Here is a 72,089-nt window from a genome sequence, read left to right on the forward strand (position 1 = left end):
AAGGTCCTGGGGAAGAATTAGTTTACAGAAGTGCCAACTAAATGTTATTATAAGATACACATTCCCAAGAGCCAGTAACACTAGCAAACAGGCAAGAATAAAGTATTTGCACATTATGTTCTGCCATTAACACTCAGCTGCCAAAGATGATCACATGGGGACAGGTTCCTTTTCAGAAAAATTCTTTGAGGCATAAAGGATTCTTTGAAGAAGAACAGATGCCCAGATGTAGCACCCCATTCATTAACTGTGGCAAAAAAAAAAAGCATAAACCAAGATTTTTACACCAAAGAAACATGGTCATATTTTTAAAAAATATTTTATTATTTATCCATGACACACACACACACACACACACACACACACACAGGCAGAGGCACAGCCAGAGGGAGAAGCAGGCTCCATGCAGGAAGCCCGACGTGACTCGATCCCGGGTCTCCAGGATCAGGTCCTGGGCTGAAGGCAGCGCTAAACTGCTGAGCCACCCGGGCTGCCCTGGTCATATTTTTTTGCTCTTGATAGTCACTATGAAAATAGGTAAATTATTTGGAGATCAAGGGAAATCTGCTAATCTTTCCATATAATGGGTTCTTTTCTGAGTGCTCATTTTGAGTTTCATGCTCCAAGTCAGTGGCACAGATTAAAAGTCTAATGATAATGGCCTCTGGATAACATAATTTCTTGGGTAAGCCTTGCTTTAAATTCCAGGCTGTGAAAGATTATACCCACTGGAATATAAGCTCCATTAGGTCACAGAATTTTTTTAACCATTTTTCTTCACTGATATAACCCCAGTACCTAAGATACTTGGCACTTAGCAGGTATTTACTAAATATTTTTAATGAATTAATAATAGCAATGCCCCAATATGTTTAGGCTCTTGTAACAAAATATATGCAGAACATACTAAAATGAAGGTCTCACCAAGACATCAACTTGGTCTTAAAGCACTGAAAAATGTCCTGGACTTCCTTCACAAAATTTTGCACAAACCAGACCTTTGTCCAAATAGCAAGTTATATGACTCAGAACATTTTACTCCATTGTCTAACTTGCCTACTCTGTAGGCAATGATACGAAATATAAAATGTGAAAGGCCCACATAATCCGCTTTCAGAAGGAAATCAAGAGTTCTTTCTCACTTCACTTAATAATATAATAACATCATTGGAACCAGGAACATCTTACCTGTCTGCTCACATGCCCATATGCTCTATCATATCATGCCCGGGGCATTCTGATCTTGATTTATTCTTTTCTCTTATTCCCTGTTCCTCCACTGCTATGGCTTTCCAAGAAATTCTATAGAATTTGACAAGGACCCAAGAAATACCTGGTCTGGCCCAGAATTTTGGACAGAGTCCTTTATTTCTCAGAGACAGTCAACAGTTCAGAGGTAATATTCTTCAGGAGCCTTCCACAATTCCTTCTAAGCTGGTTTAGTCATCCTCTTCTCAGATCTCATTCAACTTGGACTTCTCCCAGACACCAAATCGTATTGAAATTATCAGTGAGTAGCTGTTCCTATCACTAACCTATAAGCTTCCTAAGGAGGCATGTCTTATTCCTCCCTAGCTTTTTTCATAGTGGGTGGCACAGTGCCTAGAACAGTAGGGGCCCAGTCAATGCTTGCTGAATTCCATGCCGCCTGCAACCATCATTTATAATGGCTGTATGGTGAAGATGGAATACTGTTGTTAGCAATGTTCTTCTCCTACAATCCAAGGCACTCTTTGAACAGCATAACTCGATACTCTGTTTCATGGAGGATGTCATTTCTGTTTTAAGAAACTTGTCCACAATCTCATGATTCACCAGTCTTGGTCAGGACCTTGGCTCCAGGTTCCAGCAACCCAAATAGAACTAGTTTAAGTCAGATGGAGTATCTATTATAATGCTAATATATCTCATAGAGCCCACAGACCAGCTTCTTTTGCTCTTCTGGGCCATGTGGAACAAAAATATGGCCACAATACCTTCAAAATGCACATTTTTATGTCCCAAGAACCCAGAAAGACTAACTTCTGTTCAGGTTCACAGTCCCCATGGGAATGACTCCAATTCCCCCAACTTTATGAAGTGCTCACCTTAGACCAACCAAATGCAGCTATTGGTGGGGTTCAACAGTATGGCCAGACTGTGGGGCAGACAATATCTCATACGTGTCCACCACACTTCCAAATTCATTAGTTTCTAAGAAAAAACTATAATCAAAATGGACTATTTCAAATGTACTAATGGTAGTCTCTATAAAATATAACATTTTTTAAAGCAATAACCTGCAAATTTATTTCTCTTAAGAATTCATGGTACTGGGGGATCCCTGGCTGGCTCAGCGGTTTAGCGCCTGCCTTTGGCCCAGGGCGCGATCCTGGAGTCCCAGGATCAAGTCCCGCATTGGGATCCCGGCATGGAGCCTGCTTCTCCCTCTGCCTGTGTCTCTGCCTCTCTCTCCTCTTTCTATGCCTATCATGAATAAAAAAAAAAAAAAAAAAAGAATTCATGGTACTGATAAAAAATTACCAAATAAATATGCTTGCTTTGTTTTAAAAATAAATTTATTTTATTATATGATAATGTTGACAGTTTACATAAACAACATCATTTAGATCATGCAAGGCAATTATAAAATACATTTTTAAAAGACATGAAAATCTTTGAAGTTCTTTCTTGATATCAGACCCATCAAATTTTAAGAGACATCATTTACATTTTAGGATCAAAACAAAATCCCCAAGCCTGAATTGGCTTGAGAGATTCCATTGGTCAACCAACATCAGTTCAGGGAAGACGAAACACTTACAGCGTTGTGTTTTGTTTTTAAATGCTGTAGCAAGCATTTGTTTCAAGCACTTTGGTATCAAAGGGCACTGAGAAAAAGCAAGGGCATAAATGAGACCAGAAAATAAAGCATATGCAGCATGAATCCACTGGATATAATCCTGTTTCAAGGATGGCTATTAAGTCAGAAGGAAAAATGGGTTTGGGAGATGATTAGTTGTTTGGCTTAGGTCTTAATATATTTGAGCTATTTCTGTGAACACAGCCTCATTCTCACTCAAAACAGGAAGTATGATAGAAGGTGACGTCCAACCTTCCCTTTGGTGTGAATTCTCCCCTTCACTTCATGTGTGAAGTCTACACTGCAAAGTAAAATCTGCTAGGATTCTGGAAAGAAAAGCTGCTTGGCTAACATCACACAACAAAAGTTTAGCAATTTGGGGACATCGCTCATCAGTTTTTGTAAATTAGTCATTGTAGAAAGTTTCATATTCTATGGAATATTGGCTAACTGTAGATTTAGCTCTTTCAGTTTTAAAAGGGTCTTTATTAAATATGTAATGGAGTTGAAGGAACATTTGGCAGGCTGGTCCCAAGTGATAGATGCTTATGGTCATGATTTCCTTGCAACAACATCCAATTCAGAGCAATCACAGGTAATGCTTTGTGGAAGAACAGAAATAAGGATATGGTCACAAACAGTGTGACTGGGCTCTGCTGTCACTGACCATTGCCCTGGAACAAACAACCGGTCCCAGTGGTCTCATTTATCCCTTAGTGAGTACAAACACTTACGTGGACCCTAAAGACTGTCAGGCATGTATCCTATCTTTATTCATTACCCTAGCTAGGGGGCAAATCTGTTTGATTTACTAATGTAGGAATTTATTCATGCCATGGAAACTTTATAAAGGAGCAAAGAAACAATAGAAGTCAATGCTCCAGAAAATGTGATGGTAACAGTAAGGCAGAGTGAGGACTCTCCATTCTAAGTTTCTGCAGGAAAATAGCCCCAGAATCTCAGAGTCATGGCAAAATATAGTTTAGTATAAAGTCTTGGGTTATATTAGTGAGTTAGGTTGCACCCAATCTGATCAACAAAAGTGATAGTTGAGGACACAAACTGAAACTGGGTAGATATTGGTTCCAATCTTGGCCCCACCAATTGATAACTCTGTAAACCTGGGCTATGTTATTTAATTTCTTTGTGTCTGTTCCCATACGGGAAATGAGGATCACAATAGATACCTCATAGGGATCCCTGGGTGGCGCAGCGGTTTGGCGCCTGCCTTTGGCCCAGGGCGCGATCCTGGAGACCCGGGATCGAATCCCACATCAGGCTCCCGGTGCATGGAGCCTGCTTCTCCCTCTGCCTGTGTCTCTGCCTCTCTCTCTTTCTCTCTGTATGACTATCATAAATAAATAAAATTAAAAAAAAAAAAAAACAATAGATACCTCATAGGTTGTGTTTTTTTTTTTTTTGAGATTTTATTTATTTATTTATTCATGAGAGACACAGAGAGTGAGAGAGAGAGAGAGGCAGAGACAGAAGCTGGCTCCATGCAGAGAGCCCGACGTGGGACTCGATCCCGGGGTCTCCAGGATCACGCCCTGGACTGAAGGTGGAGCTAAACCGCTGAGCCACTGGGGCTGCCCACCTCATAGGTTCTTAAAAGAATTAAAGGAAATGATAAACTTTAAACTCTCAGTCCATGGAAAGTGCTGGATAAAAAGTAGCTTTACTAGTAATTCCATTCCTAAAACCTAAACTCCTCATCTTCCTTTTTTGTTTGACTACTAATTCTGGTGACAGAAGTTTTAGTGGAAGTTTATTAAAATTTCTGAACTGAGTGGTTTTTCCCAATTACTAAACAATAATAAAGTTACGTATCATTATAAAAATAGTAAAAAATGCAAACTAACATTACAAACAAAAAGTAAATACATTATTTAAAATTCATTTCTCCTGGCTATTTTCCTGAGACACATTCTGTCCATTTTCAAACAAGCCAGGCATCTTGCAGCTTGACACTAGCCTGGAGGTAACTTCATAGTCTGTAGGAATAAGGAAAGAGACAGCAAACTAGTAAAAAGAAATGTACTATGCAAATTAAAATAATAATAATAATAAAACCTAGAGCCAGCATTTTTGTTTTCAATTCATTCATGATTAGTATCATCCTGTAGTAAGTTAGAAAAATATAATTTCTCGATAAATATGTACGGCACAGCATGCATCCGCTGGATGTTTCTGGGAAAGGAGACCCTTTGTTCTGCTGGCAGAGCTACGGAAAGTCCCTGCTCTCTCTTGCTGGGTGTGAACAGGGAAGCCGGTGGCTGGGGTTGCTACTGCTACGACTAAGAGGAAGTCGCCAAGGACGAAGCCGAGTCCTTGATACCCGAGCAGAAATAGACAACGAATGCTTCCCCGTGTGGGAGTCTGGCTCACCAAGGGTAGCGACCACCTTCCTTCTGGAGGCCAGTTCATGCGCGTCAAAACATTCCCTGCATTTTAAATCGGTCTGATTGGGCCAACTGCGTAGCCAGCTGACCTACTCGCCATGCGCCGTTTGCCCCCTCGGAGCCTTCCTGTGCAGAGTGCCCTGCTCTGCGCTCCAGGTGGCTGATACATCTGAAGGGCTCCCTTGCCTACCCCAGGTTCTGGTTGGGTTTGGCTAACAGGAGGCACCTGCTGAAGATCTGAAGGCAGGAGATGAGCTAGTTTGGGGTACTTTTTCCTGCATTTCCTCCTCCTCGTTTTGTTTCCAGCAGTAGCTACTTCCATCCATCGATACAGCTCCTACGGAGTCTGGGCCCTCTTGGGGCCAGCCTCTCAGTGCCCAGGTAATCTTCTTGGCCCTTTTAGGCATGGAAGGGGAAGAGCCTCTTGCCAGTGTAGGCTCCAGGAGTCTCCAAGTTCCTGTGGGTTCCTCAACTCTGCCCTCCCAGACTCTCGTCAAAATCTCCTTGTTGGATGTTGCTGGGATCCTAACTGATGTGACATTTGAAGAGTTTGGCATAGGGTAAATGCTCAGCAAATGTGGTTATTATTAAAACATGGTTATTGCTATTTTTTTCAATAGCAATGTGAGATGTGGAAACTAAAATACCTCCTCTTTGTATCCAAAAGCAAGGAAGAAAAAGCATAAAAGAATCGCCACAACCATGTAGCATTAGAAAGCAGGTTGACCTCAGCACACTAGAAAAAGTATATAAAAGTCCTCTTTCCACATGCCTCTCAATGGGGCAACACACAAAAGAGAGATATGAGAAAGTCTTTTATTTGGCTTTGGATTGCATGAAAAAAATCGATTTACTTTTAGATGTTTCTAAGCATAATCAAAATCTACTCATTGATTTCCTAGACAAAGTTAAGGCCCATTTCATCAGGTAACTATCACCTGAATAGTATCCCTTCTACCAAATTCATCACACTTACCATTAAGCAATACTAGTCTCTTGAATATCTTCATTTATTGGAGTTATATCTTTACCCAGAGTTTCCATTTCTTCTTCTTTCTTCCTTCTTTTACGACGCCTCCTCAGTGGACTTGGAAAATAAAGTAAGTGTCAGACATTAGTACAGACCTGTAAGCTCATGTGAACACAAAGTCAACCGTCAAGAGGGCCTATGATCTTATTTCTAGATGGCTAAAAATACGTAGGTTCCTTTTTTTCTTAAAATCTTAGGTTCTCTCTTAACTTACCTTTCTCCAGGTTCAAAGGATAGCTACAGTAGGCCAAAGTGTGAATCGAGTAGAGCTACCTAACTAGGAAGACTACGGCACCTAGTTGTTGACGAAGCTTGGTTAGCCCAAGAAGAATTTTCAGGACAAGTTATTTTACAAAACTGACTAATAAGCATTATTTAGTGTGTGAATAAGAAACAGTACAAATTGGAAACAGATGTAAGAAAACCAAGAGAGTGAAGGTAGCCTCTGGATATGTTAAGGTCAGAAAAGTTAAAAAATGTTAGAGACTCTGGACTGCAGTACAGTTTCTTAAAGCGTAATTCAAAGTCGACATAATAAAATAGGCCATTTCTCAGCTCTGCCCCAAAACTCATGTTACAAAAACTCCTTTTGTCATAAGGCAAATAAAAAAAATTAATATCTTTCCCTTTTATAGCTACAAGGAATCTTACAAGATTATCTGATTTAATCATCCTGTTTTACAGAAAATAAAATGCAAGTTTAAAGATGTTGAGAAGTTTGTCCAGGGTCCAGGGTCTCAAAGATATTTAAAGGCAGAGCTGGGGTAAAAAATTAAAGATTCTAGACTCCTGGTAGCTACACTAAAGTTTTTTTTTTTGTTTTTTTGTTTTTTTTTTATGAAGAAAGGGGTCATGAGACATCCTAGTTGGGTGTGTACTGTAGCCCTAAAGTAAATGCAGTGGGTTAGGAGGCTAGACTAGGTTCTCAAGACAAGAACATAGCACTTTAAAAATGTCCTTCTGGGACACCTGGGTGGCTCAGTGGTTGAACATCTGCCTTCCGATCAGGCCTGATCCTGGGATCTGGGATCGAGTCCCGCATCGGCTCCAGTCCTGCATCGGGTTCCCTGCATGGAGCCTGCTTCTCCCTCTGTCTGTGTCTCTGCCTCTCTCTCTGTGTCTTCCATGAATAAATAAATAAATTTAAAAAAATGTCCTTTTACCATATTCTGCTGGAGTCCTGGTCTGATACAAATTTTGTTAGCTTTACAAAAGAAATTAACTTAAGCATTGTACCAAAACACTCTGCTGCAGAGAAAAAAAAATCAAGATGTTTCTTGATTCCCAAAGTTGTGGTACATAGTGAAAAGGAAAAACAATGTAATCATCTTTTGTAAATAAAATCCATTATTTTACTGTGGCCTGGCCGGGGGGGGGGGGGGGGTGCGCGAGGGGGATGTTTTTGGGTGTTTGTGTCTACCTTCCTAAGTTACTATGTCTAGGTAAAATTTAAGATAACAAAGTCTTATTTAGTCCTAACAAACCCACATAAAATATGACTGACTTTAAGACTCCATAATTGGATTTTTTTTATTAAGATAAAATTGACATAGAACATTGTATTAGTTTCAGGCATACAACATAATGATTTGATATATGTATATGCTGCAAAATGATCATCAGGGTAAGTTTAGTTGACACTGGCAGCATACATAGTCACAAAATTGTTCTTTCTTGTGAAGAGGACCTTTCAGATCTTCTCCCTTAGCAACTTTCAAACATACAATACAGTATTGTTGACTACAGTTGCCACGCCGTACATGATTGACTCATTGCTGGGATTTACTTATCTTACAATTGGAAGTCTGTATCTTTGATCGCCTTTGCCTTTTTTGCCCACCATTCTTCTGGGTTTTGTTTTGTTTTTTTTAATCAAGAGATTTATACACATTTTATTTTCAAGTATAATAATTATGCTCAGTAAAATGACAAAAACTATGCATCATGTGTTTTATTATAAGTAGATACTTCCATATAAGTGATGGTAAACCTCAAAAAGTGATGTATTTTAATCATAGCAAAAAGGGAGGAAGGAATAGAGGAAAAAAGAAACAGCAAAATACAATTTCTAAGATTTACTTGAAATTAAATTTAAAAAATACTTACTGACAGCATGTGCAGACACCGACCACCAAAATGATAAAAATGACCATAACTGCTATCAAACAGATCACCAAAATCTGCCCTCTATCTCCTCTGAGGTAAAACAAGTCAACTCTCTCACATCTCGCCCCCGTATAGCCTTCATCACAGCTGGAAAAATAAAACAACAAGGTAAACAATGCAAGACTTTTTTTTAAAGATTTTTTATTTATTTATTCATAGAGACACACAGAACAAGAGAGAGAGAGAAAGAGAGAGAGAGAGGCAGAGACACAGGCAGAGGGAGGATCAGGCTCCATGCAGGGAGCCCGACACCAGACTCGATCCCGGGTCTCCAGGACCAGGCCCCGGGCTGCAGGCGGCGCTAAACCACTGCACCACCCAGGCTGCCCAACAATGCAAGACTTTTAAGAATCTACCATTTCTTGTTTGAAGAAACAAGCACTGTTGTCATTACTGCAATTAATAAAGGATGCAGTTCCTTTAAACACAAAAACAAAACTTTCTCAAATAAAGCCGTACAACACTGTGTTCATGAATAAATTCACTTTCTTTGCTTTGCTGAAAACCTGTCATCACTTGACATTAGCAATATGGCTAATATAAATACACAGCGATGATGGCAATTTATTAAAACTTATTTTAAAATTTTAGATTCTGAGCTTGAAAGAGAGGGGACGGTAAAGATTCCTCTGCAGCATTCCCAAGCACTGAAATATCACCATGACATGGAGTTCAAGATCCCCAGGACTTCCCATTCATTGTAGGGCACTCAACATGCCCAAGTTCTCTGGCTAAAGATTATTTAAAAATTATACTGTTTTATATGATCCAACATGGTGATGTATGTGAAAGTTCGTAGACCAATGCCTAACACCTAGAAAGCTCCATAAATGTGATTCAACAGGATTCCTTTCTCTCTCTTTCTCTTAACTTCCACCCACCAGTTCTACTCTCAGGGGCCCACAGATTAGGTGATACTCTTCTATTTACCACCTCTCCAACCACATCTCCCCAAAACACAATGGGTCTTGTCCTCTCCAGCTCCTTAATCTGATGCTCAGAGGGCCATTTTCAGATGGGTATACCATGCCCTCTACTGCCCTTGTAAAGAGACCCCTTTCTCCGTGGCCCCCATGAAGTGCAGCTCCTGGAAATCAACAAATCTCCAAGAGGGACTTTCACTTTCCTTAATCTCTCACCTCTTTATCAGTATAGCCTTAGGATTTTCCCCATGACAGCAGATTCCCTTTGACCAAGCCAAGTCTTGTCTGAGCAATGTTCAACGAGCTAAAGGCTCAGTGATTTGGGGACTATCCATAGTATTCTCTGAATCATGGTAGATGCTTAAAAGTCACATAAGAAGTTGTCTGAAGACATTTCAAAATTGAAAAAGTATGTTGTAATATCAGTACCTTTGCTTAACAAATATTTGCCCTTTTGACCCCTTAGACTCATTCAGAACAAAATAGTTACTGGTTATATAATTACTTAAATCTCAAAAAGATGAAATTACGCTCCTTAAAAAGATTTCTATGTAACCTTGGTTATTTATTTTTTGTTGTTTTATTTTGTTCTGCTTTTATTTTTTAAAGAAAGGATCTATTGCCAGGCCATTCTATGGGCTATATTTGACAGAAGCAAGGCAGTTACTTCCCACAAAGTCTAGCTTGCACAAGGAAGAAGATCCCTTAAAGCCAACATTATAGCTGATATAAAGCCTGAAACAACAATAACAAAAAACTATCTCAGTCACAATGATCAATTGAAAGGTGATACTCAATGGAAGAAAAAGAGAAAAGATATCTAATGGCATATATTGCAAAAGGACCCTAAGGATATAAATAGGGAAAATTGCTTCCTGGAAGATAGCTAAGCATCTTGGTTGCAAGGTCAAAATGATAGGAAGAGAACTTAGAAATATCTTGAAATATCAAAAGTCTCTTGCACATAGGATGGAACTGGGAGGGGTGGTGGTGCAGAATCACCTTTAATTGCATATGTGGGAGGGAGATTTTTAACGAGTTTTTTTTTCAAGGCCATAATTAAAATCTTACAAATCTAGTCTTTTTCAATTAGCTTGTTTTCCTAACGAATTTACCAAATATGGCATTTTTAAACAATAACGTTGCCCATAAAATACACAGCAATTACTTGTTGCTCTTTTAGAATGTTTTTCTAATTATAGGTTCTGGGTTCTGTGGCTTAAGCATGCTTTAATTGAATTTCTCAGCAAGCAGTATTTCTCGCAAGTTGAAACATAATGGAGCTGTGCTGGAAGGTCGAACCTTTACATAGCCAGTTGTAGTGGCTCTCATGCTATTTCCCTTCTCAGCAAACCAATAATATATCAGCTAATGGTCATTTCCATGAGAGAGGCAGAGGTCAAGAGTGCCAGATCCTAGTAGATGTTTATTAAATGCTGAATAACTGAGTAAATGAGTTTTTATTTAATAAGCATCCTATAAAATATAAAATAATCTTTAAAGATGCCCATGACCCTTGAGGACTGTGATAAATCAAATTTGGGATTACTGTTCTGAAATAATCACCAGACACCATTATAAGAGATTTGTAACTATTAACTCAATTGATCCTCACAACAACCTTTGAGGTAGGTGCCAGTATTAACCCATTCTATGGTTGGAAAAACTGAAGTATAGAGAAATTAAGTGAGTGTGGATGGAATTCAAGCACAGGAAGTTTGGCTCTCAGGGTTATGCCCTAAGCTCATGTAACACTGCTTAAATGAACTGTGTGGCATAAATAATAAAAGGTATGTATCCAGAAACAAATCATCCCCACTCCAAGAAAATACTGAGAAGACCAAGGGGATTTGAGTTATTGGAAACACACTTTTTTTTTTTTCAATTATAAAAACAGACAACTGTTTTTACACAACCACAACTCCTGGTAATTCTAAGCAGAAAGGAGATACTTCTAATTTTCGAAGGTAGCAGAGTCACCAATGGCAAGGCAGTTTTGCCTGAATTTGTGCTATGCCAAGTCACCTAAAACGTCAGGCCCAGGTCAAATATGTCCCACTCATCTCAGCAGTACACTTAATGGAACACCTACTCTGTGCTGGGTACTATAATAGGTATTTTTGCTTAACATATTGCTTTATTTCCAACACTTGAAAAGGAGATAGTATTATCCCCTTTTACAGATGATAAAACTGAGGCTCAGGAAAGGTAATTGAACCATTGTTAGCAGTGCGTATAATTGGTGCAAGCGAAATCTTAGCGTAGGTCTATCTGAGTCCAAAATCTGTGGTCTGACTCCTCTGTTCTTCTGCTTACTATTGATTCTGCACCAATCTACCACTAGGAAGCTGTTTCTGACCCAGAGTAAAGCCTTGATTTTGACAGTTAGCATAGCAGTTCACTAGTCATTTCCTGAGCACCTATTAAACTCTGGCGTTGTACCTGGCACTGGAACACAAAGCATGAATAAGCCATCAGACCCACCATTATGTGCTCACAGTCACGGGCAGGACACTCAGCGAAGCCAACAGCTATGCTCCAGAGGAAAAGAGTTTTCATAGAAGGGTGACTGGATCTCAGAGAAAAGCCACCTAACACACCTGTGCGTGTGTCCAAGAAGAGGGAAATCAATGCAGGGGTCCGGAGGAGCTGATGTCTGAGCTGCATCTTAAAACATCAGTAAGAATAAGCTTTCTGGACTGTGGGAGTGTATGTGATAAAGCATGGAAAGGAAGTAGGACCTCAGAGGAGCACTTGGGAATAGTGAGGGGTATGGCTAGAAAGGTGAGCCAGGATCAGAGGAGCTACGGAGGCTATGGAAATGAATTTTAGCCTCACGCTGAAGGGGGCAAACTGTGTATTGATCTGAATGGATTACATATTGTGGTTTTCATTTTAGAAGGCAGCAATATTAGAGAACAATAAGTCTGCAGACACACACACGGACAAGCTAGAAAAATGTACTGGGTTAAATAGTATTAATATTTTTAAAATTTGGGACATCTGGGTGGCTCAGTTAAGTGACTTCTGATTTCGGCTCAGGTCATGATCTCAGGATCAGGAGATGGAGCCCCAGGTAGGGCTCTGTGCTGGGTGTGGAGACTGCCTAAGATTCTTGATTTTACCCCCCACCCCAGTGCCATACGTTTGCATGAGTATGCGTGCCCTCTCTCTCACTAAAAGAAAAAAAGTGAGATAAAAAATAAAAATAAATATTTTAAAAACTCAATATATTCTCCTAAGCCAGTGAGCAGAGAAAGAAAATAAAAATAAGTGTCAGCTCTCTTCTTTCCCAACACACACACACACACACACACACAAACACACACATATTTTTATTTCCTTAGATTTGCAACTCTTATCCCCCTCTAAGTATTACCCAGTATATTTATTTTTAAATTAGATTTAATTATAATTAAATTTTGATGAAGTCCATGACCCTCAGATGTGCCATTAAATTAAGGATTGGAATTGTTCTAGACACTTATGAGAAAAAATGTATAACGGGAGAACTGCACATAAAAACAGAAACATTCTATGAACTTTAGGTCAAAATTATACTTAAAAAAATCACCTTGCCCATCCATCAGGAAAGGTCTCAGGGAGTACTTAGAGGAACATTTCTTTAGAAGAAAATAAATATGGTACTGGCACAAAAACAGACACATAGATCAATGGAACAGAATAGAGAACCCAGAAGTGGACCCTGAAATGTACGGTCATCTAATATTCGATAAAGGAGGAAAGACTATCCATTGGAAGAAAGACAGTCTCTTTAATAAATGGTGCTGGGAAAATTGGACATCCACATGCAGAAGAATGAAACTGGACCACTCTCTTTCACCATACACAAAGATAAACTCAAAATGGATGAGAGATCTAAATGTGAGACAAGATTCCATCAAAATCCTAGAGGAGAACACAGGCAACACCCTTTTTGAACTTGGCCACAGTAACTTCTTGCAAGATACATCCACAAAGGCAAAAGAAACAAAAGCAAAAATGAACTATTGGGACTTCATCAAGATAAGAAGCTTTTGCACAGCAAAGGATACAGTCAACAAAACTAAAAGACAACCTACAGAATGGGAGAAGATATTTGCAAATGACATATCAGATAAAGGGCTAGTTTCCAAAATCTATAAAGAACTTATTAAACTCAACACCAAAGAAACAAACAATCCAATCATGAAATGGGCAAAAGACATGAAGAGAAATCTCACAGAGGAAGACATGGACATGGCCAACAAGCACATGAGAAAATGCTCTGCATCACTTGCCATCAGGGAAATACAAATCAAAACCACAATGAGATACCACCTCACACCAGTGAGAATGGGGAAAATTAACAAGGCAGGAAACAACAAATGTTGGAGAGGATGCGGAGAAAAGGGAACCCTCTTACACTGTTGGTGGGAATGTGAACTGGTGCAGCCACTCTGGAAAACTGTGTGGAGGTTCCTCAAAGAGTTAAAAATAGACCTGCCCTACGACCCAGCAATTGCACTGTTGGGGATTTACCCCAAAGATTCAGATGCAATGAAACGTCGGGACACCTGCACCCCGATGTTTCTATCAGCAATGGCCACAATAGCCAAACTGTGGAAGGAGCCTCGGTGTCCATCGAAAGATGAATGGATAAAGAAGATGTGGTTTATGTATACAATGGAATATTACTCAGCAATTAGAAACGACAAATACCCACCATTTGCTTCAACGTGGATGGAACTGGAGGGTATTATGCTGAGTGAAATAAGTCATCGGAGAAGGACAAACAGTGTATGTTCTCATTCATTTGGGGAATATGAATGATAGTGAAAGGGAATATAAAGGAAGGGAAAAGAAATGTTGGGAAATATCAGGAAGGGAGACAGAACATAAAGACTCCTAACTCGGGGAAACGAACTAGGGGTGGTGGAAGGGGAGGAGGGCGGGTGTTGGAGGGGAATGGGTGACGGGCACTGAGGTGGACACTTGACGGGATGAGCACTGGGTGTTTTTCTGTATGTTGGTAAATTGAACACCAATAAAAGTTAATTAAAAAAAAGAAAAAAGAAAAAAAAATAAAATGCAAAAAAAAAAAAAAAAGCTGTTTGTGCTTGAATAAAATTAAACAGACTCAGTCTTCTAAGATGTGGAAAGAGCACTTTTCTTCCAATTCCCTTTTGTAATAAACAGCCTTTGCACATCTCTGTTTACAAACTGGACTCATTTCCGTGCACTTAGCTGACACCTGCAGAAGTAGCTCTCAATTTGGAAAAGACTCCTTCAGAGTCACATGAACTACGCGGCCCCTGGCACAGGCCAGAAGAAGCCGCTTTCGTTTGAGCCACCCGGGGTATTAAGGGAGCCCGACAGCGTCCCTAACACGGACAGAAGGTCGGCTGGCCTGAGGAGGCAGAGGGCGTGGCCCGGGGCGGATGGGGCGCACGGCTCAGGGGACTGTGCCCCGCGGTGCAGCCTCCAGGCCCAGGAGTGCCCCCTCGCCCCGCTCCCTCCCAGGCCCACCACCCGGTGCAGCGCATCAGGCCCGGAACCCCGACCCCCCGCCCACCTCCCGGGTCCCAGGCCCAGCACGTGGCGCCCCCCCCACCCCGCTGCTCCACTTACACGCAGGATGGTGTCTGCTCGGCCACCACGAAGCGACATCTCCCCTTGAGGCAGTAGTGCTCGTAGCGCTGGGGGCAGCGCGCGAAGTGGCCCCTCCGCCTCCACCGCGCGGTGGTCGCGGCCCCTGCGAGTAAGAAGAGCCTGTGAGCCGCTCGCTGCAGGGCCACGCGTGCGCCTCGCATCACCGCCCCCCCGCCCCCCAGCCAGACTTCTGTGCTCTCCGGGTATCTGGGTAGCTCCAGACATGGAGTCCTCGGATCCCCGTGGGAATGTCGCACATGTCAGCTAAGTGTGTGTCCAGCCTGCCTCTCGGGACCCTCGGTGCGGCTTAAAGGGCGCGGCTGTGGGGACAGAGGGCCTCTCTCTGCGAGAAATTCATCAGAGCCAGAGAAGGGCCGCCCTTCCCGTCCCTTCCTCTTTCTCTTTCTCTCTTTCTCCCTTCCTTCCTCCCTTCCTCCTCCCTTCTCCCTCCTCCCTCCTCCCTCCCTCCCTTCCTTCCTTCTCTTCCCTTCAACATGCACATAGTATTTGCCTCGTCCCAGATGCTGGGGTGCTAACTATATGCATGGTTAACGTAGTGCCTTGTGAGGTGAGCATCATTCTGGTCTCAAGTGTGTGGATACACAAAGAACAAACCCGGAAGCTTCGTATCCAGGATTCCGATCCTGTTCCGACTTCCGTGTCTTACCTTTAGAGTTCTCATTGCCTAACTTTTAAACTGAATAGTAGCATGCACGGTCTCTCCCTTGCTCGTCTGCAGAAGGCGAAGAGAAACAGCGGCAGATGCCAACGGGCTGTTTCCCATGTGGATCCGCATCAGCTGTGCCCACACCCAGAGACAACAGCTAGTGAGCCAGCTCCAGCCCAGGGTTGGACTTTTCCACAGTCGTGACCAAGGGCTCACACCCTCAGACAGCCCGCGATGTTCACTTCCAAGGGGCATTTCACATGGGCCTGGTATACATCAGCCATCCCAGTGGCATTAATAGTAACGACTACTAACACTTCTTAATTAATATTATAAAACGAGTACAGACGATTGCCCAGCGCCGCCAGAGAGAGGGATTGCCAAGAACTTTGGATGATCCATACACAGAAAATCCCTGCGGTGCAGGTCACGAAGTTTCAGGGGGTAGCAGAAGGTTGCCGAGGACTGGCCGACCTGGTTAGGGTTGGTGACTTGGCTGCCAGCTATGCCGACCACTTGTGCGTGCCAGGCATTTGCTCTCATGCGTGCCAGTCAGTGGGCTCTTACTGAGATTTCTTCCAGAAATAACTACGAAGTGTCTCAAAAACAAAGATCTGTATGTTTTGGCAAATACATTTATCATCAACTTGCATTTGTGCTTTCAATTTCCAGAGCCCTAGAGTAAGCACTGGAAAACATCAGAAGAATAAAGCATATTTTGGCTATCTTAATGGGTACAATAGAGCATTTTAAAGGCAATAGTAAGCAACCCATCGGTAAGGACAGCCCTAGTAACCACATAAACAGTTGTGGCACCCTGGAAACAGTGGAAAGAAAGAAGACCAGATTAGGATGAAGGAAGTCAGCATTTTATTTTCAGCTCTGCCTTTTCTTTGCTGCATGGGTCTGGGCCAGCTCACGAAGCTGCCTGAGCCTCAGTTTCCCCACCTGTACACTGAAGATAACAACATCCACCTTTGAGGGCTGTTTTGGAGCTCAAGTAAGAACTGCACGCAGAAGTTCCTAGCTGAGGACCCTGGACAATCAGGTCCTCAGTGATTGAGTTGATACTAGAATCTTGAAAATCTTGGCAATTCTAAGAGAGACCTTGTATCATTACGAGGAGTGCTTATCTAATCAAAGAAAAAGTTCTGGAAAATATGGATTGTTTTCTAGGAGGAGGTAAGCAAGCTATTCAGATATAGAGGATGTTAGGAGCAAAAGCTCAGGGTCAGGTCAAGCTTGCTCATGCAGCGGTAGGTGGCAGATTTCATGGGGATGTAGGCTGAGAATGGAAGTTAGAGGCATCAAATGTCAGTAGGCTGAGGTGCTTATACTTGAAATACAAGGCAGGGGAGAGCTGCAGAAGGTTCTTAAGAATTAAATGGTGTGTGTAAGAACTACACTTTTTGGGTTAGCATTTTATCAAAGTGTATTAGATGGGAGTCTGCAGATAGTAAGATGCTGGGGGCAAGGAGAAAGCCATTGCCTGAGCCACGCAAACATACGTGACATGGGCCTGTGGCCAGGGAACTGGGGTCAGAGATGAATTTAAGAAGGAATAAGACTTAGTGACAGATCTGCTGCGCTCCAGGAAGGCCCTGCCTATGATGCTGAGAATACCCAACTTGAGGTATGAGCCGTATGGCTCTGTATCCTGAGCTTTACTAATTCCTCTGGCTGTTGTATCCCTTTAAATGTAGCCGGCCTTTCAATAAACACCATACAGAGCAAGATACCAAAAAGTGCCTTGCCCAGCAGCTGCTGGATGCAGTGATTTGACTGGCCTCAGCCCATCCAAGCAGCACAGGACCGTGCCAGGGAAATGGTTGCCAGGCACTGCTTGGATCATTCACAGAGCTCCCTCCTTTGCCAAATAAACATGATCTTAAATATTCCCAGCATTATTTGGATTTAAAAACCCTTCTATGGCACCAAGCAGAAAATGTCCAGTGATTTCTCTATGAAACTTTAAAAACTGGAGAAAAATACCTCACACATACTGTGCTACCTCCCTGCCCCCCCCCAACAGATGAGATCATCTCTTCTCTCTGATGGAAATGAGAAGGCTTATCGCATACTCCCTTTCAATATGCACCTTCTATTCCAGTGGCTTTCATCTATTACTCATCAAGGTCGCATTATCTGAAAATTGAACAACTGTGAAATCTAACATTTTTGCCTACCATGAGACCTGATGACATAGGGCAGGGGGGATGGTAAGATCTACCCTTCCATTCCAGACAAATTTATCAAAAAGGAAAAGTTAATTCTATGACAAAAGAATGGTTAGTCCCATGTACTGTGTTTCTTTGTTGAGAAGTGAATGACTTGGTCTTGAAAACCTCACATGAAAATTCCCCTGATACCGGGGGTGGTGGAACTAAATTGTTCTTTTTTCCCTCCCGCCTTACTCTTTTCCAACACGTTCCCAAAAGCAAAACATCCTCTGGGATGGAGTCAGTCCCACAGAATTGCACTGGAAAACTAAATCCACTAGCGGGCACTAGCGGGCCAGGTTGCAACACAATCTCCTAAGTGGATTGGCACCACAAGTGTCCTATCTCTGTCTCCTCTTGAGATGCCATATTCCAAGGATTCTAAAGCCAATTAGATAAGAAACTATGAGGGTTACTGTAGGTAGGTGTATGACAACATCTAACTCTGAGTAAGAACATCTTTCTTTGATCAGTTAGACAAAAAGTAGTCCTCTTCCTCGGATCACGCAAATAGTTAATTGAGATGCAATAGATTCTCTTGGATCACACTAAAGTAGAGGAAGATAGCACACATTCGGATGATTTAGTGTAAGTATGGAATTTTATCTCGGTTTGATGGATGCTTTGATTAAATGGTACAGTTCCCTGGTCTTTCTCGTACATGATTTTTTAAAAAGATTTTATTTATTTATTCATGAGAGACACAGAGAGAGAGAGAGAGAGGCAGAGACACAGGCAGAGGGAGAAGCAGGCTCCATGCGGGGAGCCCGATGTGGGACTCGATCCCGGGTCTCCAGGATCACGCCCTGGGCCAAAGGCAGGCACTAAACCACTGAGCCACCCAGGGATCCCTTGTACATGATTCTTATTCTCAAACCAAAACAGGCCTTGTGATGCTTTTGTGTTTAAAACTCCTCGGAATTGATACAGTAGTTTTATTTTTTGTAGAACATTCACTTAGTTATTCCAGTTGTGCTCATTTCTAACCTATTTAATGATTTTATAAATGATGTCAATGCCAGCACCTCTTCTAAAATCAACTCAAAGGGTAATATATTTTATGTAATTCCCATTACAATGTGATAACCTAATCCCCTCCTTAAATACATAGGTAAATCTCTGTGCAGGAGATTTAAAGGGAGGGGCTAAAGTTTGAGATAAAAGTCCCATAAGTCTTAACAGGGAGAGAAAGGAAGTAAAACAAATACCTATACATTTATCTTCCCACATAGATATCTGATCTTAAAGAGGGAATAGCTAGGGCACAGAAAAGCTTGAGTGGTCACAGCAGTTTGCAAAGAAGTTTCTTCTGTGGAGAAGAGGTTGAGCCTTTAATCTTCCAAACCTTGGCTTCCCGGCAACTTCCCAATAGGGATTTCCTCCTTTTACAACCTTCTTGAGCCAGGAGGTGAGGAAGGGAGTGTAGTATTTTCTAAGTTAATTTTCCTTCTTATCTTGCCAACTATCACCCTAAGAAGGGGAATGTAAATGCACACTGCCCTTGACGAAGTGCAAAATTTGAAAATTCCTCTCGTCTGAAGATTCCCATTTGTTTTACATCCAGTGCCACTTCCTACAGAAATGTAAAACAGCTGATGACTCCAGGAAAAGAAAAATAGATCTCAGATGTACTTGTTAGCCCCGCTGAGTTCCTAGGAAATGTTTATGCGGAGGCCTAATCAGAACAGCCCCTCACAGCTCTGAACCAGGAGGGCTACGCCACTGGCTTCTCGGCTTGTCGGAGTGGAAGGAGCGGGCCTACACTTAGAGCTGCCCTCCTTCATTCTCTCCCTTTAAAGGAAGAAAAAAGAATTTAGTGTTGGTGTGTGAGTGTATTTGCATGTTTAAAATTATTCACAGCTGGGGGCAGACAAAGAAAAATGAACAGGAAGAAAAGTTGTATCTCCTGTTTCTCAAGAGTGCCTGCTGCGGAATTCTTGTGTGTACGAGGCCTCTTTGCTTGTTCTTCCTCATATCCCCCAGCCTCTGACTTTTGCAACGCACTGGGACTCCGTGTTTTCTCGTCTCTTCTCTCGACACTCCCTTTTGGGACATTTCCTGGTTTTAAACATCTTTACGGTAACAATCCCAGATGATATTTCCATCCCAGATCTCTTCCTTCAGTGTCCAACAGTCCAACTGACATCTCCACTTGGTGGTCGAACTGAGAGTTTAATTAACGCTACCCAAATGGAACACCGATTTCCACCCTAAAGTCTGGTCTTTCCTCATCTTAGTAAACGATACCTGCATTCTTTCTGTTATTCAGGCCAAATGTCTTAGAGTCACTTTGACTTCTTTCTCTTTTACTCTACATCCAATTCATCAAAAACATTCTATTGGTTGTAGTCAAAATATACACAGAATCATCCCTCATCTCTACCACGTTGGTGTAAGCCTGGCATTTATCTCTAGACTGGAAGTAGTCTCCATGGCAACAACTCCTAACTAGTCTCGCTGCTGCCTCTTGTCCCCTTAACCGTCTCCTCTGCACACAGACACCAGAGTGATGCTGTTAAAACTCAAAGCTGAAGGCTTTATAGTCCCCGGCAAGGTTCTACTCAACATCGCCCATCACCTCTCTCTCCCCACTAACTCTTCGACCTCCTCTTCGACTATGTTGTTCACTGCTGCATCCTGGGTACCTGGAACAGGGCCTGCTGCACTGCAGGTACACGGAAGTATTGGTAGGAACGAGTAAGTTCCTTACTCAAGACAGAAAAGGAAAAACTAAAAGTGAAATGCTTAGAGATTGGGGCCACTTGAAAATAAAATTATAAAGTCATTTAAAATGGGGACGCCTGGGTGGCTCAGCAGTTTGGTGCCTACCTTCAGCTGAGGGCGTGATCCTGGAGACCCAGGATCGAGTCCTGTGTTGGGTTCCCTGCGGGGAGCCTGCTTCTCCCTCTGCCTGTGCTTCTGCCTCTCTCTGTGTCTCTCACGAATAAATAAATGAAATATTTTTTTAAAAAAAGAAATAAGGACGACTCCTAAAGATCCTCTGATTCATTTCTTCCTTTTACAAGTGACAAACTGATGTTCGAAAGTTTAAGTGACTTGACCAAGGTCACACAGTCAATAAAGACAAGATGCCCCTGTTCCTTGTTAAGTCCTTTTCAAGAACATGTTGTCTTTTCAGGCTTTACTTTCAAGGATTAATTTTCAGAATTTTCTTCACATACTCAGCATTGTGACCTTCCCTCATGACTCTAGCAGTTCAGCGTGGTGATTAACAATACACATCCTGGAACCAGCCTCTCCAAATTCGTTTCAGGCTACTCCATGTACTGTGTGACCTTAAACAAGCTAAAAAAAATAGTATAGAGTTTTCTTAAAAAAACAAAACAAAACAGAATTACCATTTGATCCAGCTATCCTACCTCTGGGTATTTATCCAAAAGAATTGAAATCAGAATCCGCATTCCTAATAAACACTTTCATGTTTATTGCAGCACTATTCACCATAGCTAAGATGTGAAACAATCGAAATATCCATCAACTCATGAATGGATGAAGAAAATGTGGTTTCAATTCACAAACAATGGAATATTATTCAGCCTTAGAAAACCAGGCACTCTTGCCATCTGAAACAACACAGATGGACCCTGGGAGCATTATGCTAAGCGAAGTAATCCAGTTATAGAAGAACAAATATCACATGATTCTACTTATAAAGGTATCTAAATACCCAAATCCACAGAAGCTGAGAGTAGAATGGTGGTTGCCGGGGCTGGGGGTGGGGAGGGCATGAGGAGTTGTTTAATGGGCATGAAGTTTGGGTTATGCAAGATGAATAATTTTTAGAGATTTACTATACAACATCTGGCATATAGTTAACAATCTTGTACTATATACTTAACATTTTGTTAAAAGGGTAGATCTCATGTTAAATATTCTTTTTAAAATTTAAAAAATAGGCAATACATTTAGCATAATGATGACATAGCTTTTTTAACACTGTCAATCATTGGATGATGGAATAACCCCCAAAGGAAATGTGAAAATGCCATCATTGCAGATATTTAAAACTCAACTGAAGAAAAGCACACAAGCACATAAAATTGGCCTTGTTCTTCTCTCTACATGAGTGACAAGATCCACACAAGCATGACCTAAGACACCAATGGATTCCACCGCCTGTGGGCACTTTCCAGACCACCCACTAGTGTGAGGGAAGAAAGAGGAAGACTGCGCTGGAACTGATGACTCACATCAGGAGGACTTGCTCAGCATGGTCCTGGCTCAGTTAGGACTTCTCCAGGATGCTTGGAAAGGAGTACTTAACACCAGGTCACTACCCTCTCAGCTCCAAAAAGTTTCCAGGGAATATAGGAAGCCTCTCCAACCTACTTTTAGAATTGGCCTGTGTTTTGTTTTGCTTTGTTTTAAATCAGAAGCAATCCCTGTAGAAGATCAGAGCATTCACTCTATAAAGGGTAGACAGAACCTTAGACCAGGGGTCAGCAAATTATGGCCCAAGGGCCAGAGCTGGCCCACAGCCTGTTTCTCTAAATACACTTTTCTTGAAATACATCGTTTGCAATGTGTCTATGGCTGCTTGCACAGTACAATGGGCGACTTGAGTAGCTGCAAAAGGCTGCGTGGCCCACAAAACCTAAAATACCTATTATGTGACCCCTTACCAAGCCTCATCCCCACATTGGACTAATAGCTTTGACAATACTGAATCAAGGATCCTTAAGGTAAAAATCTGTCAAAGTTACTGCCTTTGTCCCTTCTTTTAAGTTGTGGAATAGAAAAAAATATTTTGAATAGAATATGCCAACTTTTTATGAATCTCATCCAAGGTATTTCATGCTAGAGTCTGAAATACACACCGGTGACACCTAAAATAGTGTATTTATTAAAAATGGAAGCACTAGAGTCAGAAAGAACTGAGTGTGAATCTCAGATTTGCAATTTTCCTGTTCTGTAACCTCTGGCAAGTTACTTAATCTTTCTGGGTTTCATCTTGAAATAAATACTATCCAGCTCAGAGGGCCCTTGTGGGGAGTGAAGGCGTTACTATACATAAAGCACTTAGCAGAGAGCTTGGTACATCAGCACGTGCCCAAAAAACTATGTAGCTTTATGATTACTATAATATTAAAAGTTAAAATTAGGGAACTCCACTTTCCAATATTGAACATGAGGCTGATAAAATACAAATGCATCACTTGTTAAGCATTACCTGCGCAGTTTCCCCCAGGATCTCCACAGAGAAGGCCATCCTTTTCAAGACCTCTGGTTGAATTCCCATCTGCCACAACACAGTGGAGGATCGCTAGACCTTCAAGTTTAAAACAGAACCAAAACAAGCATGAAAACTTGAAAATTTCCTCAATGCAAAGTACTTTACCAAAGTCATGACCCATTTATGAAAATAACAAACCTCTGACTTCCACTGCCAAGGCACTTTCCCACAGCAAAGAGGTGGTGGTACACAGGCCAGCATGTCTAATTTTTTAACCTCAATGCCAAAGACAGAATTTTCAAGACAGTTTCACAAGCATCTAACTATGTATCTTAGTCTCTGAAGAGACGTGGCCATAGCTTGTGATGGAGACATCCAGAAGCAGAAAGATGGAGTTCTCAGCCACTATACAAATACTGATGAATTTCCAGAGAAAATGGATGACAAGACCACGTGGCAACCTACTCTTTCCATTCCAAAAAGACTCAATATTTCTCAGGCATTAACTATTGTTTGGACTTTCTTCTTGGAATATGTGAACTGGATATTCAATTTATGGGAATTCTTTAAAAATTGTAGCTTCCCTCAGCTAAGTATTCCTGTAGTTGAGAAGGCCAGACCTCATGGAAAGGTATAGGGGAGAAAGGAATGCTGTGTTACGGTTAGGACGGTTTAGAATACAATGTGTAGTCCTTGTGTGGAGGACCTGATTCAAACAAATCAACTGTAAAAAATCACTAATGAGCTAATCTGGAAAATTTGACCCAGACCAGAAATTCGATAATATTAAGGAATTGTTGCAGATAATTCAAAGTGTGATAATCATATTGTGGTTCAGGTTAAAAAACAGAGTCCATATCTCTTAAAGATATAAATTTAAATACTTATTCATGAAGGTAATGCAACTGAGACTTACTTTACAATAATCCAACAAGGGAAGGTGGGTACGAGGTGCTGAGAGAAACTTACAGATGAAACAGATCGGGCACATACTGCTCGTTGTTGACGCGGAGCAGTGGCTATAATAAGGTTTATTATACTCTTCTCTCCACTTTCATATATATATATGAAAATGTATATATATAATATATAATGTCTATAATAATATATAATTGTCTATAATAATAAGTTGGAGATGGCAGGAGAAGTAGAGGAGGGAAGATGGGGAGGGATGAGATGGCTTGGGAGCTAGCTAGTCCTGAATTCATGACCTGTTTTTGCTACTTTACAGTCATGTACCTGGACAAATTTCATAACCTCTCAATTTCCTCATTGGCAAAGTGGAGATAATTATTATCTCTTCTTCAGAACAATGCTGCGAGGATTCAATCAGGTAAGTATGCAAGGCACTTAACACAGTGCTGGCCTGTAATCGATGCTCACTTAAATTACTCATTATATGTAACTGGCAGGAATTGAATAACTTGCCCACTGGGTATACTGATGCTTATCCATCTGGCCAATGGTTGCTAAGCTGTGCATGCTCTCTTAATTCAACTCAGTTCAACAAACATCCATGAACATCCAGAAACACAAAGGTGGATAGGACAGATTCTACTCTCAAAGTGCTCCAAAGCTAGAAAGGCAAGTAATCGGCTAATCAATTAATCATAACAACACGAAGTGAGACTATTGTGTCAGAGGACAATAGTATCTAGCAAGTTCAAAGGCCAAAATAGTTTCCAAAAAGATTCTTTCAATACAGAGACTCTTTTCTAGCTATCTAATTGGAAAAGGTTAAAAAAAATGTGATAACTAGCATTGTAAAAAGCAAATAGAAAAAGAAATTCAAATCTATTTCCACACTGGGGTGGCTCAGTGGTTCAGTATCTGCCTTCGGCTCAGGTTGTGATCCAGTCCTGGGATCGAGTCGCACATCCCTTCCTGCATGAAGCCTGCTTCTCCCTCTGCCTGTGTCTCTACCTTCTCTCTGTGTCTCTCATGAATAAATAAATAAAATGTTAAAAAAAAATAAATTAAAATCCACTGGTGAAAGGTAAATTAGCATTACTTTACTAGAGGACAGTTTAGTACCGTACGTGCTAAAAGCAAAAACAAAAACAAAAACAAAAACAAAAAACAAAAAACTAAAAAAATGTACAAATGCTTAAATGCAGTCATTTCATTTCTGTAATTTCCCCTAAGGAAATAATCCAAGATACATAAAAAGATTTAGCTGCAAAAATTCTCTATGTAACATGGGTTAAAAATAATTGGAAATTCCTAAATATCTAACAAGGCTCAGATGATTAAATACATGAAATACTATTCAGGCATAATTCAAACATTAATAGAACATTTTGATATATTCCTTAGCAAGAGAGATAGGCTATAGAATAATAATGTTCCGTGATCTGTGGTTTGTCTGCATCTGTTTGTGATAAGTGTAAAAAAATATAGATATAAAGAGATATAAAAGTGGGTAAGTAAGTAGATATGTTACTCACATTGGTTAGAAGAATTTTTTTTTTAATTTTCCTTATTTGTACTTTCTAATTTTCTAGTAGCATATTTTATTTGTAGCAACAACAAAAAAAGGAGTGTCTCCCCAATTATTATTAAAACACACACGCAATTTGGCCACCAAATTTTTAGATTTTTCAGGACTTTTATTCCAATACCTGCCACCCTCATTTCACACTTTTAACAAGCCAGAAACATAGAATCATTTAGGACTTTCCAAGCACACCGATTGTATACTTAATCATCTTTGTAATCCTGGTAACTAACACAGAATACAATAAATATCCAACAAATGTTGAAAGAATGAATAAATCAATGTATAAAAGAACAAAACAACATTCAGATTTTAAAAATCCCAGTATCCATTTCTACTGGATAGAAAATTTCAATGGAAAATTTCAGTGGGAAATTTCAATCAATTTATTTTATTATTATAAAATAGGTTTAATTCATGCTTAAAATCTCATACATGAGCTTTCTCTATGGGCAGAATTAGGAACCCTTAATTCTGGAGTTAATCTGTTCTAATGGTGGGACTTTTACAAAAACTCTAAATCTTATAGAGATTCAACATCTACAAACTAAGGATGACAATATCTCCTTCTCGAAGTTCTTGTAAAAATAAAATTAAGTAACATAAGAAAAGGCACATGGCTTGGGACCTAGTATACAATTGTTGGTCTACGCACACTCATTTGTACTATCACTTATAATTTAACCCACCATTCTCCACTTCCACCTAACCGAGGGACCCCTGATTTCGAAACCCGCTCAGGGCCCTCCAACCTTCCTGCAGGCTGGGGTCCGTGCCCAGACTCTCTTCTGCTACAACTTACTCCACATGCTGGCATCAGCTGGTGAAAGGATGCCACTGGGAAGAGCCCTAGGCAGGACTCCTAGGGAGGAGGCATGCTCCGGTGAAGCATGTGCCCTGCAAGAGGCCCTGGGCTAGCACATGCTATCTGCTCGCCCACAGTCTTCAGGTTATAGTCACGAGCTGGCAGCCACGAACTGGATCCAGATGAAGAACCATTTTCTTGTTCTGCACAGTTTTAAAAAATTGAATCGTGACAGCTCATATTTCACCTAGATTTATCTGCTTCTACTGAAAAAGCAGAAGGTCTGGCAACACAGGTCTGAAATACCTTCCTGGAAACAACTGGAGACCGCTAAGCTGCAGGTGACCCCTTTAATTCTACAGATCCTATCAGGCTGGCTGGGCTCAATTATTTTAACTGCCTAGACCCTGACAAGCATTTCAGTCTGTGATCTCTATGAATTGACTCAGAAATCACAGAAATGCACACAAAACCATTTACTCAGTATTCAGTATTGATACTGAAGGTGCTTCCAGGAAAAGAGACATTCTTGTTCCACCCATAATTCAACAAATATTTATTGAGTACTGTGATACAAGACACTGAAGGCTCAAAGATAACAGATAATATCACTAATCTTAAGGAGCTCATGTTCTGGTAAGGAAGGTAGACACACAAATATTTAAGGCGTGGTGTAGTAGGGACAACAACCGAGGAGACACAGGAGTAACCCAGGGTGGAGAATCAACTCTACCTAGCCGCAAAGACTTGATGGAGAAGGTGAGGATTGTGGTGAGTTTTTAATAGGAAAGAAATGATTTTTAAAATCATCAATCAATAACTTCTGGATAGCATAATCATTGATATTATTTGTTTCATCAGTAGACAATGTTTATATGGTAGTAATAATGTAAATACTGATAATGCACATTATTATATCAAAAATTATCATAAAATGAGAGTCTGTAATTAGCCCACTTATGCCATGTGGGGAAACTGTGGTGATTTATCAGTGTCTTTGCTGTGCCAGTTCTTAAATATTTTGTGTATCACCTTTATAGTAATATACTGAAGTTATGAGAGAAAAGAAAATAGGTAGAATCCAAGCTTGGCAAGTCAACAAATAGCATTTCAAGCAAGTTATTTAGCAAGATGGAGGTAAATACAAAAGAAAACACTTAAAATAGTTAAAAGTGGTGGCTTCTAGGAGGTAAAGAGGAAGGAAGCCATGGTGCCAAGATCTACTATTTGTTGCTGTAAACCTTTTAGTACTATTAGATTTTTAAAAATCTGTGTATATTTATTACCTTATTAAAATATTAATTATTAAGGAACAAATAAAGTTGTAATTAACCAAGGGATTCTAAAAAAAAGAGAGACAACTTGTAAAAGGACACGGTACAAGTAATACAACTTGTCGTTTGTCTGGGGGGTGGGTGGGGAACGTGAGGGGGATCAGGCTGGGGCACAAGTAGATAACATAACATATGACCATATTAATTTACTAATTACTGACAGATCAGGCACCTAAATTGGGGTCATTGAAAAGCTTTAAGTGAAAACAACATAATCCTTTTGTTCATTTGTTGGGTGTTTGTTTGTTTGAAAAGGTTACTTTGATACCAGTATAGGTGATTCGGACACCTAAGCCAAGGTGGTGGGACTGGGTACAGAGAAGAAATGAAGATGCGAGATATTCATAAAGTAAACTATAAAAGACTTGGTGGCTTTAGAAAATAAGAGCTTTTTAAAGGTATTTTACATTGTATACATCTCATCTCATTGTTCACAGGAATCCAAGTTCTGGCTTAAAATGAATGTAAGACATTCAAAGGTTTCTCAACTTTCACACTATTGACATTTGGGGCTGGATAATTCTGTTATGGGAGGCTGTGCATCGTAGGATGATCACCCCTGACTTTTATCCTCCAAATGCCGGTAGCATCCTCCCCCCATCCCTCTTTCTACTTCTGAGTTGATATAATCAAAAACATCTCCCACCATTGCCAAATATACCTGGGAGGAAAACTGACCTGGTTGAGAACCATTGCAATTCTCTCCAACCTGTTTTAATGCTTTTTGTCCAAATATAGCTTTCATTTTGAATGTGTAGCTTTAATATAAATCAATCACAGAGCTTCAAAGGTTCAAATTTTGACTCTCAAAAAATTTCTTAGGGAAAGTTTCATTATCCTGTGGAAAGATCATTGAACTTTATCATTAATTCACTATGTGACCTTGAGCTAATTAACAATCTATCCTGATCTTTTTCCTCAAGAAAAAATAAAATTATAGGTTCCCTGCTCATCCCATAATCTGGTTTATGAAAACCAAATGAGATAATATAGTAAAAGAGCTTATTTTAAAAATATGTTATTAAAATAATCATCTTTATCAGAGAAAGTATGGATTGTACTTTAGAGAAAATAAAAGACAATATGGTACTTAGATGTGGAAAATATGATTTTCATTCAGAAGAGTCACAAATTTTATTAAATTTCAGAATTAGTAAGACTCTTAGAGATATTAAAATATCCTACCAACCAACATTCAACTCCTCGGAAATTATTCTCTGGGAAAGTTCACCAAGCCTGCCTCTAAAATTTCAGTACAGGGTCTTCACTCTCTTCTAAAGCATTCCATTTCAACGAGACCATCCATCCATTCTTTCAATTGCAGCCATTCATTCACTCATTCAAAAGATTATTAAGCACCTATTTCTAAAGCTCTATAAATGCTTCTTTATGTTAAGCTGGTTTTTCCATTCTGTAATTTTACTCTGTTCATTGGAATCACCTGGAATACGTCTAATCTCTCTTTCCCATGACAGATTCTCACCTATTTGAAGCCAGCTATCAGATCTTCCTGAAAGGATTTCTCTTCTTCAGGCTGAACATCCTGATTACTTTGACCACATTTTACCTCTGCTCATCAAGACCCTCATAAGCCTTGCCATGGTCCCCCAAAAGTAAGGTCAAACCGAGGTGCTGTTTCACATGGTCTGGCAAAGACAGAATAGAATGGGGCTCTTGGCCCCCACATTGTGGGTACTATATTCTGGTAATGCACCCCCACGGCATATCAGCCATTTTTGGTTGTTTGGTTAAATACTGGGGTTTTAGTCTGCTTACAACAAAAGGAAACTCCTATATCTCTTATTCTACTGAGAAGCGGTATATTGATGGGTTTATTTGTTCTTTTTGTTTTGTTTTTACTTTTTACGTAAAAAAAAAAATGATTTTAGACTTTTAAAATATCTCCTTTAAAATTGTGTTAGATTTCATCTATCTGGCAAATATTTCACAATCTTTTTGTTTTCTTATTCCTTCATTCAACCTACCTCATGTGACCTACAGAATTTCTGAAAGATTCATTAAGGCAATAAAAACAAAATAAAACAAAATAATGTTAAATTAGTTGTGTTTGCTAAGCAGTGGGAAATTGAGACTCTATTTCTGGTGCTAGTTTTTAAATATCAACTGTACTCAAAAAATTAAAGACAAAAAGAAAAGAAACCCAATTCTATTTTCATGAGTCAAAGCTCCATTTATGAAATGTTCAAATTAAAAATCGCAGAATTTATTAAAAGTATTATCCCTGTCAGCCAGCATGGAGAATGAAGTCATTGGGAACAATATAAGCATTGAAAGAGAACCAGCCTGACAAGGAGCATGACCCACTGTCTCATAGTTAACTGCTAAATGCTGAGGTAAGTTGTACACCAGCTGGGTCAACTATTTAAGAAGATCAAATGTGACCAACATAAATAGTCATGTATGTTGTATTTGCCTCATCTCTGAGCTGAATTTTCCATTTTTTAGAGCCAAGTATATTTTATATTTTTAAAAATAAATATAACATTATCAAAATGGCATTCTGATGAGTTAGGACTTCTTCTTTGATATTTTAACTTCTACTTATATCTACCAAATCCAATGACTTCTTATGATATTGTATCAATCTCATTTTAGGATTTGAACCACACTCTATATCTCATTAAAAAATCCAACCCTAAATCAAAGGAGAATATTTTTTAAAGATTTTATTCATTTATTCATGAGAGACACAGAGAGAGAGGCAGAGGCAGAGGCAGAGGGAGAGGCAAGTCCCTGCAGTGAGCCCGATGCAGAACTTGATCCCAGGATGCTCAATCACTGAGCCACCCAGGCGATCTCAAAGGAGAATTTATTAATCTATGAATATAAGCAGAAATTAGAAGAATATCTCATAGTCAAATCTCTAAAATTCTATTTATATTAGAAGGGAGCAGTATAGATTAATGGGAAAAGGGGAAGTTGGCAGTCAAATGGCACCAGATTTGAATCCTGGACATACCTTCTAGTCACTAGCTTTGTTATTAGGATTAAGTCACTCAACATTGAACTTCAGGGTGCCCATCTGTAAACTGAGGTCATAGTAAGTTACATGGTAGGGATCCAGCTGTGTGCTTTAAAAAAGAGAAAAAATAAATTATGAATTATTAACGTTGGTAATGCCTGGCACAGGGTAGGTACTCAACACAATAGCAGCTATAAAAGATCTGAAATTAAAAAAGAGTTCTAATTACTCTGGTAAATCAGAGATTATCATTCTTTTAGGTGGACATTCACAAATTTCAACATTTTTGCTGTGATTTGATCTGTGTGTAAAATATGGTTATGAAATAAAGTACAAAAGACAAATACATGTACTTATACATACCACATTCCTACAGTGTGCTTATAGGCATGTATTTAGTGAGGCAAAATGGTTTGTTGACCTTGCACATGCTGTTTCTCTCCAGTTTTTTTTTAAAAGATATTTGAAGTGAAGGCGTCTCAGGTAATGAAGAGAAATATGGCATCTCGTATGGTTCCTTGTATTCTCAGGACAGTTCTTCCAGTGACTCAGTATACTCGGTATGTCTGACAGGGTTACTGATTCAGTTGGCTGGTTAAGCGATTCAGTGATACAAACACAGTAGATAAAGTCAGATCATGGATGTTGCTGTCTAACCACCAAGGGATTATAAATCATATCTCTCACTTTAGAAAAATAAGGTTTTTATAGTTTTAATCAACATTCAGAGTAAAAACTATAAGGATCTGGGGGATTTTTTTTCATTGTGTCTTCATTGTCAAGAAGAAAAACAGAATCCTGAGTATGCAAACTATCCAAAGAACATTTTCTAAGTCTAAAAAGAGATTACATCTAACATGCAGTTGAAGGGATGCCTGGGTTGCTCAGTTGGTTAGGCATCTGGCTCTTGCTTTCCGCTCAGCTCAAGATCTCAGGGTCATGAGATCGAGCTCCACGTTAGCTCTGCACACAGCATGGAGTCTGCTTAAGATTCTGTTTCCCTCTCCAAAAAAAAAAAAAAAAAAAAGAAGAAAAGAAAAAACATACAGTTGAAAAAAATTTTAGAGAATGGAATGATGTTTATCATTGTGGGTTTGTAGTGGACTGCGACAAAAACTAAAATTAGGGTGAAGTTTGACATTAGCATTCTCTTCCATCTATTTTTGTTAACTCCTTTTCCATCTTTTTTCATTGTTGTTTTGCCTTTGACATTCTCCCAAATAGAAGATAACTTTTAAGTATAATTTCCTTTCCAAATGCATTTACTTTCAAAGCGGATGTGCAAGGAGAAAAATTGCTCACCTCAAATATTCTAAAATCAAGTGCTTCAACTTGGGTCTTCTAGGAAGCAGACCCTGAGATATATATGAAGGGATTATCACTTTATTTGGGAGGTACAAGTTCTGAGGTTATGAGAATAAGGAAAAAAGAAGAGACGAAGCGAAAAGGAAGGCAAAGCAATGCAAAGTATGTACCCATCATGCAGATGCAGCCCCAAAGTGCACCACCGAGACACTAAACTTTACTCAGACAACATGTTCATTCCTACATAAGCTATTTAAAGCATTTTAGAAACAAACAAACAAACAAACAAACAAACAAACAAAAACTACATCTTGAAGTAGTTCATGGAAGAAAGAATGAAAGAGAAATATGTCTGCCCCAATCACTTTCATCACCTATTTCTTGGACAAAATTCCATGCAGTGGGTGCTAATAGCCTCAATCTCTGGCCCTTTGCTGAATGAGGGGTCAGAATTCATGCCGTGGACGTGGTGTTATCCAAGTCCAAAACAAGGGGCAACCTGGCATGAGTAGGGAGCTGAGAAGAGACAAAGGAAATAGTCAAAGGGCTCTTAAGACAGGCATATTGTTCGTGTCCCAACCCAATGAGCATTTGGGGCATCAAGACATCTCGTGGGCCACCATATTCTAAGACAAGGAAGGATTTTTCCAAAGTCTCTCAAATCATATCACCTGGGAAACTGTCTATACTATAAAACTTAAAGACAGGCTTCTAGATTTTTCAGGGCTAGGAAGGGAAGTAGAGACTGGACAGAAAAAAGAAAAGAGGTCTTCACAAATAGTTTATGTTCATTCGAAATTAGGAAAGTAAAATATGAACTCTTTCCTCTTCTCATGTAAAATTTCATCCCAAACAGTAGAAACAGTACCTTGGTGTTTAAGAAAGGCTAAAGATGATAAAAACAGTTCTTTACCTCATAAAAGTACTTCACAATCTTATATTTTTAAGATAGGGAAGTAATTTAACCACCTGTCATACATAAACTAACTCATATATCTGAAAACTGTCAACACTACAATAATGCCTTTGCCAGTAAATCCACCTTTTTCCCCCCACTGTGACTGTTATTAAATCTGTGACAACAATGACTAAATTGATGGGAACCCCATAATAACCTAGAACTGGTTTCTTCGAAATCATCAGTTGTCAAAACTTGACTTTTTGATTCCCATTCCTTTAAGATAAGACCATTCTAGACAGCCAGACATTATAATACTTTAAATGAAAAGCTCTGGGCTCACTGAATTTCCATAATAGTTCATAGAAAGGAGGTGAAAGGAACCAAGAAAAAGAACAACTTGTTATCAGGGAGGATTATCCGATTACAAAATGAGGAGAAAAATGTGGAGTTGGCCTCTGGATCTGGTGATAACACAGTCTCTGACCCATGAGCAAGCAGTCATCAAACTTTAATAATGGCAAGAAGAACATAGAATTTTAGAGTAGATGCTTATCCAACGTGAAAAAGCCCCAGAATTTAGGCTCTTGAAATGAGCTAGGGAAAGCCAATCCAACTTAACATTAATCCATTATTATCTTTATCAACAAAACTATTTGCCAAGACCAGAAGTATTAGGAGAGAAATATTAGGCAGTGTATTTTAAGTGTCGGGTATATATAAAATGGATTCTATTGGAATCCCCAAAAGAGGCAATGTGTTGAGCTGCAAAAACCACAGGGAAAATTTTCACAGAGTTTGGGAACTAAACTGGATCAAAGGCTCATAAAAATGAGCCCAGTGTGTTTGGAAGATACTGAGGAAAACTGTCCAGCTGGAGTGAAGAATTCTACAAAGAGTATTCAGAACAAGAGCCTTCTTGATGTGTGTGGTGTGACTGTGCAATAATTCAATTGATTTTCTTGGGTGACCTATGAAAATAAGACACATTGAGGCATGGTCACACCACATATTTCCAGTTGAAGCTCGGCAATGTCTGTTTACCACATCCTGAAAGACAGATTCCCAATAAAGAATCTGAGTAGTCTAGAAAACCACTTCAGAGGCATTTAACAGTGTTAACGCTGTTGGGTAGAAATCGGTAGGAGAGACCGGGGTGCGTTTCCTTTGTCATGCTAGAAGCAAGTGGGAAGTGTTCCCTATTATTCTTGGGTGGAGTTTCATCTCACATCTAAATCACACATTCATTCTTCTTACTCTCCATTTCAGGACAATTGTCATGTATCTAAAGTGATTAGAGAATTTTCGCATAGAAATTTTCTATCAAAGGATGGCAACATTAGAAATGTGTCTCCTAGGGATCCCTGGGTGGCACAGCGGTTTGGCGCCTGCCTTTGGCCCAGGGCGCGATCCTGGAGACCCGGGATCGAATCCCACGTCGGGCTCCCGGTGCATGGAGCCTGCTTCTCCCTCTGCCTGTGTCTCTGCCTCTTTCTCTCTCTGTGACTATCATAAATAAATAAAAATTAAAAAAAAAAAAGAAATGTGTCTCCTAAAATAATCACATTTGAAACTTCTGTCAACATGATTTATCAATTATAGTTATGCCATGGTTCTTTGCATTCATAATATAATCCCCACTGATAAATTGTTATTCTAATAAGTGGTAAAATATAAGGTCGGACCAGAGCCTGTGGCAGGGATTGGTACTAAATCCCACGATATCCTCTTACCCCGTCGTGTGAGGAATATGTGATATTCCCATGACATTGCTGGTGATGTGAACCTTGATATCTCATTCATGAGCAGACAAGGTCACTGAATATAGTTTAGGGAGGGAAAACTCAATTTCCTTTTCAAAATTCTTCACCAGTGGTTCCTAAGGTCTCAAATGTCCTGTCTCTTCCTTTCTTCCCGGGGAAGTCAGCTGACGGTGTCTTAATTTGAAACCCTGTCTTCCGAGCTCCAAAGCACCCCCGAACTGCAGTAACATCATGCCGTGCTCGTAGAGACACAAGAACCTTAGGGGGTCATTTGACACACCTCCTGTCTAACTCCAGAGTCACCCTACACAACTTCCAAAAGTGCCACCAGACCATAAACACATCCAGGCAGGGGGAGCTCACCACGACCCAAGCTGCTGATTCCATTTCTTCCAAATCTCTACTTGAGAGAAAATTAAGGTGAGAGCTGCCCTCCTGGAATTTTAGTTCATTAATCCAAGTTGTGCCCTCTGAACTACACAGAGGAAACCTTTGCTGAGACAACTGGTCTGTGATTTGAAGTTGGCTCTCATAAACCCAAAGTTTCTCTTTTCTACTCACTGCTCCAGTTTCTATCTTTTCGGTCGTGTGTGTGTGTGTGTGTGTGTGTGTGTGTCTGTGTGTGTGTCTTCTTCAGTTACCACCAAGGTTTTGTCCCTGGCTTTTGAAGAGCACCAGTGATTTCCTCACTGCTCACCCACCAGTGGCCTCTTCCTGAGCCTCAGCCGCCTCCCTCCACAGTATTTGATACGGTTGCCCTTCCCAAAGCTTCCATCTAAAATCCACCCCCATTCTCGGCTTCCTGACTGGTCCTCCCCTCTTCACTCAACTCTGACAGCTCTTTTCCCGACTCCCACGCCACTTGTATGGGCGCCACCAACACTCTACTCTCCGTCTTCTTCTTCTTTTTCTTTTTAAAATGTTTTTATTGTGGTTAAACACGCATGGCACAAAATTTCCTATCTTAACCATCTTTAAATGCTCAGTTCAGTGCTATTAATCACATTCACACTGTTGTAGGACCGTCGTCACCATCCATCTCTAGAACTCTTTTCATCTTGCAAAACTGAAATGCTGTAACCACTAAACCGTGATTTCCCAGTCCCTCCTCTCCCAGCCCCCGGCAACCACCATTCTACTTTCTATCCTTATGATTTTGTCTTCGTTTTCTTTTTCATAATTCCATTAAGTGTCACAAAATACCCATGGTCTCAGCATTTAGATAAATATTTACTTAGAATTTATCACTAGGCACTGTGGTAGATTCTGAAATTACAATCAGCTAACTGAATACTTTCTATTTTCAGCCCTATTTTCTAACCAGGTGATTGTCCAAACTGGTTGGCCATTAGGATCTCCTGGAGAGCCTTTTTTGTACTAAACTGTTTATTTTGTAATAATTTTAGATTTATAGAACAGTTGCAAAATACAGAGCATTCCTGTACCCCTATCACCCACTTTTCTTTCCTCTAATGTCATCATCTTGCAGTACCATGGTGCAGTTTCCAAAACAAAGAACCAACATTGGCCCATTAATATTGACTAAACGCAAGAGTTCATTCTAACTCCACTAATTTTCTGTCAGTGTGTTTCTCTGGGTTACTAGTCTCGCCTGGTCTTGCCTGGATTACTAGTCTCGCCTGGTCTGTGATGGGTTCTCAGGTCTTTCCGTGTTGGCTTTTTTTTTTTTTTTTTTTTTAGTTTTTTTTTTTTAAATGATTTCATTGACAAATTTGATGTGTACTGTTCAGGTATTTTGTAGAACGTCCTTCAATTTGGGATTTGTCTGATATTTTTATAATGATTAGACTAGGGTTATGGGTTTTAGGAGAAACACTATGGGAGAGAAGTGTTCTTCTCATGACACTACATGAGGGATGCATGATATCTACACAGCATCATTTGTGATGTTGACCTTGACCACTTAGTTGAGGTAGTGTGTGCCAGATTTTTGCACTGTAAAGTTACCATTTTCTTTTTCTTGTTCATACTCTGTTCTTTTGAAAGAAGTCACCAAATCTAGCCTACACTCAAAAGGACCTCCTACATGGGGCAGTATCTACTTATAATTGCAATTACTCTGCAAGGAAATTTTTTTTTCTCCTGGAAAAAAGTCTTTAAAATTTTAGATTTGTGGAAACATCTCAATCAAATTTTAGTAGGTCTAGGGAGAGGCCTGATGATTTGTACTTTTTACATTTCTTGAGCGAGTAATCAGTTTTGGGGTCCGCTGCTGTAATTCAAAGTCAATTTCCACATTTCCAAACGTTCATTAAGACATTTGAATGTCTCAAAAGTATTTTATATCCCCCGTCCCAAAAAAAGGGGCAGCTTTCTTTCAATATGGCACCATAAATTCTTTTTCTCTCTCAGGTTAGCAGTCTTGGAGACAGCCGTAATTCCTCATTCCCTTTTCTTACCTACACATGGCCTGTCATTATATCCCATATATTCTTACTTAGAAGCATGTATTGAATTCATTCCTTTCTCTCCATTGCCTGGTCCAGGTTTTCTAGGCTACTTTCTAGCCTAGAGCACCAGCTTCCTCTTTACTTGCTCTTATTAGTCCCTCTCATCTGATCCATTCTGCACATGAAAACTCAATCTTAAAATCACTGCATTCCCTGGGGTGCCTGAATGGTTCATTTGATTCAATGTCTGACTCTAGATTTGGCTCTGGTCTTGATCTCAGGGTTGTGAGACTGTGAGATGGAGCCCCCTCCCCTGTAAGGCTCTCTGCTAGGTGTGGAGTCTGCTTGAGATTGTCTCTCCCTCTCCCTCTGCGTTTCAACCTTCCTACCCCCTGCTCTCTCAAAAACAAAACAAAACAAAACAACAAAACAAAACCCTAAAAAACCAAAATCCACTGTGTTCCATGTACTAATCTCCTATTGGAATTACTATAATAGCTAGTCATTATCCATTATTATTACACACTCAAGAAGGAGGTCCCCTGATATGACTTAGGGACAAAAATGACATCTTCAACGTTAGAGAATGGAGCTGTCATAGAAAAGGGGTGAGGGGAGTCAGTGAGAAGAACAAAGCTCATAAAATTTGTTACCTTCTGTTTTACTCTGTAGTCAGGAGTTAATTCTCTTGAATTGGTCCTCTTAGATTAGCCTCTTTCGCCAAATGCAATTACTACTCTAAGATGGGCCTGGAGTCACTGAGGGGGGCACTTGATGGGATGAGCACTGGGTATTATGCTATATGTTGGCATATGGAACTCCAATAAAAATATGTATACAAAAATATATTAAAAAATTAAAAAAGAGGTGGCACTGGAGCTACCTCGTGGTTATGAGCCGCCCTTAGCCTTGGAAAGCCTACCAGTACATGGTTATGAGCTATGAAGCAAACCACTCGAGTCAGCCTGTAACCTGTATTTAAGTAAGATGAGGACAGCCCTTTACCAAGCTATGGGGCATGCAGTTCATCTTTTGCTGGTGGTGGCAGCCAACACCTAAATTTCATGAGCAAATCTCATTCTATCAGGTCAAGTCTACTCAGTAAAACCGGGCACAGCTACCATCTAAGTGAAGAACTGCCTAAAATAAGTCATTGTCTGCAAATTCAGAGATATTAAAGATGGAATATAGAGAGCCACTGAGAAACACGAGGGCTCTTTGTTTTTGATTATGGAAGCGTGTGCATACGTGTGTGTGTGTGTGTGTGTGTGTGTGTGTGTGTGAAGTTTACAGCATGATCTTTGTGACTGATTATGAGAAGCTGCTGGTCTAGGAGGACTCCTGTGCTATGTGCACTCATATTCATTTATTGAACAAATGTTTTTTGAACACTTACTATGTACAAGCACTGTTCTGGACCCTGGGAATATAGCTGCAAATAAATCAGACAAAAATCTCTGCCATCAAGGAACTTACATTGCAATGGAGCTGTTTAAAGCACTCTCGAAAGCATGGTTATGATGGAGTAGATTTCTGATTTTTCCCTTTGCTTCTAGTGGTGAATATTACAGCAATTTCCTTTGATCAAAGCACAAACACCAACACTCCCACTGGCATAAGGAGGGTAATAATTCTGCTTCTCCTTTTCAGTCAATACCTATGAAATAATTTTAAATTATCTGCATATTCACAAATGTGAGAATATTAATAATATACTGAACTTGTAGTAGTAAATTATTCTGCTAAAATATTTTCCTGAATTATCTCATTTTATCCTCAAAATAATTCTGTTTCAGATGTCCCCAGATGATAGATATTATTATCATTGATACCATTCTCTAGATGAGACAATGCAGCACAAGAAGATTAAATAACTTTCTTGGTGTTACAAGGCAATATTACAGAACAACTTTTATACATGGCTATCTACTCTTTATAATCTGAAAAAAACATTATTTTGTCATAAGAAAACTCTCTAAAATAATTTATTTTTCCAGTTTTGTGATTTTTAGGAACAAATTTTGACAGTGTATCATCACTCATTTTTCCATTATGACAGTTTTATTTCTTTTTAAGTAAGATAACTATTTGTTTAATTAAAAAAATGTGATACCTCCATTTTGATGAGATTGCCTAAAATATTAAAACTATCTCCTAAATATTTTATTTTTTTCTTTGCTAGTACAGGCTGACTTTTGTGTCTGGTCCAACCTTAAGATACTGGGTTTGGGTGTCAATGCTAGGCAAGTGCTGTAAAGGTTTTTACTGCATAAAACTAGGATCAAAATTGGCAGATGAAGAAGAATCTATAGAGACATTTTTAGAAAGCAGATATGCATTTTGCTTTTGCAGGATTGTTTTTTGCATGTGTTCCTTTCTAACAAAAGCAGTCAAATAGAACTCTTTTGAGAATTTTTATCTATTTCCTCTTTCATAACTAGTGGGAGCAGGAATTTGAGAAATAAAGGCAAGAGAAAGTTTTTCTATCAATTAGTAGACCCTGGTTACATTAAGGAAGTATCCAGAATCAAAATATCCATAATTAAAAAAAATGCTGATCATAATTAATGATTTCTTCTGCACTTTCCTGTTATCTATCATAATAGTTCATCTTTATCCAGAACTTACTATGTTCCAGGCACATTTTAAGTGCTTTATACAGTAATTAATTCAATCCATATAATAGCCTTGGTTCTACTACTACTGGCTTTTATAGATGAAAAAACTGAGGCCACAGGGGTTTAAAAGATTTGCCTAAGATCAAGGAGTTGGGAAGTCATAGCACCAGGGGTGTCATGCATAGACACAGCCTTACTCAGTCTACGCTCTTGACCACAACATCAGACTGCCTCAGGATATGCTCCTTTTAGCCATTCTCAGTCTGTGAGGTCCTGTGGGACCTCTCAGGAACATCATCCCCATGAACTGGTCACTATTGGCTAGGGTAGTCAGGGCCTAGGATATAGGTAGGCAGGTTTCGTGGCTGGGAAAAAAGAAAAAGAACCAGGAATCCAGAGTTCAGCGCCGCCTTCGGCCCAGGGCCTGATCCTGGAGACTCGGGATCGAGTCCCATGTCGGGCTCCTACATGGAGCCTGCTTCTCCCTCTGCCTGGGTCTCTGCCTCTCTCTCTCCGTATCTCTCATGAATAAATAAAATCTTTAAAAAAAAAAAAAGAAGAAGAAGAACCAGGAATCCAAGAACCTGAGGCATATCCAGAATCGGGGATGCCACAAAGATATGAGTAAACATCAGGGAAAGCAAAGCTGGTAGGAAACAAGTAGGATGAACTTCAATGCTCTTCAATGAGTCGGGAGACCCAGATCTCTCTTCAGTGCAGTGATACGTCATTGCATTGCACCTGAGTGTCCCATCTCCCCCTTCTACCTCATTCGGCAACAAATATTTGTCTACTATGATCCAGGCTCTATACCTCATCTTTATAGTTCATGTTCATAAAGCCAGAACCTCAGACAAATTACTTAATGCCTTTGTGTTCCATATCCTCCCATATAAATAAGAATGAGAATGATGCATAACTTGTGCGTTAGATGGATAGTGTTATATGGATACAATGAGTTATTAGGTTCTTAGAAGAGTGCCTGGCATGCATACGACATAACTGCTCTCTTATTATTTGCGGTTTGAGGACCAAATGAAATGATATGAAAATGCTCTTTCAACTGTAGAGGTCCCCAAAATATAAAGGGTTATGTTGGGATTCCATAGCAAAGCTCAAGTAGGTATCTGCTTGTGTCATCAGCAACATCTTGCATCAGTCACCCTAGGAGATGGGACCAGTCAAGTGTCAGAAACTCAAAATGACATCTCAGTGGGAAGGTGGTCATGAAAAAGTCAAGTCTGGATCTCCTAAAAGTGTTTCATTCAGTTCTGATGACAACTTTTTGGCCTTCGTACTAGGCTTCCAGGAGTAGGGGGCAAAGGCAAGCTGACCTCTCCTGCTCTGAAAGGCCTGGGCCAGGTGACTCACCCCAAGGGAGGGGGCATGGATCTGTGCATCATCACATGCTTCAGTCTAACCAGCAAGAAATCCAGACCATTGATGCCTATGAAATATTTATATATAACGTTAGATCACTTAGGGATTCCTCAACATTAACAAGTCAGACTGCAGTGCCCCTGGGGGGCTCAGCGGTTGAGCATCTGCCTTTGGCTCAGGGCGTGACCCAGGGTCCTGGGATCTAGTCCCCCATCGGGCTCTCTGCAGGGAGCCTGCATGCATCTCCCTCTGCTTGTGTCTCTGCCTCTCTCTGTGTCTCTCATGAATAAATAAATAAAATCTTAAAAAAAAAAAAAGTCACACTTTAGTCCACCTCCACAGCAAATCTGTCTTCACATCTATAGGATCCACCACAGGCTTTTATTCCATTCAATACTAAACAGAACCTATGAATATAGCAACTTGGTTACTCCCAGCTAAGGAAACGTGTGTTTAAGAAAGTTATAATCAAACAAGAGAGCAAATTACCTCACACCTCCTAGAATCCAAAGGGCGTTTTTAAACAACCCATTGGAGAATGCCCTGAATTCCACGCCCTTCCTGCCCCTCTTGAAACACTTATTTTAAAAGTCCTGATTTTGCCTGAGATCTGCCCTTGAAGCAAACACATGAGAGGCACGAAGCAGCCTGAATCCTCAGTAGGAACAGAAGAAACAGAAGTAAACATAGGACATGCAAAACAGAAGTCCTCTTGTGAAAGGGTCTCTAGCATTGCTAGAAGCAAGTCCTAAGTTAAAAAGACGAGGAAATAAGTCTCTCTACTTCTCTGAATTGTGTGCATGTTTTGCCAACAAGAAATAGAACTGTTTTCTTTACCGAATCTGCTTTTTTTTTTTTTTTTAATGACTGGACATTATCACAAACCTGTATTCATCCAGTCAATTAACTAATAGGTTTCGAGCCCCTACTATGTGCCAGGCACGCTTTCTGCATCCCCTTCTAAAAATAAATAAGGCTAAGTGAATAAATACACCCATGATTTTGCAAAGAGGGAAACGTTATATTCCTAACTCATCCTCTTCTACTACTAACTCAGGCACTTTTAAATAAAAAAGGCTGAACACAAACATCATTATACTTTGGTTGGACTTTTCGTCACTACTCTACTCTCTGGGGTACATACTACACATCTTTAAAAAAAACGTAAAGAATGGAATAAAAGTAGTTTGTGGCTATTTGAATTGATCTTGCTGATAATCAAAGTAGGTTATTGCCTAAGTGATCTGAGCTAAGATGAAATACCCCCTCTCTCTCCAACCATCTAAAAAAATATTCCTCTCATTTCTTTAAATTTGAGCAGAGATTCATTTGAATTACTAAACTTCCTTCTGTAAGGCACCAATATGCCCAGGACAGGGAGCTGTTACTAGCATTACACAGCAAACCCACCGTAACCAGCTGGCTCTCTTCTTAAATTTTACTTTGGAACCCTCCCGACCCCGGCCCACTGGTCTACAGATTTTTTTGTGGGGCCGGGGGATTGTTGTGGCGACTTGGGAAGCATATCAGGATCACGGCTTGGGCCTAGCTGCCTGCGGCCTGGATTCTGGATTGCCTGAGCATCCTGGAAGCTGCTAACCCTAACGGAGAGCTGGCAAGCCTGGCCCATGATTCAGAGAGCTGATCCAAGGTACAGCTGGGAGCCTGGCCCTCCCCCTGTCCCCGTGACTGTCCTCCTAGTGACACTCATGTCTATGTCCCGGCATGACCTGACTACAATAAAAGGGTGAGAAAAACCAAGATGGGGTTCTTGTGCTGGGCTCTGAAGACTTGAGGCGCCCCAGGGTAAGGGGGTGAGCAGTGTCAGCAGAGATCCTGGGACAGACACGGGCACTCTCTGTCCTCAGGGCCTTTGCCATCGGCACTGCCTCGGGCAGCCCAAAGCATCCGCAAGGACACCTTCAGTGGGCATAAGCAAAGCAGGCCTGCAGTGGTGGGGCCTTCCAGAATTATTTGGGAATTTCCACCCAACAACTGAGAATGGAGCAACAGCAAAAATCAATTTGTGACAGCTGTTTATGTGCAAAACCTGGGGTTTTGAGGAGGAAAAAAAGATTTGTGATGCTCTTCTAAGCCAGAAGTGTAGCCTAATAGGCAAAGCCCAAAAATTTTCAGCAGTTAGGGCTTCACTTATGTCATTTGTACAATGGGAATTTTACTTGCTGCCCCCTACCTTCTTTGTAACTTGGAAACTAGATATACAGCATGAGGACGGGCATATTCTCAAGCAGAACTTCCATCAACTCACAGATATCAATGTTTTCAATTTTAATGAGGAGGGGAACCTATTTTTAATCTTAAAGTGATTCATTTTTTAAAAGGTAACTTTTTCTTACCTTTTTCACTGGTTATGATTTCAGTTTTAGTTTTATACAGCAAGTGAATGAGAGGGAGAAATTAAACAATTTAAAAAGGAGATAATCTGATTTCTTTGAGATAAAAAAGATACTTTAAGCAAAGTTATTACCTCTTTTTTAAAGATTTATTTACTTATTTTAGAATGAGAGAGAGTGTGTAGGCCCACTAGCGTGAGCTGGTGGAGAGAGGGAGAGAGAGTCTTCAATCAAGAGTTGGATGCCTAGCCGTCTGAGCCAGCACGTGCCCCAAAGTTATTGCCTCTTTACCATGTTTCTCAAAGAAATAAGCATCTGTGGTTCTCCGTTATTATAAAGTTTGTATGAAATAAAGATCCCATTACAAAGTAAATCAAAGCTCTATAGTGTTGGACAAAAATCCCTCTTAAACTTCCCAATGGAAACGTTAGTTAAAGATGAGTACAGGGGCACCCGGGTGGCTCAGCGGGTGAAGCGTCCGCCTTCGGCTCAGGGCGTCCTGGGGCCCCAGGGTGGAGCCCTGCGGGGGGGTTCCCTGCTCAGTGGGGAGCCTGCTTCTCCCTCTCCCTCCACCACCTCCCCTGCTTGTGCTCTCTTACTGTCTCACTGTCAAATAAATAAAATCTTTATAAAAAGAAAAGATGAATACAATGTCAAGTCGCTAAGGACCTTCGGCTCACCTAAAGCAGCTCCTTCATTTTACAAATGAGAAAAACAATGTCCAAAAAGTTGGCATTTATAGACGTCTCAGAGCCCCAGAATGGCAGAGCCGGAACTAGGTCTCATGTGTGCTCCATACCCGTTCCCAGGGCACTTCTCCACCCGCCCCTCCTCCCCGGTCACACTCACACCCACGTGCATTACACAGTGCATTGCTCACCTTTTCTTCAAAAAGTAAATAACATTGAACGTATGATTTAAATTAGGAATGAAACTGAAAAGTCAAGCATATGTGAGAAAAATAGAACCACTTCACAGGAGCATTGATGCCAACAAATCACATCCTTTGGGATTTTGCAAGCCCTGGAATTTTAGGGGACCTGGGGACGGAATTCAGTTCCCTAAGCCAAACATTCAACAGGGCAGTTCCATCACCGGTTACCTTGAGTGTAAGAAGGCACTGCATTAGGGTTTGTTTTATCTTTTCGTTTCTGCCTTGTGACAAGTTTTGAGGCAACAATAAAGCGTTCTGTCATAGGGAAGGGGGAAGAATGTCTATCAACCTGGAATAATCACTTCTATCATGACATTTGTGCTGGCACAGAGCCTTAATCTAGGCCTTAACTAGTTTGTCTGGACTATACCTGAGACACTCAGGTGCCCTGGCCCCCAGCTCCCTCCCTTCACTCCACACTGTCCCCTTAGTCATTGGCCTCTCCAGCTTATTCCAAATCCTACCCAAGAATCTAGTCACCCCCTAGTGTTCTTTTCCCAGCTTGTCCTGCCGCTCCATCCTTCACTGGAGAGCTACTCTTCTCTGGTTTTATAAATGTCTCTCAAAAAAAAAAAAAAAAAATAAAATAAAATAAAATAAAATAAATGTCTCTCTTATAGTTTCATATTGATTAGTCTTGCATTCCCAAATTCAGAATAACATCTTTTTAAAAAAAATTCTCTTTTACTTGAGAGAGAGTGTGTGCATGCACAAGTGGGGAGGGGGGGTGGGGAGGACGGGGAGGAGCAGAGGCAGAGGGAGAAGCAGACTCCCCACTGAGCAGGGAGCCTGATGTGAGGCTGCATCCCAGACCCCCCAGATCAGGACCTGAGCCAAAGGCAGCCAGTTAACTGGCGGAGCCACCCAGGTGCCCCTCAGCATAACATCTCTAGGCAGGACTCATGGCTTAGGAGTCTCCTGAGCCCTATTCCCACCCCTATCCCCACATCCTCTAACATCTTGATGACTGTCCCGATTTTCAGTCAATACTTTGTTGGACAGTCCAGACAGAGTGGAAGAAGAGAACACCTGCTGCATCCAAGCAACGCTGCCCAGAGCATCAGCAGTGGCGGAAGGCAGATGCTCAACCCCTGAGGCACCTGTGTGGGGTTTCTTAAATCCCTCTGTTCTCCCTAACCAGGGCCCGAAGTCAGATCCACTTCCAACCAAGGTCCTCATGCATGTTTAGCCACCTCTCTTCCTCCCAGGACCATGGCCAAATGAAAGTGTCTGTGTAGACCCCACCTGTGTCCCCACCACATGAGAAACCCGGCCTCCCCAGGCTTGCAGGTAGAGGGGAGGTCGCGGAGACAGGTAAGCCATAAGCTGCGGATCATGCCTCCAGCCCAGGTGTCCCTGCCGCTCAGTTCAGCCAGGACCCCCCATCCCGCTGCTCCCTCCCCCCGCCTCCCGCGACGGGTCCGGGATGCCGAGGCCTGTCCTGCTGCGAGGCTGGCCCAGGTGCGCCCTCCGGGTCCCCTCGCACCTGCAGCTGCGGGAGCCTCCCCAGCACCTGAGTCCCAGCTCCGGGCAGGTGAGGAGGGCCTGTGGCCGACCGGCCCCTTAACCTCGGGCCCCAGCAGTGTCCCCCCCCCCCCCGCCCAGTGCTCCTGAGCCCAACCGCCCAAATTGAATTTTTCTCAATGAAGGAAAGTTTTCCGTGCCCCGTTTTGCCTTAAAATAGGAAATGATATATTCCTAGAAAACGCGTCTGCGTTGCGCAGCTGCTGCCCCGGCCAAGCCCGCCTCCCCTCCGCGCTCAGGACCTGCCCCGGGCTGTCGCGCAGCCCCGACCCGCCGCGACCTCCGTGCTCCCGGCCCCCCCCCCGCAGGTGCCCTTCCCGGCCCCGCACCCGGCGCTCCTGGGCAGGGGGGCGCCCCTCCGAGCAGTCCTCCGCCCGGGGCCCGCCCTCCTCCGGGGACTCCGCCGCGCCCCTCCCCGGCCGGGCACCTGCGCCAGCGCGGGGCCTCGGGACCGCTTCCGCCGGCGTCGGGCAGCCCCGCAGGTGCGGTCCTGGCAGGTGCGTCGGTGCGACCGCGGCAGGTGCGGCCCCGCAGGTGCGGTCCTGGCATCGCGCAGCCCCCGCAGGTGCGGCCCCGCAGGTACAGCCCCGGTGTCGCGCATTCCCCCGCAGGTGCGGCCCCGCAGGTACAGCCCAGGTGTCGCGCATTCCCCCGCAGGTGCGGCCCGGTCGCCGGACGCAGAGCCCCCCGCCCCCGCCCCGGGCCCCCCGCCCCCGCCGCCACTTACCGAGGCCGAGGGCCAGGAGCAGGCGCGGGGCGGCCCGGTCCATCGGCCCCACGAGCCCCGCCCCCCGCGCCGTCGCGGCCCCGCGGATCCCGAGCCCCTTCCCGCCGGGCTGGGCGGCGACTGCGGCGGGGACGGAGCCGGTTTATGGCCGCGCGCTCCGCACACGCCCCGCGGGAGGCGCCGACGCCGCCGGCAGCCCCCACGCGCCTCCCCCGGGCGGCCGCTCCCCTGCCCCGGCCGGGTCCCGCCCGCCTCCCTGCGCCGGGGACGGAGTGGGCGGGGGGGTGGGGGGGAGGAGGTAGGGGAGTGGGGGGGCGGGGGGAGGAGGTAGGGGGGTGGGGGGAGGTAGGGGAGTGGGAGGGGCCGGGGGAGGTGGGGGGAGGTAAGGGGAGCGGGGGGGGCAGGGGCAAGTGGGGGAGGGGGAGGGGTGGAGGGCGGCGGGTGGGGGAGGTAGGGGAGTGGGGGGGCGGGGGGAGGAGGTAGGGGGGTGGGGGGAGGTAGGGGAGTGGGAGGGGCGGGGGGAGGTGGGGGGGAGGTAAGGGGAGCGGGGGGGCAGGGGGAAGTGGGGGAGGGGGAAGTGGGGGAGGGGGAGGGGTGGAGGGCGGCGGGTGGGGGAGGTAGGGGAGTGGGGGGGCGGGGGGAGGAGGTAGGGGGGTGGGGGGAGGTAGGGGAGTGGGAGGGGCGGGGGGAGGTGGGGGGGAGGTAAGGGGAGCGGGGGGCAGGGGGAAGTGGGGGAGGGGGAGGGGTGGAGGGCGGCGGGTGGGGGAGGTAGGGGAGTGGGAGGGGCCGGGGGAGGTGGGGGGGAGGTAAGGGGGGCAGGGGGAGGTGGGGGGGGGAAGGGTGGGGGAGGTGGGGGAGGTAGGGGAGTGGGGGAGGTAGGGGGCGGGGGTGGGGGAGGTAGGGGAGTCGGGGGGCGGGGGGACGCGGAGGGGGGCAGGCAGGGGGCGGGCGGGGGGGGCAGGCAGGGGCGCGGCCGGTCCACGCGGACCTCCGGGCTGCACCTCGGTTAGCCTCTCTCAGCTCAAGGGTGCCGAGCCCCGGGGTGGGGTTCGCTCCCGCGAGGCGCCCTAGACGGCCCCTGCCCTCGCGCCCTCTTTCACCCTAGAGACCCGCCCCCGCGCCCGCCCCCGCCCCCGGGCCCCGAGGTCAGGCTCCCCCGGCCGCGCCCTTCCGTAGCGCGGGCACCCGGGAAGCCGTCCCCGGCCCAGGGCCGCAGTCCAGACTCTGCCGCTTCCTCCCCGCTGTTCAGGTTGAGCAGTTGCCGGGAGCCCTTCCCCACCTGTGACGTTTCATTGCAGAACCGACTCACACCACCGCAGCGCCCCAGGTAACCGATGTGTGCGGGGGATAAAAATCAACCGTGACGCTCAGAATCCCTCGCCAGCCCCGGAGGAGAGGCCATAAAGCCCTGAGAGGGCCGGCTTGGGTCTAGAGGAATCCAAGGCTGCGGGGACAAGGTTACTGCACCCCAAGTAAAAAGGGCAGGTGCACAGAGGACAAGGGCCGCGGCCTCCTCATCTGCCTCCCCCTTCCCTTCCCTTTCCTGATATTCTCTCCTCCCTCCAGGCCTCCGTTAAAGCATCTTTGGCTCTGAGATCAGGAAGCCGCCCTGCTATCCCCAGCAGAACACCACTATTTTCTTTTCTTTTTCCATAGATAAAAAATAAAGCACACCTAAGCCAAAAAAAAAGGCTCATTGTTCAATGCCCATATTTGATGCAAGTATTCATCATTCGTGCCATTCAGATGGTAAATTAACTTTTTCAGGCCACTAGAGTATAAAAGAGTGTGATTTAACATAGAGATAAATTAATGGCCGCCCCAAGGGCTTTATTTAATGCCAGAAATAAAATGAGTGCTCTGGGGAATGGAACTTCCAGATTTCCTGGCACTGGAGGCCCGGTCTCTCCAAGGTCAAGCCACTGTGCTTTTCCTTCCTTTCTCCTTCCTTATTTTCTACCTACCCCCCTTCCTTTTTTTTCTTTCTTCTTCCTCCTCCTCTTCCCCTTCTTTCTCTCTCTCCTCAATTCCTTCACTCATGGAGGAAGGTGACTCTGGGATCCAGCCACACACTCTTCAAGTCTGAGCTTTCTGTGGCCTCCTTCGGGTCACTGGGGTGTGTCTCAGTGCTTCAGATTTTAAGCTGAGCTGCTAAGAAAAGCCTGGGTCGAAACCACCAGAGTCACAAGGTAGGACTCACGTCCCCAGGAGTCCCAGCCAAGGGATCGCTTGGCGGTGTCTTGCCCGTGCCAGCGCCGGGCAGGTGGCAGGTGAGACCAGCCCTCCAGGTCCGTCCGAAGGCCTCGGGGCGGCCTTCCCGCCCACAGAGCAGCCTCAGCTGGAACACTCCTCCCGCCTCGGACTGGACAACAGAAGCTTGTGGTTGCTTGTGGGACACACACACACACACACACACACACACACACACACACATGGGTGGTGGTAGAAAGGAAAATTTCAGCATGTGTCCTTTCGAGGTCAGCCTGTATTCTCCAGATTGTCGCTTTGGGGCACTCAGTATAAGGAAGGCTCCCTAGTGGTCATTAACTTTATTTAAGTCAGCAAGAGTGAGTGAATGAAAACAAATATGAGTGGTGAAAAATTAAAAAAATAATATTTTGTAGTAATGATAAACATTTTGCATTGTAGATTATTAAAAGTTAGTAGCACAATTTATGTCAAGAACTTTCAAATATTCCACTTGAAATCACTGACTAGTCTCTAAGGAAAACCAGCAAAAAATCACTAGGCAAAAGCTGTATTCGAGTGATTTTGTTTAATCTAGTTTTTCTGGAAGAGGGGATTTTTTTTTTCCTTATCTCACTGTACTTTCTTCTTCAGTCTTTCAGGGATCCTTTTGTAAAAATCAAGTTTGTTACTTTAATGAATCTAAGATATAATTTTCTCTATGATATTATACGTATCGGTTTTAGCTCATCATAGTGATCTTTATCTTTACTCATATTCATATATGGTCTTTTAAAAAATCTGGGCTTTTTGTGCTGGCCCTAGTATAGACTAAGTAGGCAAACACCTCATTGGCATAATTTTATTTTATTTTTTTATTTTTTTTAATTTTTATTTATTATGATAGTCACAGAGAGAGAGAGAGAGGCAGAGACACAGGCAGAGGGAGAAGCAGGCTCCATGCACTGGGAGCCCGATGTGGGATTCGATCCCGGGTCTCCAGGATCACGCCCGGGGCCAAAGGCAGGCGCCAAACCGCTGCGCCACCCAGGTATCTCTCATTGGCATAATTTTAATAATTTTAATACCAAAATATGCTACAATATCGCAAGGCCTTAGATATCCCAACCTAATAAGCCTACCATAGTGGCTCCATCCCTCCTACGTGGTCCCTGAGTACGACACTCCTCTGGGTAGGATAACAGGAGTGACATATATAACCAACCATACAAGTGATTTTGGAGTCTGTTCCTTCGGTTCAAATTGGAGCTGCGTCACTGAATCCCACAAATCACTCACCTTTCTGAGCCCAGTGTCCCCCTCTCTAAAATCTGATGGTGATGATTTGCAGTTTTTATGAGCCCCAATGATAAATACCTCTAAGGCAAAAATCTTGCATATTAGATGTTATTCAGTGAATTACAGTTGTCATATTACTATTAAAACCTATTTATAGGTACAGAGAAAGTGGGAGCTTGCTTCCTTCACTAGCCCTTTCTTACTAATAGTTGTGGGGGGAAGGAAAGAGCACCCAGTAAAGCCCCGATGGGAAGGAAACACTGAGCCTAAAATTCTGTGGATTTGGGCGCCATCTGCCTCTTCACCCTCCTTTAGACCCTTCTGACCTTCTCCGCCCTCCTTTTTTTATCCCTCACCTCTCTTTCAACTCTCTTTTAAAGGACCAGGATGACACATAACTCAGGGTGTGATAATTTATTAAATATTATGTTTTGAAGGTCTAAATAAACGAGCTATCTAGTTTTCCGAAGTCCAAAGGAATAAATTAATCTTTTAAGTCAAAGAAATTAATGTTCAATGAGCTTATAATAAAGTAAGTAGAGTATAAATCCTCCAGGCTCTAGATGCTCTTGCCCTCTCCTCCTTCAACTTTTTAGGAAAGAAAAAGGAGAGAGTAGGAAGTGAGCAGCAAAACGGAAGGAGAGAAGACTTAAGTTTGAAATAATTCTTTAAAAAGATCTTTCATGGAAGCAGAATGGTATTTTCAAGAGGTGGATTAGTAAGGAAAGTGATATCTATCCTTGTATCATGAACATTTCTCACCCTTCATTTTAGGGTAGAAACATTAGTAGATTGGTTCTAATCTCAGTATAATTTAGTGGCCCTTATGAGTCCCACAAACAATTCAGTTATGTCCTGACTTCATAATCCTCGGAGTTCAAGGTTTTTTGTTTTGTTTTGTTTTGTTTTTCAGAGATAACCATGTGTGTTCATTTAATGATAGCTTTAAATAGCTTTTATGTTTCTCATAGTATAATTTTTTTTCTAAAATATTTCTTTAGGGACACCTGGGTGGCTCAGCAGTTGAGCATCTGCCTTCAGCCCAGGGTGTCTCCCAGGGTCCTGAGATCGAGTCCCACGTCAGGCTCCCCGCAGGGAGCCTGCTTTTCCTTCTGCCTGGGTCTCTGCCTCTCTTTCTGTGTCTCTCATGAATAAATAAATAAAATCTTTAAAAAAATAAAAAGTTTCTTTAGCCCTATAATATATACCTACCATCTGTAAATACAGATTTTTTTTTAATGTCAAAACTGGGGTGGGGGGACACTTGGGTGACTCTGTCAGGTAAGTATCTGACTTCTACTTGACCTCAGGGTCCTGGGGTGGAGCTGTGTCTGGCTCTGCATTCCGGGGGAGTCTGTTTGTCCTTCTCCTTTGCCCGCCCCCCCTTCCCCTACCCTACCCGCTCATGGTTTCCTTTTTCTCCCTCTCTTTCAAATAAATTTTTTAAAAAATCTAAAAAAAAATAAAAATAAAAAAATAAAGTAAAATGTTCAAACTGATATACAATGTTCACAAATTATTTAGCAAGAAATAGGATATCATGCCTGCAGAATTTTCTATTTTTGTCTTCAGTTCCTCGTATATTGGAAGTCTCTATTGTCTCTATTAATGACTACGAGAGGCCTTTAATGCTTTTGTCTTCAGTATTACCACCTAGTGCTGGTCCATATAGTTATTTTTGAGACTCAAAAAGTTGTAACCCACAAATGCAAAGAAAACCAAGTGAACATCTCTCTTTAAATTTGTTGTGTTTAGATTTTGTGCCCTGGGGAAAGAGAAGAATAGATTTGGGTGAGCATATAGTCTCTTCCACAGCTACCAAATGAAATGAGAAAGAATACATGTGTGAATACACATATGCAGGGTAATCACATTGATTCATTGTTTGGTAAGACATTGTCTGCCCCAGAGAAAGTGATACTCTTGCTAACCTTGGTTCTAGGCTGAAATTTTAACCAGATATTACGGATATTATGTATGAAACTGCTTTGGCAACTAAAAAGTTATACACAAGTGTGAAGTACTATGATTATTTCTCATTTTAGCTTCATGCTCTGAAAAAATACATAATGAAAATGTAAACATTTACCCCTAACAATCATAGCTAATTTACAATTTATCAGTCCCAAGCTGCATATTTTTTGATACTTTAACATCTTTGACATCCAGATGTATTTCTGCTGCTGCCAAGCAGTAGTTATAATGAAGTTGCCATGGCTTGTGCAGAGTTTCAAAGGCTTAGAAGAAAATCCTGCAGACCAACGGGGAACACCCTTTTAAGTAATGCTACATCACCAACACTTAAAGGCATGAAGGAAAATAATGTGTGGAAAGACAAAAATACCAGTGATTCAAAGTTGAAAATGTTTAGGAAAAGTAGAACTTGGAATTGAAAAAAGTCTTAGAAATATATTAAACTTATTTCACTTAATATTTGTTCCTTCTTATGCATACATGATATTAATATATATGTATATTAATACTGATGTGTATATGCATAACATATTCTAAGAATTGATGTATAAATAAGTCTAAAATATCTCTTTCAACTAGAGTAAAATTAAAATTCTAAGTAATAAGAAAGCATTGGTTATAATTTAAATTTTTTAATTAAAAAAATTCTTCCTGATTGTCATAAAATAATGGTGCATCTTATCAATGGCCTTTCAATATTAGATAAAATATGGCATTTTGGACTCAAATTATCTTTTAAGGAAATTTTTATTTTGTTTTATTTTAAGATTTATTTATTTATCTGAGAGAGAGAGAGAGCAGGAGGAGGGGCAGAGAAAATCTGAAGCCGACTCCCCACTGAGTGCAGGGCCTAATGTGGGGCTTGATCCCTTGACCGCCAGATATTAACCTGAGCTAAAACCAAGAGTCAGATACTCAATCAGGTACACCACCCAGGCACCCCTGGACTCAAAATGATAAACTCCTAGGATCCTCTAGTCTGCGACAGCTCTCCTTCTACAGATATGCTGGTGACTCAGTTTATGACTTCAGGGCTCCCTGCATAACACTCAAATGGTTTTGCTAAAATTTTCATTCACTAAAATTATATTTTCCAGTGAACAAAATTGCCAGAGAGGCTTATAAGAAGTTCAAAGTTGTCATCTGAGAAAGCTAACGCATTGAGACATTAATACCATTTACCATCATCTTAGTTTCAGTGAACTAGTTTAGTATAAAAGGTGAGATGTGACAAGTAATTTCCAATTGCTACGTAAAGCATCATAAATAACAACTGGCTGGGGTGTTAGTCTCAAAATTAGGTCAGTTTTCTGTGGCAAATGAATAAGAGAAGGAAGTAAGATCCAGTAAAAGGTCCACAGAGGGAGAGCCATGATGATCTTTGCTTACCCTCTGCTTTGTCCATGGTCCACTTTGACCTGCAGGGTAAACTTTCACCCAGTCCTCCACTACCAGAAAGATCTACAGAATTTCACCGGAAATACAAATGTAGGCAACTCCACACTCTAGTTGGGGTTGAGCTGAATGAACCGGGAGAGCAGGCCTTTCTCCTCTGCCCAGGTAAAATCTGATTAAGATGAGCGTTGTAATGGTGTGAATATCTACTTCTAATTTTATAGACTCCTTATGGAGATAAATATACAAATAATCTATTGTTATATTTTCTCGCTTAATTTTCATCGTAACCTTGCAAGGCGTTACTTCTCCCATCTTAAAAAAACCAAACAAAACAAAAACAAAAAACTAAGCCTAAAGTAAATTAAATGACTTGCTTACGGACACAGAGATGGGATGTGATATAAATAGGCCTCACTCTCAAAGCCTATGGTTTAGAGCTGCAGACTTTTCTAACGTAAGATTGGGCCTGTCTTTCCATCTGCAAGCTCTAGAGGTAAAACAAAATCATAGGGGACATAACGCAGTTAATGACGTACTTACATTCTGGGGATGGTGCCGTATATCCTGACAGTGGAATCCTACAGGCCCTTGATAAACTTTCCTTCTTCGTCTGAGCCTGAATGCGGGAGGTTTGCGTTGGTGGTACAACATCCTACCACTGCAACCACAATGAAAAATTATTTAATCTTCTTAGAAATCTTAGACCAACTTTATAGACTATAGCAAAAAGGTAGGACTCTATAAAGCTGGAGGAATCTTGGTTTGAGATGTTCTAAATTCAGACACCTAAAATTCAGAGGACATTCCAGGAATGATCTTAATGACTAATTCTTACTTCACTAAGATGCAAAGCTTCTGAAATACCTGTAAGAAAAGTCTGCAAAGTTTATTATGCCTTCCAGCTTCAGGATTAGTTCTCAAAAAAAAAAAAAAGTACTAAAATATTTAAATGTGGAAACAAAGGAAAGTATATTAAGTGTCAACAAACTCGTGGTCGACTAAATTATTACAATAATTCATTCATCTTTTGAGGGGTGCCTGGGTGGCTTCAGCAGTTGAGCGCCTGCCTTCAGCCCAGGGCATGATCCCGGGGTCCTGGAATCAAGTCTTTAAAAAAATAATTCATCATTTGATTACTCTATTAATAAATTTTCCTGCGGAGCTTACAATGAACCAAGCAGAGTGAAACTCGATGATAGCTATAACTGTTTCTTTCTCTTTTTTAAGATTTTATTTATTCATGAGACAGAGAGAGAGGCAGAGACATAGGCAGAGGGAGAAGCAGCTCCCTGTGGGGACCCTGATGTGGGACTCGATCCCAGGACTGGGAACCCGCTCTGAGCCAAAGGCAGATGCTCAACAGCTGGGCTACCCAGGAGTCCCTATAATTATTTGTCTCATGCGTTTTCTCTAGGTCACATCCTGATTCATCCTCTGAATTTTATCAGTTTTCAAGAAGAAGTAGGGAGACCAAGCCTGGGATCAGGAAAGACATTTCCCCTAGATATAGGGTAAAACTGGCCTAGCCTGTCTGCCTCCTTTACCCTGTACCATATCTTGTTCTTTCATTAACTTGAAGTCTCCTCCAAGCTAGCACATAGTACCATGAGAGAAGCAACGCCATTGATCCCCTGCTCCTCCGTCTAAAACCTTCACCTCTTAGCATGGCAGCTCACGTGTGAATGTTGGGAGGATCCCATTATATCTTTACCCATGTCAACATTCCTCCTTTGGGATGGAGTACAGGGGGATGTGTAGAGCACATCTAGGGGGTCCTAGAGATGAATGTGAGTGACCAACACTTAACCCATAAGAATTATAATAAATTCAGTGAGAAAAATAATTTGGAAGAGCTTTTAGACAATACTGTCTTATATGTACTGATGCTATAAGCACAAAAAGAAAGTTAAAGTGAGGAATACTGCAGTCTTGAAATTTCTTAGTGAAAAATCTTAACACTGTCCCTCATCAGCTATGTAACTCTCGGTTAGTAATTTAACTTTTCCAAACCCAAAGTTTTGCATCTTTAAATTGAAAATTATAGCAGAACCTACTCATAGGGTTCCTATGAGGCTTAAATGGGACATTTCATATAAGACATGCAGCATGGTGGCTGGCACATAGTAAGTATCAACTATTAATGTTCACCATGATGGTCAGACTCAAGATTGCTTCCACGTTATCCCAAGATTTGGTGCAATTATAGCAATCATTGGTGTGGGATATTAAAAAGAAGCAGATGTGTTAGAAGAGGAAGTAGATATTTATACCTCCATGGGAATCTCAGGGTTGGAAAGCAGAGCTTCTGAAGCATGGTAAAAAGCATTAATGGCAAGAAAAGAGGAATAGAGCTTAACATTATTGTGGGAATATCTTGCATTCAATTGGCCAGATAGAGAAATTTTTCCTAATCCATATAATGGCAAAATTGTCCAAATTTTTTTTCTGCTCTTATCCCTATATTGCAGTTTGTCAATGAATGCTTACCTCGTACCAGGCATTGTGTTGGGAAGTGCTGGGATTACCCAAACAAACACATCAGATGTTAGGGAGATCTGCCCGTAGCATCTCTTACCCCGCCGTGGGCACGCTCATTCTGGCCAAAGTGAATGTTCCTGTCCGCTCCAGTTGTTCCATAGATCCTCTTCACAGGTGGGGGAGAATTTGTTTTTTCAGTTAAGGGTACGTAGGTGCCTCGCCCTCTGTGGAATAACAGTATCAAGGAGCATTTAGTGACTGTGAGCCAGGCACGATTCTAAGCATTTTATGCACACTGACTTTTCAAATGCCCACCAAATATATTGTGAAGTGTGCATGATTGCCACCCTCATAAGGAAATGGAAACACAGAAGTTAAGTAAGTTGCCCCTAGTCACACAGCGGACCGTGGCAGAACTATGCTATCATATGTCCAAGCTGATCCTGAGCACGCTCTTCGGCTCCAGTGACCCACAGCAGCAAATCACAGCCCAGGACTTTAAGCAGCTCAGATAGTCATGGTGGGTGAAGTCGATCCCTCTAGCCACCTGCTGAAGTCTCATTAGGGAACAACAGCGCATCTAATGAGTTCTTCACTTGACTTCCCGAAAAAATTGTATCTCTTCAAAATCTAGAGGGAGAGATGGGGTGGGGATTGCTGCTTCGTATGTAATTCTAACTCACAAGGTCAAATTGGTTATAAAGTTAAAACAAAACAGAGGATAAAAATGACTGTGCAGCCCTAGAATTAGTTATGCCCACGGGGAGAAAGACTAGTGTCAGCCGTGTAGCCTCAGTTGGAAGAAGACAGGCTTGCAAAGGCGTATGGGAGACAAACAGGCATTATCTGTAGGGCTTGAGAAGCTAAAAGTGAGTGAGGACTTTAAAAGAGTTAAAAGCTCTCAAAAAACACTCCAATGATGTAATTATTAACAATTGCAGTGAAGAATTCTGTAAGGGCTGGAGGGGAAGTCACATGGTCAAGTGCAGATAAGAATGACCGTCACGGGCCTGTGAAGCAGCATTTGGAGAGGCTGAGACGTATGGAAACGACTTGGGAGCACGGCAAGTTTGCCCTATTTATGTCCATGATGAAAATAGCAAATGAGAGCATGACCACTTGCTCTGTGCCAGGGCACAACATACATCACACACGCGCACACGCACACACACACGCACACATTGTTTTTTAGTTTTTAAAATATTTTGTATCGAAGCACATTAGTTCAGGTGTCCGACGTGCTGATTCAGCATGTCTTTACCTCATGCCATGTTCACCACCAGCTCACGCACATCTTTTAAAGTCTGTACTTTTGTTACGATTTATTTTTTCTGCCAAGGAAAACAAGAGGCAGAAAAGGTACTTGAAGAGCTACCACGATCCGAGATGAGTGCAGAATGTCCTTCTTCTTAAAGGCTGAACGGTATCCCATTGATACGTACGTTCCACGTTTCCTTTGCCCATTTGTCCATCGATGGGCATTCAGGCTCTTTCACATCCTGGCTATTGCGAATAGAGACACAGTGACTATAGACAGGACTGCTACTATCTCTTCGACATTCTGATTTCAGTTGTCTTGGAGTAACACCCAGAAGTGGGATCGCAGGATCACACAGTAGTTCTACCTCTAGTTTTCTGAGCAACTCCCATATTTTTTTCCATACTGGCTGCACCACGTTACATTCCACCGACAGTGTGCAAAGGTTCCTACTCCTCCACATCCTCACTAACAATAATTGTCTTTTGCTTTTCAGATAATAGCCATCCTGACAGGTGTGAGTCTCTGTACAAGGCAACCACATGGATGCACCTTGAAGACATTACACTTAGTGAAATAAGCCAGCCACAGAAAAACAAATACTGCATGATTCCATTTATACGAGGTATCTAAAACAGTCAAAGTCATAGAATTGAGGAGTGGAGTGGTGATTGCCAGGAGCCGCCAGGCTGGGGGAGACGTGAGGAGTTACCAATCAACCCGCACAAAGCTTCAGTTAATCATGATAAATAAACTCTAGAGGTCAGTTGTACGACATTGTACCTATAGCCAATGATAATATAGTGTATGCTTGAAAGTTTGTTAAGAGGGTAAATCTCACGTTGTGTTCACAATAAAATAAAAGGTGAAAAGAATAAAAACACCAAAGTCAATATAGAGATTTTAAAAATTTATTCGTTCATGAGAGACTGAGAGAGAGAGAGGCAGAGACCCAGGCAGAGGGAGAAGCAGGCTCTCCACAAGGAGCCCGACGCAGGAATCGATCCCGGGCCTCAGGATCACGCCCTGAGCCGAAGGCAGATGCTCAACCACTGAGCCACCCAGGCGTCCCACCAATATAAAGATTTTAAAAGAGTTCCCCAATCTTTGATGAATTCAAGTGTTTTGATTCATATGAATCATATTCCAAGACACAGGGATCAGAGAGAGGAGAGGACAAGCTATTAGCAATCTATGTGAAATCAGTTCCAAAAGACCGAAGATAAGGAGATATTTTTATGGTGATCCCAAAAGGGGAGAATGTTTATCACCTAGATGATAAGTTGCTAAACTTAACCAGACTGGTGAGGGTTCTTGCCTCCGTTTCATAAACAACTGTTCTTTCTGGGTTGTTTAGCCTGAAGCAGGGAGGACAGAGGCAAGGAGGGAGGTGGGGAAGGTAGCTTGCATGATAGATTTCTTCGAATATTTGAAGAGTTGTCACATAGAAAATAAATTCTATTCGAACTGCTCAGTCCTATGGTTGCAACAAGGACCCGAGGGTTAGAGGCAGATGAATTTGTATTCAATAGAAAGAAGATCTGTCTAAAATTCTAATGAGAGAATAGATTCCTCTGGGAAATAATGAGTTCCCTGGCACTGGAAATGCTCATGCTGGGTATTGAGAAGGAAATTCAAATAATTCCATGTCACTCCTAACCTGGAGATTCTGACATTCCAAGATGAGATGACCTTAAACAGCCTTTTTCAGCCATAAAACGTGTGTACAACATGTCAAGATTTCTTCTTTGAACACGGTTTAAAATGACCAGATGGCCACTAAGAAACCATTTCTGCTTAAACTGCCATGAAAAGAGACATTTTAAAAAAAATTTAAAAAGCAAGTTAGCATATAAATGGCTTAAGAATTCCCCATATTCTAGACTATCTTCAAATTGCAATTTAATTTAGGACGAGCACTTCTGGTTTATGGTAATATTTATATGCTTACCTGCTCCCATAGAAATACAAATAAATAAATACTTAAATGTATTTATTGCAAATCACGGTCTATTTGGTCCCATCAGTGATGCAACTGGACAATCTCTGCATCCTTAGTCTATCAACGAGTCCAGGGGAATGTCGATGATCCAGTCATTTCGGGGTAGGTTATGTAGGTTGCTTTTCAACATGGCCCAGGTCACCGACTTCGAGCTATCTGGAATATATTTCCAAGCATGCCTGGGGGCATGAAATGGAGATTTAATGCAGCACTAGGAACACGGATCGCACTAAAACACAGTCAGCATTCCCAGGAACAAAGAAATCTTAAGGAAGGAATCTTTGGAACTACAGCGGATGCCCAGAGAAGATGAGGGCAAACCTTAAAGTGCAGCCCAGACTGAGAGGCTGTTATTGAGTCTCCAGCTGTGATGACAAATGACGTTTGTAAATCTTAATAACTTCTAACTGCCGTATCCCTTTCTTTGGGCAAACTGTCAAGATGGTAAATGCAGCAGAAAAATCCCCTTGAGTTCAAGTAAATAACTTTAACTCTCTCCCTTCAAAGGTTCCTAATATGAGATTTTCGTTTTTCATTATGTACCTTTCATTTATTTAGCATCTTCCTCATCCTAAAAAAGCCTTGGAAGCATCTGTCCTTATTGCTGTCTCTTATGGTCTTTGTTTTATAAATAAGGCATAAGGTCTTTGTTTTATAAGGCGAGCCTCGGCATTGGAGTTAGAATCTAGGTCTCTTCCTTCTGAATCCAAAACGTCACCTGGCACGCGATCTCCTTCTGCCACCTTCGCGCTGACAACTTCATTAATAAGACTCATTTCCAGTCAATCCAGACTTGCAAATTGTCATTGCCTATGGTTCCAGGGACAAGAAAGAAGTTAGACCCCTCCTTTAGAAACTCACTTAGCAGAAAGTGGTAAGGGAAAGAAATTAAAACACGTTATAAAAACCTCCCCTCAGCCCTCTCCACGCTTACATTTCCATCGTCTCTCTCAGCGGAAAGATATATTTACGCTGCAGTTATTTCCAGCTCTCTGCCCCCCATGAATCAACATGATGGCTCTGCAAACAATAAACCTCTCTCCCCACTTTACAGAGAAAATGTGGCCAAAGTCTTTGGTCCAGAGAAGAGACTCAAGCTGTCTGCACCTTCTTAATGGTCACTTACACGGTGCCCTGCTCAGGAAGAAAGAAATAAAATAACTAAGGATGGAAAATATTATCTTCTCCCTCCCACGCCCACTTCATAGCCTGATTTGCCCCTTCATTTCCACTGTGATAACATTCACTCAGACCCTTATCGTCTCATGCCTGGAATGATCTGGTTTTCCCAATCCCACCATTATTTCTCTGCTTCATTCCCCTCATACGTAGAGGGGAGAATAATAACGGTTCCTCTCTCATTGGATGGCTGTGGGAAAGAAATGAGTAAACACGGGAGCGTTTCGATGGGTATCTGGCATACAACAAGCACTCAATAAATGTTAGCCCCAAGTAAAATCTTATCCTCTACACTATAAAACTGATAATTCTACAATGAAAATCTGGGTATATCCAGAATCCACCGCGTCCCATCTCTTTCATGGTTACCCCCTCTGGTCCAAACCACCATCATCACTTGTCTAGAGTATCCCAACAGCCTCTTTACTGGTCTTGCTGATTCTGCTCTGGACCTTACACTGCAGACTGTGCCTAGCTCAGGAGCCCAAGGATCCCTCTGAATTTTAAGTTGGCTCTTACCACCCTCTGTTCACTCTTTCTCATGCTCGTGTGCACTTGCTCCCTCTCTCTCTGTCTCTCTGTCTTCCCATTCCCTCCCTCTCTCTCCCTAATGGCTGTTCATCTCACTGCAATATAAACCTAAGTCCCTATAGTGGTCGATAAGGCCTTGCAGAGCCCATGACCCCCCTCCAGTTACGCCTCTGATCTCATCTTCACCTACGCAGCTCTTAGTTTACTTAACTCCAGCCCCCCCAGGCCTCCAGGATTCTTCACACAGGCCTGGCTTGCTCCCAGATTGAGGCCGGTGAACCCCGATTTCCTCTGCCCGCCACACCTTCTCCTCCCATCCATCCCACCCCATCTGCATCACTTCCTCCAGTTTCTTCAAATCTTGAAGGGCCTTGTCCACCCCAGCACGACCGATCCCCTTAATCTGCTCTTTATTTTTCCATGGCACACACCAGCCTTTAAATGATAATATTGATGGTTTCCCACCAGTAGAAAGCAAACCCCACAGGGACAGAGATTTTTATCACATAGTTTATTGATGTTCCCCTAATGCCTGGAAAAATGCCCGGCACATAACATGTTCCAAACACATGTATCCTATAAAACAGTGAATAAATAAATGAGTTGATGTGTTCCCATTCTGCTGCATCCCCTTCAGGCTTTCCCGGCTGCCAGAGGTCAGGCCAGACTTCTTAGCCACAAAAACCTGTAACCCTCTGCCCTTCCCCATTCCTTCAGCCCCGCTCTCTGCCAGCACGCTGCACTTGGGGTGAACCACTTGGACTGTTGTTGCAGCTTCTTGGTCCTACAGCCTTCTGCTGACCTGAGTGCCTGTGCTCTCTCATCTACCCAGCAAATATCTCCCACCTTCCAGGACGTCACCTCGACCTCGACTGCGAAGCTTCTCTTGATTCTCCAGTTCCCGGCAGAGTGTATTCCTCTCCCCTTTGTGCTTCTGGTCTAACCCGAGAGACTCTTATCTCAGTACCGGTCACTGCAGTGGTTTCATTTGCTTTCACTGGTTTCCACAGTTATCCGCTTGGACCACGAGGGCAGGGAACCTACTCATTTGCCCAGCACGGTACAACCAGGGCAAACCAGGTCTTATGGGTCACAGTACTCAAGATAGACTGTTGTGTATGCTTAGGAAAGAGTAAAAAATGTCCACTGGACCCTGCTGGTTCTAACACATCTAATAGCAGAGGGTGGGTTAGACAGGAGAGCACCTCCGGGTCAGCTATCCTGCCTCGGTGCTTGGAACACCAGCCCAGTGCTGATGCTCTCAAGGAAGATAAGGGAGCTGAGGCAGAGAGTACTGCATGTGGACGGATGGAAGGCGGGGGTCCCACCAGGAGTGCACGGAGCGCTGGGCTACAGGCTTCATACCCGCTGACGGAGGCAGGGTGGTCAAGGATAGGTCCCACTGGGCCACCTGAATCTCTAGATCTTTCCTGAATTGCACTAACTCCAGGCTGTCCCTCTTGAAGCACGGGAGCCAGGGGATAGACAATCACACAGGAGGGGATTGCTCCAAGGAGCTTCCAGTAGTGGAAGCTAAATAAGATGCTAGGCAGGAAGAGATGAGAGAGAGAGTAAAGGAGAAAGAGAAAAGAAAAAAAAACAAGAAGTGCTACTTTTCCTCCATCAAAACCGCCCTTGCAATGCCCCACATGCCATTAGCCTAAATTTCAACCCACAACCTTTCAGTGGGGGCGATCCCTGAGCACTAGCCCCATAGAGCTTCTTATGGTGCTGCCCTTTCACTATGGCTTTTAAGTATCCTCCCCTTTTCCCACTGATCATAAACTCTCCTTTGGTTCAGGCATTTTCCCTGGTTTTGTTATCTGTTCCTTGGGCCAGGGTCACATAACATGCTGACTAAGGTTAATTACTTCATTAATTCCCCTACTTTCCCGATGCGCAGTATTACTTTTATCACCTTCTGTTCAAAGATGAGTTGAATTCATTAGTAGGATTTTGTGCGTGAAGGTCAGTTAAACATCAAATTGCAGGCCAAGAGAGAGGAAATAAGAAAAGCCCATAGGGCTGCCCCTGAAAGTTCTCTCCCAAATGTGGTCTGTGCTCAGTTTATCTTGCTGAGCATATTATAGCCCACCCCGGGCACAGCTCTGCTTCCTCCACCCCACATTTTCCAGCAAAACACATACCCACAGCATAAACAGACCAGGAGAACCGTCTGCCATCTTCCCAGGGTACTTCCTTCACCCTCACATCCGCCCAAGCCACTCATTCGACAATCAGGAGGACGGTACCTGCTATACGCCGGGAGCACTGCAAGGCTTTGGGCAGGTAGCATATTCCGTACGACTCTGCTCTCAGAACATAGGGTGCGATTAAAGAGCAGAAAAATAAATCAATGGTTTTGTAAAGTGTGATGAATATACAGTGACAATAACACGAGTAACAGTGGTGGCTGAGATTAGTTAAATGTGAACTATGCTCCAGCCACTCTTACTCTTCACATATTATTAACTCATTTATCTATTAAGTCAACAGCCCTATAAAGGCAATTACTATTATTCTTCTCTGTTTTGCACATGAGGAAAATTGAAGCACAACGAGTTAAGTAATTTGTCCAACCAGTTGATGAAGGTCTGAGTCCTGATTCAGACCCAGACACATATCCTGAGGCACATAAAACAAATTGAGGGGCCAGGACTCCATTCTTCAACTCCACCTGGGAACACTTCTACACCCGCGGTCTCTGTTCCTGACTCGTTGGCCGGCACTTCTGTGGCACACAGAGCACTTGCGTGTGCCATGCGCTGCTGGCTCTACAGAAAGCCTGCAACGTTGAGAGCACAAAGCCATGTAAGGTGCAATAGTAAAATGGTACACCTAGCACGGTGCAGAAGGTACAGAAGAAGCACTGGGCAGGGAGTGGGCCTGCTCTCCAAGGTAAAGATTAGGGAAGTTTTATCGTGGAAGGACTTTGCACAACCAGGAGTAGGAAAGCATTCTTGAAAGGGGGGCGCCTGGGCGGCTTGTGGTTGAGCATCTGCCTGTGGTTAGGTCGTGATTCTGGGGTCCCGGGATCGAGTCCCACGTCGGGCTCCCTGCATGGATCCTGCTTCTCCCTCTGCCTGTGTCTCTGCCCCTCTCTCTGTGTCTCTCATGAATAAATAAATAAAATCTTTAAAAAAATAAAGAATTATTGAAAGACATTAAAGGTGGAGGGAATCCTCCATTGCTTTTCTTTAGGAAAGTCTCTCCTCTTTCAAAACCATCCTTGAAATTTTCTTCAAGGAGCCTCCACCTCAGCTTTTGTGCTGGTTAATTTCGGGTGTCAACCTGACTGGGACACGGGGCGTGGGGCGGGGGGGGGGGGCGCTCAGATGCTGGGTTAAATGCTTTCTGGGTGTGTCTGATGGGTGTTTCCGGATGAGACTGACATGTGAATCTGTAGACTGAGGAAAGCAGACTGCCCTCCCGAATGTGGGTGGACCCCATCCAACCCGAGGCCGAGGCCGAAGCAGAGCAGAAGGAGTGGGTTAGGGGGGATTTGCTCTCTGCCTGACTGCTGGGACACCAGTCTTTTGCAATCAGACTGGAACTACACCAATGGCCTTCCCAGTTCTCCAGCTTGCAGGTGGTGGGACTTCACAGCCTCCACAACTGCATGTGCCACCAAACTCCTTGAAATAAAGGACTGTTCACCACCGGGTCTGTTTCTCCGGAGAGCTCAGACTAGAACAATCCTATCCTGGTCACCTTTTTCATGTGTTAGCTTGGCATGCATATGTCTTTGTTAGGGCATCATAGTGCAGCTGCTATGATACGGGAGTGTCTCCACATAAGCATAGTGGGTCCTCACAGTGAGAAATCACAGAATTCAATATTCTCCCTCTTTGGTCCACCCAGTAGCCACTCAATAGATGTGGCTCCCTTGCTGCCTGTGCTAGGATTTCCCAGCACCTGGAAGCAGCAGGAAGGAGGCTTGTCCTTCAGTGGTTGCACGCTCTTTCTAGCAACATCACACATGGCCAGTTGTCATAAGGCAAGTTCAGGAAGATGTAAGCAAAGCAGTCTTCTATTTAGGGCATCCTTTAGATCTGAATGACCACTAACTTATACTCTGGCCGGAGGCACCAGACAAACCCTAGCCCTCGAGTAAGTCTGGTCTCCATCATGGGGACTTGGACTTTTTGGAAGGACAATCTATGCCTATTTAGAATATAAACTGTAAAAAAAAAAAAAAAAAAAAAAAAGCTGAGCTTCACTCATCTTTGAATATTTATGGATGGAACACCAAGTTTCATGCTCTCTCCACACTAAACTCTGGTTGCCTCTAATTTAAGAAGGAAGAACTAGAGGAAGCTCTCACTACAGTGAGATCTCCCCAGAAGAGATTATTGGAAATGAACTCGTCTGCATCCACGGGAAGTCTCCATCTCAGAATGCATTTAGGACGGGTACTCATTAGCTCCCCATGTATATTCGAGCATTCTCCATGTGCTGAAACGGCACCTTAGTCAAGCCTGGATGCAGCATTAGATGAGATAAAGTCTTTGCCTCATAGGGGAGTAAGAGAGATCTGCAATGAACTTGAAGTAATTAAAGCCTCGTGAACCATGTTAAGTCTGTGAAGAAATTAAAGCAGCATTAGGAAGTAGAGACTGAAATCGGGTTGTAGTGTGTGCATGCACGTATGATGTATGAGCGCGTGCGCGTGTTTGGGCTCCTTTAGATATGTTGCTCAGGGGTGGCTTCTCTAAGGAGGTGAAATCTGAAATGCAAACGATAAGACAAAATAAAAAAAGGATATTCCAGGCAAAGGAAACAGCAAATTCAAAGGCCCTGGAGTGAAAATGACTTGGTGTGATGAGGAACAAGAATGGCACTATGGCAGGGGGCGCCTGGGTGGCTCTGTCTGCTGAGCATCTGACTCCTCATCTCAGCCCAGGTCTTAATCTCAGGGTCGTGAGTTCAAGTCCCATGTTGGGCTCCACACTGGACATGGAGCCTACTTAAAAGAAAAGAAAAGAAAAGAAAGAAAAGAAAAGAAAAGAAAAGAAAAGAAAAGAAAAGAAAAGAAAAGAAAAAGTTAAAGAATGCCGCCCTGGCAGGAGCATCACAGGTAGCAGGGAGAATGACAGAGATGAAGCAGAAAACAGTCATGGGCCAGATCTTGGAGTGTCCCATAAGGTATGGGAACCACACGGGACTTAGAGTTTCCTCCAAAATTTGATAGGAATTCATCGTAGAAGAGAAATAATGTAAGAATCTAATTTATCTTTTCACAAGATGACTTTAACTATTGAGTGTGCAAGGGGTAGAAAGGTGGACTCCCAAAGACCAGTTACAAGTGAGAAGTTAGTCCAGGTGAGAAAGGGTGGTGTGTTGGCCTAGGATTAGTGACATATTGTCATGTAATGGGATTTGGGGTATATTTTAAAAGTGGAGCTGACAGGATTTGCTGATAGTTTGGATGATGGGCCAAGAGAGAGAAAAGCTGACTTCTAGAGAGAGCTCGATACTCCGCGAAGATAAAGAAGCTGGAGCTCAAGGCCACTCACCTGGAAGGACATTTTTCCAGGCATTTGCGATGAGCCCTAGAAATGTCATACTTGTGATTTTATAATCCTTTTCTTTAACAGGACCCCTAGGATGTCAGGGCCCACAGAGCCTGAATCTTCCTTAGTTCCAAGGTTTTAGCCCAAGTAACCAAGCAAAAAGGATCACATTAAGAAAGCGTAAAAAGTTGTTCAAATCACATCCAAGGCATGTAACGTCTAGAGCCACGCTAACCAACCGTCACTGGTAACTTGACCAAGAACGCTCATGGGATACGATTATAAAGCAACTCTATTTTTTGTCTCCTCCAGTCCTTATTTTGCTGTTGTTTTATTATCATTTTTCCCTGTTCCTAAATGACAACTCAGAAGATCCTTCTTTTATATTTTTAAATACCTTTAAATATGTCGCAGTGCGAATAATAAAAGTTGACAAGTCTCGTCCAGGATCAGGATGCCTGATTCGCATTCAAAGGCCAGACCTCTCCCTTGCTCCCAGCTGCCAGGAGCAAGGCTGAAGCCGGGAAGGAGTGTGGTTGGCTGCTCCTCCCCTTCTCTCTGCTCCCCGTCATCAGGCACCTGCTGCCTCTGACATGGCCAACGCGGGCGTGGGAGAGTGAGAGGAGAGAAGGGCAAGGGAAGCAGGACAGTCCTTACTGGACTGGCACGATCGTAACTGGGCTAAACTCTCAGAGCCTGGCAGATGGTTGGAACTGGCCTCTCCTTTGATGAGCACATTTACTTATTGCTCAGGAAACTTCCGCCACCAGGGGGGTCTTTCTGAGGTTCCCTTGATTCTTTTGGGCACATTCCTATTTCGCCTTGGTGCCTAGATCCTGGGAATTTGACTGTATCCTTAGCTTCCCTTTGCTGAGCCCTGTGTGTCCACCCAGGGGGTTTCTTGGCGCCGAGACAGCTGTAGCCCAACACTTCCCCTGTGTGGAATATGCTGCCTGCAGTCCACCGCTGACAAGTGGAAGCATCCTTCTCCCTCTGCCCCTCCCCTGCTCTCTCTCTCTCTCTCTCTTAAAAAAAGGGGAGAGGTATTTTTCCACTGCAGCCCCAAGGGTATAGACCAATCCTAGGACACTTATCCTTCAGCCCATCCATCAGCACCTAGAGCTGTGCTCTTCGTGTCTTCAGGTGGGGTTCCCACATGGCCGCTGTGAGCTCACAATGACCTCAGGAAGCTCTCAGTGACCTCCTTGTAGGGCCTCCTTTTCAGTCGAGATGAGGGGGAAGCCCCACTTATCCTTTCCCTTTAGAAGAAGGTAGGACATAGCACACAAACAGCTGTCTCCAAAAAGTCCTCTTCTTCCCCAAATCCTCCTTTCGCTTGTCATAGCCAACTAATTCTTGGACACCTGTAGTTTTCAATTTCAGATCAGTGTTCTCTCTCACAACTCAGATAGCTGCCGCCTCTATCTTAATATCCTTAAGCTTCTCCCTCTGCTGTGTCTCTGCCTCTCTCTCTGTGTCTCTCATGAATAAATAAATAAAATCTTAAAAAAAAATTCTGATTTTCAATATCTGTAGTTCTCAAAATGAGCTTCCGATGACTGCTTAATATCCTTAATATCCTGCTCAGCCCAGTCCAGCTTCAATGAACAGTTACAAATAACCGTACTTACCTTACCCAAACATTGCAGATTCAGAGCTTGTTACATCATTTTAACCAGGTGTTTCATCACATCTTACTTACATTCATTCCTCTTCTATACTTATGAGCTTAATAAATTTCTGTAACTTGTAATTCTTCAAATTCCCAAATAGGTAAGGTCATGTAGTCATACCAAGTGAGGATGTTCAACCCTCCCTCCACACTGGCAGTCGGCTCATTTGATGACACACTAAGAAAGCAAGCCTCGGTTTACAGAGATTTGTGAGTTGTCCCTGGAAACTTTCAGTATTGCTTCATTTCTTCACCAGTCAAAACACAGGGACAGCTGGGTGGCCCAGTGGTTTAGCGCCTCCTTCAGCCCAGGGCCTGATCCTGGAGACCCGGGATCGAGTCCATATTGGGCTCCCTGCAGGGAGCCTGCTTCTCCCTCTGCCTGTGTCTCTGCCTCTCTCTGTGTGTCTCATGAATAAATAAATAAAATCTTTTAAAAAAATTCTGATTTTTAATATCTGTAGTTCTCAAAATGAGCTCCTGATGACTACTGATGAAGACATGGCTTGCACTGCCACTTTGTTATTACCCTCAGAACACTATGCTCATTATTGGTTTTCTTTTCTTTTCTTTTTAAGATTTTATTTATTTATTCACGATAGAGAGAGAGAGAGAGAGGCAGAGAGACACAGGCAGAGGGAGAAGCAGGCTCCATGCCGGGAGCCCAACACGGGACTCAATCCCAGGACTCCAGGATCATGCCCTGGGCCAAAGGCAGGCACTGAACCACTGAGCCACCCAGGGATCCCCTCATTATTGGTTTTCTTTTTGAAATTTCAATATTAACAAATATCCATAATTATCATTTTGTACATCTTATTTCCACTTTTTCCTCTTCATTGTCCTTTCTTCATTTGTACCTTTATGCCATGCACATCCCCATCCCAACAGACACACACACACAGACACACACGCAGGCATGCACATACAGCCCCAACGTGATTATCTTGGGCTTGGCCCTCCAATATGAGGCCTCAAAACTCTGCAGCAAGCAGCAGTGGTCAGAAGGCCAGCATCACCTGACCAAGGAGTCTGGAAGCTACCAGAGGCGATAGGAGTAGACCCAGTGTTAGACTTTCTGGAATGGATGGCTTCCTGTTGGTTGAAAACCAGAAGTGCTAATAGGAATAGATGGTGAGGCCAAGAAAAATCAAGGCCATCCCACCTCAAGTTTAGCATTAGCACAAGTACAGCCATCTGAGGCCCCTGTGAATAAGAGCTGAACTTTATAAGAAAAACTGCGGAATGTCCTCAATGTCCTCGCAGGGAATCCCATATCAGAAAGACAACAGAGCCCGCCCCCATGGTAGAAAGTCCCATATTAGAATGGGAACAGAGCTCAATGCCCTTGAAAGCCCCATATCAGAATGTAAACAGAACTTGAGAAATTCCTCCACCCCTTCTGGAGGTCCCCTAGACCAGCCTATAAAAAACCCAGCTGCAACCCACTTCGGGGTCCAAGTCCCTGCTCCACTGTGTCGGGTGTACTTGGACCCAAGCTCGAGCTTGTAAATAAACCCTCATGCGCTTGCATCGTTGTCAGCTCCTCGGTGGTTTCTCGGATTCGCAATCTTGGGCACAACAGGACAAGGTCAGTCTGTGACTGTCATGGATCGAGACAACAAGACAAGACCACCCCGTAATCAGGTCTGAACACTACAAAACCATGAACATCATCCATTACAGATGGAAAGAGAAGAAATGACACATAATTGGAGAAAAATTCAAGACTGGAGCTAGGAGTTTTCTGAAGACAAGAATGAGGTCCAGCTATCCTGCCCCAAATAATGGTCAGGCCCAGGGCAAGAATAAAAGTAGAGACCCCCATACCATGTATCTAAATATTGTAAAAATATAACTCAAGCTAAAGACTGTTCAAAAATATATGTTCTATTCCCCCATCTTAACAAATATGTACTATTAACAACAAAATAAACAGTCGTGTGAAGCTATGCTCTGGATCTGAGTAAGGATGAATGAACTTAATTATTATTGCATAAATCTGGGTGTTCTGTTAACAGTGGCCCAGTACGGGAGGCCTAGTGATGTGTGGATGGGTAATAAAATAGACATTTGTGATCTGTAAATGATAAATAGGTATATTTATATTTTTAATAATTTATATCACTATAAGTTATATACTTAATTGTTTATAAATGATTAATCTCCATTCTTTAAGACCACTTTTCTTTGTTTACCTTTATTTCAGTAAAATCACTAATTATTTTATTATAATAAAAATTATCCACATAATTTAATGGAAAACAATATGGAGCTTCCTCAAAACTTAAAAACTGATCTACCATATGACCCAGCAATCCCACTTCTGTGTGTATACCCAAAGGAAATGAAAACGGGATCTCAAAGAGACACGTGCATTTCCCTGTTTATTGCCGCACTATTCACAAGACCCAACGTATGGAAACAGGCTGAGCGCTCATCAACAGATGAACGGATATAGAAGGTATGATATATATTTACGATGGAATATTATTCGGTCATGAAAAGGAGGACATCCTGCCATGTGCAACAACATAGATAAACCTTGAAAACATTAGGTTAAGTGAAATAAGTCAGAGAAAAGACAAGTAGTATATGATATCACTTATATGTGGAATCTAAAAAAAAATCATAAAAAGAGAGTAGAATGATGGTATTTAATTTTAAAAATAAAAAAAGAAAGAAAATCTAAACTAGGTTTAATTTGAGATTTTTGACTAGGAGTTACAGGGTTTAAAGAGAATGTGGTTTGGCCAGAATAACTGTGATATTTATGAGAGGCATTTGAGAGGCTCAGCGTTCTTCTGCCTTTACTTCACCTTTGCCTTCTATCTCGTGCTGGAACCTGCCCTGATTCCATGAATGAAGCAGCAACTGCGTTAGACGGTAATGCCACTGGCCCGGGTCCAACACGCCACCCATGGCAGTGTGAAGGCTTGTGAAGTGTTCAGAAAAGGCCCATCCTCACGCTGGCACCGCTTCAGAGTGTGTGGAGCTGTGCATTGCTTTGGATCTAAGGGTTAGAAACAGGAAAGCTCAAAGTGCCTTCTCTGTCTCTGCTGCAGACTTGTTAAAACGCCCTTCACCCCCTCCCCCCACCCCGGGTGGGTAAAACATACAGTCGACAACTTCAGATGCATCATCAGAGGTGGGACTCCGTGTTAGGGACTCAGTGTTTGTGTCCCCCCTACATTCCTATGTTGAAGCTCTACCCACCAATGTGATGTTATCTGGAGGTGCAGCCTCCTCCGGGAGGTGATTAGGGTCAGATGAGATCAGGAGGGTGGGCTCCACATGATGGGATTAATGCTCTTAGAGAGGAGACGCGAGCTCATGCTCCCTCATGCTCGTGCTCGCCCTCCCTCTTATTCTCGGCCACGTGAGGACATAACCACAAAGACAGCACTTACCAGAAATCGAATCATCTGCATCTGGATCTCGGGCTTCCCAGCCTCCAGAACTGTGAGAAAATAAGTGTGTTGTGTAGGGCATCAGTCTGTGGTGCTGGGTATGGCAGCCTGGGCTGACCGGTGTGGTACGGAATCATTGTCGTTAACTACACGGAAAGGGGATGAGTGGCCGCAGCAGGTTGGAGCACATGACTTCTTAGTTCTGAACACACATAAATCCTCTTTGAATAAGAAAGAGAGTTTCGGGCATCATTTTTGTTATATTCTACATGTGGCCAATCTTATTAGGGTGAAATGAGGCAGTTACGTGCACAGCACGTCTCCTGGGAGCTCCACCTCTCACCTCTGCCGTGGTGTGGAAATTCCCTCCCTCGGGGTCACTCTTTAAGGCACCTTCTGGAAAAACAGGCATTTTTAACTGGGTCATTCTAAAGGAATGCCAAAAAAACCTTGTAACCTCTCGGGGGGATGACCTGGACTCCGATGAAGCTGTTTCAGGTTTCTAATCTGATTCTTTCAGGGGCTCCCGAGGGAGGCAGGGCAAGTACTATTGCTCTTGCTGTAGGAAAGAGTATCACAGA

General features: G+C 42.6%; 1 protein-coding gene and 1 long non-coding RNA gene across 8 annotated transcripts in view; both read right to left on the reverse strand.

The window, feature by feature from the left end:
- Positions 1-4,349: 4,349 nt before the first annotated feature.
- Positions 4,350-46,867, reverse strand: BTC (betacellulin). Of its 7 annotated transcripts, XM_041738771.1 has the most exons (10): positions 46,608-46,866; positions 38,547-38,727; positions 31,057-31,284; positions 30,691-30,802; positions 28,389-28,548; positions 23,072-23,170; positions 14,974-15,097; positions 8,381-8,527; positions 6,221-6,331; positions 4,350-4,836 (listed from the first exon to the last, which is right to left on the reverse strand). In XM_041738771.1, exons 5-9 carry the CDS (start codon positions 28,453-28,455, stop codon positions 6,223-6,225), a joined length of 546 nt encoding a protein of 181 aa, XP_041594705.1. In that variant the 5' UTR covers positions 28,456-28,548; positions 30,691-30,802; positions 31,057-31,284; positions 38,547-38,727; positions 46,608-46,866; the 3' UTR covers positions 4,350-4,836; positions 6,221-6,222. The 7 variants fall into 7 exon arrangements, with proteins under 7 accessions (XP_041594705.1, XP_041594703.1, XP_041594706.1 ...); XM_041738769.1 differs by lacking the exon at positions 38,547-38,727; XM_041738772.1 differs by lacking the exon at positions 31,057-31,284.
- Positions 46,868-70,466: 23,599 nt separating this feature from the next.
- The window catches only part of LOC121480880, a 3,281-nt gene continuing 1,658 nt past the window's right edge, over positions 70,467-72,089 (reverse strand). The window contains exons 4-6 of the long non-coding RNA XR_005985134.1: positions 71,852-72,067; positions 71,509-71,729; positions 70,467-71,111 (exon numbers count right to left, since the gene is read on the reverse strand). This is a non-coding gene — a long non-coding RNA (uncharacterized LOC121480880). The remainder of the gene's footprint in view (positions 71,112-71,508; positions 71,730-71,851; positions 72,068-72,089) is intronic.

The sequence above is a fragment of the Vulpes lagopus genome, chromosome 23 (genome assembly GCF_018345385.1).
Source record: "Vulpes lagopus strain Blue_001 chromosome 23, ASM1834538v1, whole genome shotgun sequence".
Taxonomy (NCBI): Eukaryota; Metazoa; Chordata; class Mammalia; order Carnivora; family Canidae; genus Vulpes; species Vulpes lagopus.

Bases quoted from the DNA above. Each gene is read 5' to 3' on its own strand.
- BTC (XM_041738770.1), bottom strand. From the start codon at position 28,455: ATGAAAGCTATATTTGGACAAAAAGCATTAAAACAGGTTGGAGAGAAT. The intron at 15,098-23,071 runs GTAATGCTTAAC...TCTTACTCGCAG, and splicing joins TCCTGGGGGAAACTGCGCAG to GGGCCGCGACCACCGCGCGG. The intron at 6,332-8,380 runs GTAAGTATTTTT...TTATTTTCCAAG, and splicing joins GGTGTCTGCACATGCTGTCA to TCCACTGAGGAGGCGTCGTA.